This window comes from Corylus avellana, chromosome 2 (genome assembly GCF_965113065.1).
Source record: "Corylus avellana chromosome 2, dhCorAvel1.hap1.2, whole genome shotgun sequence".
NCBI classification, from domain to species: Eukaryota; Viridiplantae; Streptophyta; class Magnoliopsida; order Fagales; family Betulaceae; genus Corylus; species Corylus avellana.
In genome coordinates this window covers 2,397,760-2,469,848 of record NC_142491.1, presented here as the reverse complement: position 1 = coordinate 2,469,848, position 72,089 = coordinate 2,397,760, and the positions used below count along the sequence as shown (strand labels likewise).

At 35.3% G+C, this 72,089-nt stretch overlaps 5 protein-coding genes across 6 annotated transcripts; 4 read left to right on the top strand and 1 right to left on the bottom strand.

Annotated features, from left to right (window-relative positions):
* The first annotated feature begins 7,869 nt into the window (after positions 1–7,869).
* Positions 7,870–9,745, top strand: LOC132174047 (protein NUCLEAR FUSION DEFECTIVE 4-like). The gene is made up of 3 exons (XM_059585762.1): positions 7,870–8,371; positions 8,512–8,834; positions 8,924–9,745. The coding sequence occupies exons 1-3, from the start codon at positions 7,870–7,872 to the stop codon at positions 9,743–9,745; spliced, it is 1,647 nt and encodes a 548-aa protein (XP_059441745.1).
* A 7,497-nt stretch (positions 9,746–17,242) lies between these two features.
* On the top strand, positions 17,243–19,578 carry LOC132174058 (uncharacterized). Its single transcript, XM_059585772.2, has 3 exons — positions 17,243–17,762; positions 17,912–18,246; positions 18,742–19,578. Exons 1-3 carry the CDS (start codon positions 17,243–17,245, stop codon positions 19,576–19,578), a joined length of 1,692 nt encoding a protein of 563 aa, XP_059441755.1.
* A 4,655-nt stretch (positions 19,579–24,233) lies between these two features.
* AREB3 (ABA-responsive element binding protein 3) lies at positions 24,234–35,819 on the bottom strand. The gene is made up of 4 exons (XM_059602048.2): positions 35,600–35,819; positions 33,603–34,538; positions 33,416–33,487; positions 24,234–24,957 (listed from the first exon to the last, which is right to left on the bottom strand). The coding sequence occupies exons 2-4, from the start codon at positions 34,404–34,406 to the stop codon at positions 24,877–24,879; spliced, it is 957 nt and encodes a 318-aa protein (XP_059458031.1). The 5' UTR covers positions 34,407–34,538; positions 35,600–35,819; the 3' UTR covers positions 24,234–24,876.
* A 12,173-nt stretch (positions 35,820–47,992) lies between these two features.
* LOC132180923 (SUN domain-containing protein 1) lies at positions 47,993–54,423 on the top strand. The gene is made up of 2 exons (XM_059593924.2): positions 47,993–49,281; positions 53,863–54,423. Exons 1-2 carry the CDS (start codon positions 48,187–48,189, stop codon positions 54,166–54,168), a joined length of 1,401 nt encoding a protein of 466 aa, XP_059449907.2. The 5' UTR covers positions 47,993–48,186; the 3' UTR covers positions 54,169–54,423.
* A 4,243-nt stretch (positions 54,424–58,666) lies between these two features.
* Positions 58,667–63,483, top strand: LOC132180908 (DNAse I-like superfamily protein). Of its 2 annotated transcripts, XM_059593904.2 has the most exons (11): positions 58,667–58,738; positions 58,922–58,985; positions 59,093–59,168; positions 59,853–59,943; positions 60,070–60,171; positions 60,665–61,199; positions 61,290–61,483; positions 61,607–61,715; positions 62,323–62,468; positions 62,543–62,761; positions 63,017–63,483. In XM_059593904.2, exons 2-10 carry the CDS (start codon positions 58,962–58,964, stop codon positions 62,751–62,753), a joined length of 1,488 nt encoding a protein of 495 aa, XP_059449887.2. In that variant the 5' UTR covers positions 58,667–58,738; positions 58,922–58,961; the 3' UTR covers positions 62,754–62,761; positions 63,017–63,483. The 2 variants fall into 2 exon arrangements, with proteins under 2 accessions (XP_059449887.2, XP_059449895.2); XM_059593912.2 differs by lacking the exons at positions 58,667–58,738; positions 58,922–58,985; positions 59,093–59,168 and adding an exon at positions 59,537–59,766.
* Positions 63,484–72,089: the final 8,606 nt, after the last annotated feature.

The following is a 72,089-nucleotide window of genomic DNA, read 5'->3' as shown; positions in this document are numbered from 1 at the left end:
TGGTGTGGTAGAAAAGAATTTGGGTGGGATGGGACCCACCTGCAACATAACCATACACATCATTTCCTTCAAGATAATGCATAATTTGGGTACCTTAAACTAAGAATATATTTGAAATTGTGTTGGGAAATAACGATTTTAAAGTTAAAAAGAGTTATAAGTGCATTTTAGCCATTTTTAGAGTAGAAAAAAAAGTTAAATAAATACTTTAGGAGTTTCTTTACCAATCAAACCAACTTTTTGTTGGATACAACATTTTTAGGTACTAAAAGTATTTTTTAAACTGTCTAACGCAATCTCAAACGCCCATTATCACTATCACAAGCAAGCTTAACATGAATGGACTGATGAAGTGATGGCAAGGGAGTCGATGAAAACAGAAATTTGGGAAATGGAAGAAGAAGAAGAAGATGCAGATGGTTTGGTAGCTGTCATACATACCATAGAAACGTCTGTTTACTGTTCTATTTATAGAAAAAAAATATATTACAAACAACATTATCGAAGTACATGGCATGTTACAACCAACTATTTGGAATATGTAAATTTAATCTGTTATGATGTTATGCATCATTTGACTATTCAAATATATCTGTTACATATTTAAGTTTGACTTTGTCGATGAGGATTAGAAACATCCTTATCTCCAATACGTACGGAGCATAAGCATTTATATATATATGTAGACAAGAATTTATAGAGATCGGAAAAACAAATTAATGGGTGGGATAATAATGGGAGGGCAATGTCTCCCATTTGTGGCGCATGTGATAAGAGGAAAATGGTTTGCATTTTATGCAGCAATTAATGATGGTGATGGCCGGGAGTGGAACATCCTACATCTATAATCTCTACAACCAGCAGATTGAAGATAATCTTGGATATGACGAAGCTGGAATGAGTAAAATAGCTTATTATAGAGTTGTTGGAACATGGCTGGCGGTTTTCAATGGTCTCATCATTGAGCTCATACCAGCCTAGTTTGGGCTCTTCCCTCAGTGCAACCATGAACTTTGGCGGCTATTTTATGACATGGCTTGCCGTCACCGGACAGATTCCCTGCCCAAAAGTTTGGTAAATGTGCCTTTATTTGGCAGTGTCAACCAACTTTGCAAACTTTTCAGGCACAATAGCCATTGTCAATTCTATCCATAACTTTCCAATGAATTGAGGTGTTATTGTGGGTCTACTCAAGGGTCTGGTGGGGCTTAGCGGGGCTATCATAACTCAACTTTACCATGGTATTGTTAAAACGCCACTTATCCTAAAATTTTAAGCGAATATGAACAAAATGAATTTATTTATTTAATTTATATTGATACTGAAGAAATTCATAATCAAATGAAAAAATAAAATAATACCGGAATTTAAATAAAAGAGACACAAAGATTTTACGTGGTTCAGTCAACGACCTACATCCACAGATAAAGCCCATAGGGCTACATTAAGCTCTTATTGAATGATTTGTTTACAATACAGAATGCTCTATTTATAGAGCTTATATATAAATGTAATCTTAATCAAATCCCATAATTTAGGGTGATCAAATCATAATCAAATCCCCTAAATTAGGCTAATCTAATTTTCATCAAATCCCTAACTTTAGGGTCATTCAAATATACTCTAACAGATACCCCTCACGCGGGAGTTTGGAATATTTTAATTGATTACTCTAATATCAAGATAAATCTTTACTTATCTTAAAAACTTAAGTTGATAAGAAGGAATGGATTCAATCATTTAAGTTATATTCTAAAACATGTATATATGGAAATGATGTCAAGGGTCTTATTCTTCTCTGTGCGTTGCTCCCAGCCTCAGTATCAATCCTATTTATGTTTGCAATTAGGAATATTGTGAAGATTGGAAGGCAACCCCATGAGCTCAAGGTGTTCCTCAATTTCTTTTATTTAACCATTTTCCTTGCCCTATTTCTCATGATTTTGCTTGAGAAATACATGATTGATCTGACACAAGCAGCAACCAATATAAAGAGTGCCATTGCCATGACTGTCACTGCCTTGCTCTTCCTCCCGCTCATTTTTGTCATTAAACACGAAGTTGCCATGTGGAAACGGGTAATATTAATACATTTTGAGCTCATAAGAAATGATAGATAATCATTTAATTTATATTTTAATATTCACCTTCATGAGTTGGTTGAAAATCTCCCTTAATAGGTAAGGCCCAACATATGAAATATTTAATTGAAATTGAAAGTGAATAACAAAGAGATGGTTGGAACTGAAAACCTTTACTTTTGTACCATGTTAAATCACCACTTATCCAAAAAGAAAGTTTAAGCTAATATGAATAGAGTGATTTAATCATTTAATTTATATTCTAACAAGTAACCATTGAGAAACTACCACAAGTATTAACATTGCCTGCAGATTCTTCTATTATTCAGCCGAAAGAAAATTGTTTTGCAAATATCTTCATAAACAAACCAAAAAGAGGAGAAGACCACACCATTTTGCAAGCAATTCTAAGCACAGACATGTTCTACATCTCACTAGTTATGCTATGTGGATATGGGTCAGCCTTAACATTCATTGAACAGTTACGGCCCATTGGGGTGGCGCTTGAATATCACGAACGACTCATACAATCCATCATAACCTTGACAACTATATGGAATTATTATGGGATGGTTTACTCTAGGTTCGTCTCTGAACTCTTGCTCACGAAATGGAAACTTTCCCGATCGATTATGGTGTCAGTTATTCTTCTTCTGCAATGCAGTGGCTTGCTCCTAGTTGCCTTCCCAAAAATCCCCGGCACATACTACGTGGCATCAGTGATCATTGGATTTACATTTGGAGCACAAGTATCAGTAAACTTGTCAATGACTTTTGAGTTATTTGGCCTCAAACACTACGCTACATTTCTCAACTTTATACAAGCCTCAACTCCAATGTGGATATATCTAATGAATACATAGCTTACCAAATTCCTTTACGTAAGAGAGGCATCCAAGGATATACCTCCGGGAATAGATCCATCAACTTTGAAGGATCTCACTTGCATGGGACACCACTGTTTCAGGGTATCCTTTCCATTTTGGCAGCCATTGCTTTCATTGGAGCGTTTGTCTCTCTTCAATTTACAAGAAAAACACGAGAATTTTACCAAGGTGACATATATAAACGGTTTAGATTTGCAACATAACATATAGAAGGGGTGATTTGTATTAATTAAGAGGTTTAATGATGAAACATATGTGAAGTTTTGAGATTAGAGCATAAAGGCGACATAGATAGAGATGGTTCAATCATCCTCTATTAATGGATGATAGTGAGGTTCCAGGGAGGGAGTACTAGACAAAGATGGGATGAATAGAAAAAGAAGAAACACATGCTCAAAGAAGGGGATTGAGATTGTTACTATATTACTGTACTCTATTCCCATATTTGTGACAAAATATTTTTATAATATTCTTAATCTATTATGGAAATATTCTCCACATATTATGGTAATATTCGCTACCATATTAGTTATTGTAAGTTTGCTATGAATATTTTGTGATTATGTAATTTTTGTATCTCCTTTGTGATAAAACACTAGGATGGTGTTCTACCCCCAACCACCAACTAAAAAGAAAGATAATATAAACACAAAATAATCATGCGCAACGGAAATTTAAAACATCACAATCACAAAACCAAAACTTGTTGACGAAGTGGAAAACCCTTTGAGCCAATCAAAAGGAAAAATCATTTCAGAAAATCACAATATGAAGATTCAGATTATAGACAAAAGAAAGTGCTCACAAATCCTTGTGAATCTCTAGACTCTTTAAGAACAACATTGTTACATGCTTGTTTTCTAACCGACCATATTCATGGAGCGCATTTTCATATCGACCATTCGGTAGACTTCTTCACAGTTGTAGAACAAGCACAATTGTAGATTGTAGAAAGACGATCAACACATCAAGAGGATGGACAACCCGAAGGTTTCACCATGTGCTCTTTCAGAAACCAACTCACGAGAACTAACTCCTCGGAGGAAAACCCTCGAGACTATTGAGAAAAATGCCCAAAATTTTTACAGTGAACAATAACAGGAAAAAAAACTTTATAGGGGAGAATTTTTACTCATCACGTCTTAACGGGGCTCATTTCGCTTTAAGACGTGATGAATAAAATATACAGATCTAAGATCTGGAAATGTTCAAGTCTTAATGGAAAAGGAGTCTCGTCATGACGTGAAGTGTAAAATCATTTCAGCCTCGTCACGAGTCCCTCTTGATGAGCCATCTGGCAAGGGAACAAGGAGCTCAGTCACGTCATGTGTGTCGTCCTAACAATCCATCTGACAAGACACCGGGTAGCTCTATGACGCTCTATGGAAATCAATTAACTGGTAATTGACTATATGGTTCGCTTTCCAACCTTATTCATATCGGAACAAGACTCAGGGATTATAACTTCTCCGAAGAGAGACTACAGCGAAAGATTTTTAACTACAGAACAAAGATAATAATAACTAAAAGTATAATCACAATAACCAGAGTAAATATAAAGCATCATAACATATTTTGTGATTATGTAATTTTTGTAATTCCTTTGTGATAAAACACGAGGATGTTGTTCTACCCCCAACCACCAACTAAAACTAAAGATAATGTAAACGTAAAATAATCATGGAGAATGGAAATTTAAAACATTACAATCACAACACCAAAACTTGTTGACGAAGTAGAAAACCCTTTAAGCCAATCAAAGGGAAAAGCCATTCCGGGAAATCACAATATGAAGATTCAGATTACAGACATAAGAAAATGCTCACATATCCTTGTTCAACAACCGTAAAGAAGTTTGCCGAAGGGTCGATATGAAAATGAGTTCCATGAATATGGTCGGCTAGGAAACAAACATGTGACCTTGTTGTTCTTAGAGAGACGGGTGGTCCACTGGGTGTACGTCCTCACTTAAGACAGGTGCGTACGTACGGGTGGTACGTACGCCCATAAATGCTTGGAACTTGGGTTTGCCTCAAAACACTCAAGGAGTGGGGTTACTCATAAGTGTCTAGGTATTTTGTTATAAAACCATGTTGTATGAAATCATTAATCGTAATGAGTCATTAATCCTTAATAAAAACGGTTGTTTTTATTGGGGTATTACATTAGTTCCATAGTTTGTTTATTTGGTAATTAGAGGAAGAACACGATCCTCGTTGTTCTTTCAATTACTTAAACTTTTCTTAGAGATCTTACTTGAGCATCGGACGGAGATCACGCTCAACACATGACGTTTTCTCTTCGTGTTTACTTTCTTTGTTTCAAGATTCGATCTCGGAGCCCGCGTTCACATCGCACCAGAAACTGTTCCAACACAAATAATTAATTAAATAACAAGAATTATATTATCTAAAATAAATATCATTCTTCAATAAGTATTTTCGTACTTACCTCCTTGTAGGTTGCAGGTATGAACACGTCAATGAATGGTAAATACTGCAATTTAATATAGTAGTTTCATTAGTCAATGGTCACTATTTTAAACCCATTCTTAACCACTTACTTATTTTATTAACCATTTAGGCCATAACCAAATTTTATTACACTTGATCATTATTTACTCATTAATCTGTGACGATCACTTATAATAGTCTTGGAAATAAAAGCTTATGATTAAACGCCGAAGTAAGCCATAACCATGTGACCATAACGTTTAAGCATGGACTTTTAGTGATTAAGATATATTATAAGAAATAACCATTTAGGCCATAACCAAATTTTATTACACTTGATCATTATTTACTCATTAATCTGTGACGCTCACTTATAATAGTCTTGGAAATAAAAGCTTATGATTAAACGCCGAAGTCAGCCATAACCATGTGACCATAACGTTTAAGCATGGACTTTTAGTGATTAAGATATATTATAAGAAATATATATATATATATATATATATATATATATATATATATATATATATATATATATATATATATATGACTAAATGTAAAGACTGTAAAGTAAATAAATGATTAAATTTACCCTTCCAATCAGCTTATCTACTTAGAATGAGTTGTGATTTAACATTGTATAAGAGTAGAAGACCTGAGTTTGAATCTTGTCTCCGACATTTACCTCTCATTTCAATTAAATATTCCGTGCTGATTTAACAAAGGATCTTGAGTTTGAACCATGTGTCTTTTTTGAATCCTCTCTCATTTCAACTAAATATTCTATATGTTCGGCCTCACCTATTAAGGAGGAGCTTGAGTCTGCACGTGAGAAAAAATACTAAAATATTGATTAAGCTTTTGAGATAAGCGGCGATTTGATGTTACCTCTCTCAGCCATGTGAAAGATCTCCTTGTTGAATAAAGACACCGGGGGAATTTACCACACTCGTTTCCCTTTTGCCTTTTTGTATTGAAATATGTCGGTTCCAACTCCTCGTAGTCGTTACCCGGCACTCCATATGCTTGTACTACGGTACCACTAAAGGATCCATGTCGGAAGAAACACTCTCATACACTTTGGAAACATGTAAATTGTCGAATGAAATCCTTGGAACATAAGACTTGAGAGTTGTATTAGCCGTCCATGCGAAATGTTTATTAGAAATTATGCAGCTTGGAGAGGGTTATATATATATATATATATATATATATATATATATATATATATATATATATATATATATTGGTTGAGACTGTTACATCAGCAGCATTGTGAAATAAAAATGCAATATATAACATTATTCAATCTAAAAATGGAATAGCTATTATGTTATTTGGTTGCGCAATCATTCTCGGGAATACCTATATGATTTCTTATTTTGCATTTGGAAATGTGTGACTGAGAGTTTGTGTAGTATTTCTCATCTCTAAAAGTAATATAGCAAAAATCCTTCTTTTTTTTTTTTCCCCAAAGGAAGAAAAAAAAAAAAAAGAAAAAAAAAAAGCCTAAAGATTCCTCAATTAAAAGGCTGAAAGAACACTTTGGGTACATACAACTCATTTCCTTCAAGATAATGAACAATTTGGGTACATCAAACTAAGAATATATTTGAAATTGTGTTGGGAAGTAAATATTTTAAAGCTAAAAAGAGTTGGTCTAGAAAAAGCTTTATTTTTAAGCTTTTTTCATAAGTGCATTTTGACCATTTTTAGAGTAAAAAAAAAAAGCCAAATAAATACTTTTGGAGTTTTTTTCCAATCAAACCAGCATTTTGTTGGATACAACCTTTTTGAGATACTAAAAGTATTTTTTTAAACTGTCTAAAAAAATCTCAAACACCTATTATCACGAGCAAGCTTTACATGAAGGGAATGATGAAGTGATGGTAAGGATGAGATGTGTGTGGTATGGCTGTCATACACGAGTAATGTTATAAGTCTCTCTTGAATCCTTCAAAGAATGATGTGGTTATTAAAATCACCAATGGGCTTATGATTGATCATTATTGGATTTTGATCAAATGGTAATTTTAATAGTCACATCATTTTTAGGGGACTCAAGAGGGATACAAAAAGGACTTCTAGAATTACTCGTCAAACATACTATATAATGAAAATTTGTTTGAAATTAAAACGTGTGTTTACTATTCTATTTATAGAAAAAAAATATATATATATTACAAACAAACATTATCGAAATACATGGAAATTTACAACTAACTATCTGGAATATGTAAATTTAATCTGTTATGATGTTATTTGACTATTCAAATATAGACAAGAATTTAAATATGTTACATGATGTTATCCGTCATGTGACATATTTAAGTTTGACTTTGTGTATGAGGATGAGAAGCATCCTTATCTCCAATAAAGAGCATAAGCATATATATATATACAAGAATTTATAGAGATCGGAAAAACTAATTAATGGGTGGGATAATAATGGGAGGGCAATGTTTCCCATTTGTGGCACATGTGATAAGAGGAAAATGGTTTGCGTTTTATGCAGCAATGATGGTGATGATCGGGTCGGGAACATCCTACGTCTTTAATCTCTACAACCAAACGATTCAAGATAATCTTGGATATGACGAAGTTGGAATGAGTACAATAGATTATTACAAAGTTGTTGGAACATGGCTGGCGGTTTTCAATGGCCTCATAGTTGAGCTCATACCAGCATGGTTTGGGCTCTTCCTCGGCGCAACCATGAACTTCGGCGGCTATTTTATGGCATGGCTTGCTGTCACGAGATGGATTTCTCGCCCAAAAGTTTGGCAAATGTGCCTTTATTTGGCGGTGGCAACCAACTCTCCAAACTTTTCAGGCACAATAGCCATGGTCAATTCTATCAACAACTTCCCGATGAATCGAGGTGTTATTATTGGTCTACTCAAGAGTCTGGTGGGGCTTAGCGGAGCTACCATGAGCCAACTTTACCATGGTATTGTTAAAACACTATTTATTCTGAAAGTTTAATTAGCTAATACGAACAAAATTAATTAAATTATTTAATTTATATTGATTCCCCTCATGCGGGAGTTTGAAATATTTTAATTGATTACTTAATTTATATTCTAACAGGTATATATGGAAATGATGCCAAGGATCTTATTCTTCTCTGTGCATGGCTCCCAGCCTCAGTATCAATCATATTTATGTTCACAATTAGGAATATTGCGAAGATTGGAAGGCAACCCCACGAGCTCAAGGCGTTCCTTAATATCTTTTATTTAACCATTTTACTTGCCCTTTTTCTCATGGTCGTGATTTTGCTTGAGAAATACATGATTGATATGACACAAGCAGCAACCCATACAAAATGTGCCATTACCATGACTGTCACTACCTTGCTCCTCCTCCCGCTCATTTTTGTCGTTAAAGAAGAAGCTGCCATCTGGAAACGGGTAAATATTAAATCTTTATTTATTCTAAAAGTTTAAGCTCGTAATTAAGAAATTATGGACTTAAATGATTTTAATTTATATTGTAGCAGGTAACGGTTGAGAAACTGCCACAAGTATCAATATTGCCTGCAGATTCTTCTTCTATTCAGCCGAAAGAAAATTCTTTTGCAAATATCTTGATAAACAAACCAGAAAGAGGAGAAGACCACACCATTTTGCAAGCAATTCTAAGCGTAGACATGTTGTACATCTTACTAGTTACGCTATGTGGATACGGGCCAGCATTAACATTCATAGAACAGTTACGGCCCATTGGGGTGGCGCTTGAATATCACGAACGACTAATACAATCCATCATAACGCTAACAACTATATGGAATTATTATGGGAGGGTCTACTCTGGGTTTGTCTCTGAACTCTTGCTCACGAAATGGAAACTTTCCCGATCGATTATGATGTCAGTTATTCTTCTTCTGGAATGCAGTGGGTTAATCCTAGTGGCCTTCCCAAAAATCCCCGGCACATACTACGTGGCATCAGTGATCATTGGGTTTTCATTTGGTTCACAAGTATCAATAAACTTGTCAATGACTTCTGAGTTATTTGGCCTCAAACACTATGCTACGTTTCTCAACTTTATACAAACCTTAGTTCCATTGAGCTTATATCTAATGAATACAAAGCTTACCAAAGTCCTTTATGCAAGAGAGGCAACCAAGTATATACCTCCGGGAATAGATCCATCAACTTTGAAGGATCTCACTTGCACGGGACAACACTGTTTCATGGTACCCTTCTCCATTTTGGCTGCCATTGCTTTCATTGGAGCTCTTGTCTCTCTCCGATTTGCAAGGAAAACACGAGAATTTTACCAAGGTGACATATATAAACGGTTTAGATTTGCAACATAACAAATACGAGCTAGGGGTGATATGTATTAATTAAGAGGTTTTGAGATTAGAGCATAAAGGCAACAGAGACAGATCGATGGTTCAATCATCCTCTATTAATGGATGATAATGAGGTTCCAGGGAGGGAGGAATAGAAAAAGAAGAAACACATGCTCAAAGAAGGGGATTGAAGATTTTTACTATATTAATGTACATTTTGATAAGCTATTGTATATTAATACCATATTGGTGACAAAATATTTCAATAATATTCCATATTAGTTATTTTAAGGAAAAATTACAGTTTACCCCCCCAAAGTTGACAGCGTTTTTCAATTCGGACATCAAAGTTTTAATTTTTGCAATCCACCCCCACAAAGTTTCAATTTTTTTCAATTCGACCAATATCATCCCAAAATTCCCATATTGCCCCTGATTTGTTTTTAATTTTTTTATTTTTTATAAAAACGAAAACAAATTTAGGGGTGCAAAAATAACCAGATGACCAAAGGGGTGGCTACGGCCACCACGAATTTTTTTAAATTTTTTTTATAAAAAATAAAAAAATAAAAATTAGGGGCAATATGGGAAGTTTTGGATAAAATTGGTCAAATTGCAAAAATTTGGAACTTTGGGAGGGTGGATTGCAAAAATTGAAACTTTGGTGTTCAAATTGAAAAACTCTGTCAACTTTATGGGGGTAAACTGTAATTTTTCCTTATTTTAAATATACTAGGAATATTTTGTAATTATGTAATTTTTGTATTTCCTTTGTCTTCTTGATCTTATTCAACTATAAAAAGAAGTTTTCACATATCAGAAATACAAGCTTTCTCAAGTTCTATTTTATCTGTCTGATCTTTTTCTTCAAAGACTATTCACAAATTGGGTTACAAGCATCATGTGATTAGCCAATTTGAAATTATTTTGAAGGGCTTTATTTTTTGAAGTGTTGTTCATTTGGATTTGATTAGATGTTTACTTTAGGAGAAACTTGACTTAATCTCCAAAAACTCTAAATTTAATGTATCGAACTTTACAAAATTTGCAATAGCACCCCTCTGTTAGGATTTTCTGTTAATCCTAATGGATGGATGAAAATTTTTCAAAATTCCCCTTTATTTTTTCCAGTTTTTTTTTTTTTTTTTTTTTTTTTTTTTTTTCTCTTTGTTTCACCTTTTCAAAATAATAATAATAATAATAACTATAATTTATGGGTAATTTTGTAATTTCATAAAGTTTACAGAGTTATAATGGTCAATTTACCCTTTGACTATTTAATTTAAACCCAAACGAGAGGGGTGAGATTGCCAATTTTGTTGAAGTTTGATATTCTAAATTGAGAGTTTTAAAACTTTTAAGAGAGAAAGATTGCAAAAGCGATGAAATTTCAGGGGGCTTAGCCATGATTTGCAAACTAATATTTACTAAGCCTTTTGTAGGTCACCCATGTATAGAGTGAGAAAGTTCGCTAGGATGAAGACACCAAGTGAATGTCTCACATTTTTAGGAGAGGTTGGTCATTTAGATTATTGTTGGAGGCTATGGTTTTGTAATTAGTGATATTTATGATTATAGTAATCTTAGATCATGTATTTTCGCTTCCTACTTATTTTACTCTATTTTGTCCGATGGGTGATACCATCAGCCAGTTACTAGTTAATTGATTTGGATGTATTGTCAATAACCCCTCCAAGATGGATCATGTTAGGTTTTTGAATTTGCTAATTCAGTTACAAAATAATTATGGATGCAAGTTATTTTGGTAACAATTTGATCAAGGAATAGTTGTAAAGGAATTCCCGAAAAGCTTGTTTGATGTACATACATACGAGACATCCAAAGAAGACCTAGAGGATGTGGTTAAACCTAACAAATCATAATAGAGAACCTATATGATGTTAAATTTAATCAAATGCCTGAAATGTGACTGGACTAAAGAAGGAACTCCTTGGTTCCTTGTTAGATGGATCGTTAGGACGGGACACGTGATGCAACTGAAGAAGAAGCTCCTTAGTCTCCTATTAGATGCCTCATCAGGACGGACTTGTAATGAGGATGAGTTACTTTTGTTCTTCACGTCATGACAAGACTCCTTTCTTGTTAAGACTTGGACATTTCTAGATCTCGGATTTGTGTATTTTGTTCATCACCTCTTAACATGAAATGAGTCTCGTTAAGATGCGATGAGTAAAATATTTTTCCTATAAAGGTTTCAAGTTAGACTTGGTGGGAAATTTTCTCTAATTAGTCTCAAAGGTTTCCTCCGAGCTGTGTGTCTCGTGACTTGGCTCTCAAGAGAGGACGTCGTAAAAGCTTCGGGCTATCCTTTTCTATTGGTGGTTTGATCGTCATTCCACAATACACAACTGTTCGCATTCTACGTCGTGAAAGAGTCTACTAAAAGGTTGGTGAGGAAATACACTCCATGAAAATGGTCGGCTAGGAAACAAGCAAGGAGCTTGCTCTTACAGAGTCTAGAGATTCTGAAGGATTGTGAGTATTTTCTACTATCTGTAATATAAATCTTCGTATAGTGATTTTCCATGTTTGGCTGCTCTGGAGTGGTTTTTCCCTTTAATTGGTTCAAATGATTTTCCACTTCGTCTATAAGTTTTGGTGTGGTGGTTGTGATATTTTAATTTCTACTGTGCATCATTAATTCTATGTTTGCATTATCAGTCTTGTTAATTTGGTGATTGGGGGCGAGACACAATCCTCATACTCCTTCAAACACTCTAAGAGAAATTTAATGCTCATGCTCTAAATCTTTAAAAACTTTCTCTTAGCACAATATAGTTTTTGCCCCCTTTGTTGCTTGGAAAAATCTTGCTTAGAAGAGCCATATATATAGGTAGCTAAGAATTATGTTTCCTTGCTAAAAAAAGGAACCCTAATATGGAAAAACCGAGGCGGCGTTCGGACACCTAAAGACTCTATTTGAACGCATCTAGGGTTATGTAGAAATTCAAGCTGGAGTTGGGAACCCTAAAACAGCAACTGACAGCTTGCGTCCAGACGGACTAAATCCCCGTTCGGACGCAGCTAGGTTAAACAACTAATTTAACACATCTCGTTCGAATCCTCATCGAACAACCTTGCGAATGAAGCTCTCTGCTTTTAGAACTAGATGCTGCATGTTTGAACGGACTTGCGAAGAGAGCTCTCGACTTTTAGTACTTTTAGCTACACATTCGAATGGACTATGAACGGTCTTGCAAACTGAGCTCTCTGTTTCTAGTACTAACTGCTGCACATTCAAACAAGTTACAAACGATCTTGCGAACATGTAGCACTTGAAGTGGTACAAAGCCAAAATGTAAGAAGATAAAGTCTTGGAAGGTTTTGATCACCAAATTTAGCCAACAAAAATATCTAACACTTATTGTGCCTGTGACGTAAGTGAATACATAGCAAGGTTATTGAGAATATCTAATTCAAAGTTAATACTTCCGAGAAGGATCAAATACTAGTGCAAAATTTCTTGGGCTTTTGTTGGTGATTTGAACGAGATGATGTAACCAATCACCCTATGACCTCTAGTCTAAAAAGGCTACTGCAACTGTGCATGTGCAATGATTTGCCTAGCTACGTGGGGTGCTTTTGAAGTGGATGCTAGGACCTAAATGTCAAAGGGTTAAATACCTAATAGGTTTTCTTTTTTTTATTATTTTTTATTTTTCTTAGGGTTTGATTTATGTCTTTATAATTTTGATAATAGACTAAATTAATTCTTTTGTTAGGTAATCGTTAATTGACCTAATAGAAATTTATGTGAACCAATTAAAAGTTGACACTTGACACTTGACATAAGTGGCCATGTCATCACTAATGACATAGCACCTAATTAAAATTTTTTATTTTTTTAAAAAATTAAAAATTAAAAATTAAATTTTTTTTTTTTTTTTTCAAAAAAAAAAAAAATCGGGCACTCCCTTTGGCCACCAGATGGGGGTGGCCCAATTACCCACTGAGGGTGGCTCAACCACCCCCAGTGGGTACTAGGGGTGGTTTCGGCCACCCTCAAATTTTTTTTAAAAAATATATAGATATATTTTTTAAATTTTTTTTTCAAAATAAAAAATTTAATTAGGTGCCATGTCATCACTGATAACGTGACCACTTATGTCAAGTGTCAACTTTTAATTGGTCCACATGGACTTCCGTTAAGTCACTAACGTTCAACTGACAGAATAACTAATTTGGTCTATTATTAAAATCACAGGAACCTCCTGTAATAAAAATCAAACCCTAAGAAAAAAAAAAAAAAAAAAAAAAAAAAAAAAAAAACCCAGTGGTATGAGATATTCAACCCTATTATAAAACTAAGGACACATTTGATACCAACGAATAAACCCAAAAGAATACCGATAGAAACTGCATTCCATTTCACCTTCTTGTATTCTGGTAATATTCACTCCTATTTCTGAATAAGTAATCATCATTCCAGTTTACCAAAATTTCTCTAAGTATTGATTATAAAGACAAAATTAAACATATGTTTAAGGACATTGACCAAAGCAATAATAAATCCTATGATTCAATTTGTAATGTTTGGATTAATAAAATTTCCTCACTTCCAAAGGGTTGAGGAAAAGAACAACAGTGCCAGTCTACCAAGGACATCGTCACATCAATGATATTTAAGTACTATTTGACACAATGATGGACCAATTAATCAGAGAGTCATGATTCAGAGCACGCCTGGCGTGCTTCACTGTCAAATGATGGACCAATTAATCAGAGAGTCATGATTCAGAGCACGCCTGGCGTGCTTCAACAGTGAAGCACGCCAGGCTAAATTTTTTTTTTTTTCAAAAAAATTAAAATAATAAAATAATAATAAAATAAAAAATCACGGCCGGGCGTGCTCTATATCTTTACCCATTAATCAGGTATGTGGTTTTCTTTTTTTTATAAATGTGTTGAAGCTACCCTTGATGCAAAAATTTTTATGGGCTTTACTTTCTAGGACAATAAATTGCTCTGAAGGCTAAGGCTTCGTTAGCTTTCACATAACATCTTTTCTAACAAAATTTCTTTCATATTTTCCAGTGTTTAGTACAACCAGAAATTGAGATTAAACTTTCTAGGGGCTTTGGGAACACGTTCATCGCAGTTACGAAATTCATTGTCAAATCTGGGAACAATACTTATTTTAAAATATAAAATAGAAAATCTTAAGATTGGTTAAGATTGTCATGTCAAGATAGTTGTAGGATAAAACGTGATATGTAATGATAGAAAACATATTGTGAAAATATTAGAATTAAAAAATAGACACAAAAATTTTACATTGTTCGGACACGTGATTTAACATATCACATTATTCAATCCAAAAATGGAATAGTTATTAGTTTATTTGGTTAATTGCACTATCATTTTTGGGAATACCAATATGATCTCTTACTGGGTATTTGGGAATATGAGTGTGAGAGTATGTGCTGTATTTCTCATATCTAACACATATAGCAAAAAGTCATTTTTTTTCTACAGGCACCCATAAAAAAACAAAAAAACATTCGTATTCATCTTCTGTGAGAGAGGAAATAATAGCACTATGGATGAGCTTGTCCTAATGATACCATAATTGAAAGGCTGGAAGGAGAATACTCAGTACAGGTGTGGTAGAAATGAATTTCGGTGGCCATGGGACCCTATTGAAAGACTAAGAACTAATTTGGGATTGCGATAGGAAATAAAGATTTTAAATTTCAAAAGAGTTTTATAAATAAATTCATTTTTAAGCCTTTCTTATAAATTTGTTTTAACTATTTTTAGAGTAAAAAAAACATCAAATAAACACGTGCTTAACATGAAGAGAATTATGAAGTGATGGTAAGGGACCGATGAAGATGGAAATGTTGGAAATCCGAGGAAAAGAATTGGAACTTGGGTTTACTGTTCTATTTATAGAAAAAATAGATATATAAATATTACAAACAACTTTACCAAGATATACGGGTTGTTAGAACAGAATATTTTGAATAGGATAAAAATTTCTTTCAAACTAGTTTGGAAGAAATATCCTCCAAATACATGAAATTTGTTATGATGTCATATATCAGATGAATCTTCAGATATATCTATGACATATTTTAAGTTTGACTTTGTCGATGAATCGAAACTGTCAGGTCAACAACATTGAGAAAAATCTAAAAATATAATAGTTATTCTGTTATTCGGTTGCGCAATCATTTTTGGGAATACCTATATATATATATATATATATATATATATATATATATGATTTCTTATTGTGTATTTGGAAATGTGGGACTAAGAGTTTGTGTAGTATTTCTCATCTCTAAAAGTAATATAACAAAAAACCATATATTTTTTTTTTTTAAAAAAAAAGCCTAAAGTCAAAGGTACCACAATTGAAAGGCTGAAAGGAGAACGTACGCTTAACCATACAAATCATTTCCTTCAAGATAATGAACAATTTGGGTACATCAAACTAAGAATATATTTGAAATTGCGTTTGAAAATAAAGATTTTAAAGCTAAAAATAGTTGATTTAGAAAAAATTTATTTTTTAAGCTTTTCATAAGTGCATTTTGACCATTTTTAAGGGTTGTTTTAGAGTGCATTTGAGGGACCCAAAAGTGCGTTTAACACTCAAAAATTTTGTTTGAAGAAAAAGTGTAGTCATTTGGTAAAAAAACTTAAAAGCCCTTTAAAAGTTCAAAAAGCCTAAAAATAGAAAAAACATACTTTTGACAAAAACTTCATTTTTAAGCTTTTGCCAAAAAGCGTTTTTTAACTTAAAAACTCAATTTCTCAAACACAATCTCAAACAGGCTTTAGAATAGAAAAGAAATCAAATAAATACTTTTGGAGTTTTTTACCAATCAAACCAACTTTTTTGTTTGATACAACGTTGTTGAAGTACTAAAAATATTTTTTATTATAAGGCAATCTCAAACGCCTATTATCATGAGCAAGCTTAAACTTGAAGACAGAAATTTGGATGAGACGTGTGTCAGTGTGTGGTTTGGTTGTCATGAGTAATACTACAAGTCTCTCTTGTATCTCACTTGAGTCATCCAAGAATGATGTGGCTATTAAAATCATTAAGTGATTGATCATTATTGAATTTTGATCAAATCATGATTTTAATAGGCACATTATTCTTAGAGGTACTCAAAAGGGACACAAGAAGGATTTGTAGAATTATTTTGAGTGTTATACATACCATATAATCAATATTTGTTTGAAATTGAAACGTGTGTTTATTGTTCTATTTATAGAAAAAACAAAAAAGAACAAACAAAAATTACAAACAACATTATCGAAATACATGGAAATTTACAACTAACTATTTGGAATATTAAATTTAATCTATTATGATGTTATGCATCATTTGACTATTCAAATATATCTGTGACATATTTTAAGTTTGACTTTGTGGATGAGGATGAGAATTAAGCATCCTTATCTCCAATACTGAGCATACGAGTATATATATATACATATAAGCATTTATAAATTAAGATTGATCAGAAAAACTAAGTAATGGGTGGGATATTAATGGGACTCATAGAATGTTTCCCATTCTTGGCCCATGTGGCAAGAGGAAAATGGATGGCTTTTTATGCAGCAATGATGGTGATGGTCGGGGCTGGAACAATCTACGTCTATCCTTCGTACAGCCAACAGATTAAACATACTCTTAGATATGATGAAGCCGGAATGAGTAAAATTAGTTATTCTAGATTGCTTGGACAATGCCTGGGGGTTTTCAATGGCATTATTGTTGAGCTCATACCAGCATGGTTGGGGCTCTTCCTCGGCGCAGTCATGAACTTGGGCGGTTATTTCCCGACATGGCTTGCGGTCACCGGACAGATTCCTCGCCCAAAAGTTTGGCAAATGTGCTTTTATATTGCGGTGGCAACCAATTCTGTAAACTTTACACAAACAATAGCCATTGTCAGTTCTGTCAACAACTTTCCGATGAATCGAGGTGTTGTTGTGGGTCTACTCAAGGGTGCCTTGGGGCTTAGCGGAGCTATCATAACCCAATTTTGCTATGGTTCGTACCTTATTCTTAAACCCACCACTTACCCAATTTTGAATTTAATTAATATTTAATTTATAATATTGTTTTCCATTCTAATATCAGATATTAAATCACCACTTATCCCAAAAATTTAATTATTTATTTCGTATATATTCAAACAGGTATATATGGACATGATGCCAAGGGCGGCCTTCTACTTATCTGTGCATTGCTCCCAGCCTCAGTATCACTCCTATTCATGTTCACAGTCAGGAATATTGTGAAGAATATTGGAAGGCAACCCAACGAGCTCAGGGTGTTCCTCAGTTTCTTTTATTTCACTATCTTGCTTGCCCTTTTTCTCATGGTAACGATGTTGCTTGAGGAATTCAAGATTGATCATCAGACACAAGCAGCAGCAGCCCATACAAAAACTGCTATTGTCATGGTGGTCATTACCCTGCTCTTCCTCCCGTTCATTCTTGTCATTAAAGAAGAGGCCACCATCTGGAAACAGGTAATATATATATGGAAAAATTCACTTTTAACCCCTTGAACTTTTACGCGATTTGACAAAATCCCTAAACTTTCAAATCTATCAATTTAGATCCTTGAACTTTCAATTGCTCTCAATGTGGATCCCTCCGTCAATTTTAGCTATTAAAAATACCAAAAAAAACTAAAATATCCCTTTTTTTTTTAAAAAAAAAAAAAAAAAAAAAAAAAAAAGTTTTGGAATCAAGGGTAAAGTTGAAATTTTATACAAAACTTAGGGGTATAAACGTTATATAACATTTAAAATCTAACGGAAGAGTCTACATTGATAGCAATTGAAAGTTCAAGGGTCCAAAGTGAGAGATTTAAAAGTTTGGAAGTTTATCAAATCGTGTAAAAATTCAGGAGGCTAAACTGAAGTTTTCCCATATATATATATATATATATAATCATCTCTTGTTTTTATTAAACTCATTGATCTGGATTATTTAATCATTTAGTTTATATTATATAATAGGTAATTGTTGAGAAACTACCACAAGCATTATTAAAAATGCCTGTCGTGGATTCTTCCTCTACTACTCAGCATAACAACAGATCTATATCGTCATGTTTTGCAAATATCTTCAAAAACAAACCAGAAAGAGGAGAAGACCACACCATTCTGCAAGCAATTCTCAGCGCCGACATGTTTTACATCATCATGCTGTCGCTATGTGGATACGGGTCAGCCATAACATTCAATGAACAATTACGACCCATCGGGTTGGCGCTTCAATATCACAAACGACTCATAGAATCCGTCATACCTCTCATGAGTATATGGAATTATTATGGGAGGGTCTACTCTGGGTTCGTCTCTGAACTCTTGCTCACGAAATGGAAACTTTCCCGCTCGATTATGATGTCGGCTCTTCTTCTCATGCAATGCTTTGGGTTACTCCTCATTGCCTTCCCAATAAGCCCCAACACATATTACGTCGCATCGGTCATCCTTGGATTTACCTACGGTGGACAAATAACGTTAATCTTGTGTATGACTTTAGAGTTATTTGGGACCAAACACACCGCTACACTTTTCAACATTTCAAAACTCGTACATCCACTCTGGAAATATCTATTCAATACAAAGCTTACCCAATTCCTTTACGCAAGAGAGGCAGCCAAGAACGTACCTCACGGCCGAATGGATGCATCAACTCTAAAGGATCTCACTTGCACGGGAACCCACTGTTTTAGGGGATCATTCTCCATTTTGGCTGCCATTGCATTCATTGGAGCTCTTGTCTCTCTTCGATTCGCAAGGAGAACACGAGAATTTTACCAAGGTGACATATATAAGCGATTTAGATAGAGTTGCATGGAGCATAACTACTTTGTAATGTCTCCTTAAAGTTCAAAACCTCTCAATTTAGTGTATCTAACTTTTGATTTTTTCAATGTCCATCCTCCATTAATTAGGATTTTACGTTAAATCCCAACAAAATTCTCAAAATACCACCTTTTTGTTTATAAAAAATATCTTTTTTTTTTTTTTTTTTTTTTTCAAATATTGAGCATGTGTATTTTTGCAAATAACGTTTAAATTCAGACAAGTGCCTCAATCTTTGTAATTTTGGGAAAAGTTAACGAACGGGTAAGATTGCAAACAATTGAAAGATTGATACACTAAATTGAGATAAATTGAATTTGAGGGGGAACATTGCAAAAGTGATGACAATTCAGGGGTAAAGTAAAGTTTCCCCATTCACAAAATACCCATTATTATAAATAAAGAAAAAAAAAAAACAATTGCAAAGAATTAGGCATAGGTATTTTTGCAAATTCAGTTAAATTTTGACAGCATGAATCTTTGCAATTTTTTTATTTTATTTTGAGAATTTTAATAAGATTTAACAGAAAATCCTAACGAATGGAGGACATTGGAAAAAATTGAAAGTTCAATACTTCAAATTGAAAAATTTTTATCTTTGGGGAGGATAATTTTAAAATGCATACAAATTTAGAGGAGTTAAGTGAAGTTTCTGTATTAATTAAGAGGTTTGACGGTGAAACATATGTAAAGTTTGGAGATCAGGGTGTAAAGGCACAGATATATAAATGGTTCAAACATCCTTTATTAGTTAGACAATAGTGAGGCTCTAGAGAAAGGAGTACTATACAGAGATAAGACAAATAGAAAAAGAAAAAAATACATGCACAAACAAGGTGAATTGAAGATGGTTAGAATATTATTGTATATTCTCATACTCTACCGCATTGCCATATTTGTGACGAAATATTTGCATAATATTCTCAATCGGACACAAATTTCCTCTAAACTATTCTCGTGCCGTTTAATATTTTTGGTTTCTAACAAATTAATGTTTAAGTTCCTATATTAATGGAATGACAATAAATGACTGTTAACATATTAAATAAAACTTGTGAGAAATGACATTTGGCACTTATTAGACTAAGTTGAAGAAAATTTTCTCCAAACTGATTCAGAGGAAATTTGTGCCCTACTCAATATATTATGAAAATATTTTTCACATGTTATGGTTATATTTGCTACCATATTAGCTATTATAAATATGCTATGAATATTTTGTGGTTAAGTAATTATTGTATTTCCTATGTTTTCTTGGCTATAAAATGATCATTCAATTGTATAGTTTACACATATCAAAAAGACAAGCTTATTTATGTCAAGTTCTATTTTATTTTGCTTGTCTTTTTCTTTAAAGATGATGCACAAGTTGGGTTTACAGGCATCATGTGATTAGCAAATTTGAAATGATTTTGAAGGGCTTTATTATTTGAAGTGTTGTTTATTTGGCTTTCATTGGATGTTTAATTTCCTTGTCTTTTCTTCTTTATTTGTTGGGACAAAATGATGTACACCACCAGTTAGGAAATTCATATATTTTCATCTTCTTCTGGTATTCTAGTAATATTTATTCCTATTCCTAACTAATCATCATTTCAGTTTACAGAAATTTCTCTAAGTATTGATTTTAAAGACAAAATTAAGCATATGTTTAAACATAGTGACCAAAGCAATACTAAATCCTATGATTCAATATATAATGATTCGGTTAATAAATGAGAAATGCTATGGGACCAAATTTTTTACTAAGAGATGGGAACCGAAATGATGTGAAGCTTATTCATTGGTACCCGTAGCATTTATTTTGATTAATTGTTTTGATCATTTTCAAGGAATAAGATTCACATTATTTTGGTATTCATATCTTGTTAAAAGATTTGGTACCTTAGCACTTTTCTAATAAAATTTCCTCCCTACCATAGGGTTGAGGAAAAGAACTCCGGTGACAATCTACCGAGGAAACTAATATACGCCACTATTCAAATTAACAAGGACGTCAATCATATTTCAGTACCATTTGACACCATGATGGACAAATTAATCATCTATGCATTTTTTTTTTTTTTTAATAAATGTGCTGAAGCTATTTGACGTCAATTTTTTTTTTCTGAAAAATGTTTTTCCTATTTTCTGGTATTTGGTACGACGAAAAATTGAGGTCAAATCAAAAATATTTTATGTTCAATAGGAAAATCTTCTTTAATATCAATAAAATGGTTTTTTTTTTTTTTTTTTTTTTTTTTTTTTTTTTTACTATAAACCATTTTTCAAATTTCAGCTTCTTCTTCTCAAATCGCCAGAGTTCATAGTTTCGGAACTAGTGTTCAAAACACCAGTTGGTTGGATGATGTTTTGATTATATTTGAATAAATATTATTTATTCTCTGATTTTATTATTGAATAGTGAGTATATACATTTATATTCTTTACATGGTATATACGTGTGAGTGTATCTGACTATACATTTATAATCTTAAAAGTGCCCAAGATACATTGTATTTGACTATGGTGGGAGTAAGGGAATTATCACACAGAAGATCATGGTTAAAAGTCCTTGCAACTTATAAAATTATTTTTTGTAGTCATAAATGGAACTGAGAACTCCATCTAGACTATAACATGTAAATATCAACAATCTATCTTGATTAGGAGAAGCAGGTGAGCTTCGGGTTGATATGCTGGTATAGGAGCAAGGTAGTAGCATGCACCGAACAGACCACGTGAGTCATCATTCTTTTATAACACTATCAAAAAAAAAATGATTTACATGCACATCGACTTATAACAATTACTCTAAATCCAGAAAAGTTCGTGAACTTAGATGTGAGTGTAGGTTGCTTTGATATATCAATGAGTGAGATCTTTCTGCCATCAACAATCTCGATGTGTTAGGTAATCTCATGTAACATTGTGCAATCACAATACTTATTAAAGTGCAGTCACAATTTTTTAGTGGAATTAATTGTAACTGGGACGATTCGCTTTGTTCAAGATAAGTTTTCAACAAAAAAAAAAAAAAAAAAAAAATAGTCATATGTTTCATCAAGCGGGTCATCACATTAGGCGTCTTTGATACAATTTGTAACAACTCAGAGAAAAGCTCTAGCCACACCTGCGGTATCACCCCCAAAAGGACTAGCCAATTTGCAACTTCTATAATTCCTTATAAATCTCAGTTTCACATAATCACTAAGCAATGTGAGATTTAACACTCATGACTATCTTTATAAACCATCCACTCTATATGAGCTACTCATCATCTTCCCAATATGAAATCGGGATGTTACAGTTATATACTTTGCACCTCAAAGCTGATAGATGGATAAAACACTAGCAACCTGGCAGTTAAATATGAGTATTCTCATAGCAAACTCTAGTGGTTAAATAAGAGTATACATTTAGCTTCTGTAATACGTGATTATGTGAAAATATGACAAATGAACATGTTAGTGTATGTATTTATATGATATAATATGTACCGGTTTACGTTTAAAATGATATTTTGCATTATCTTGTTATAAACTGTTTAACGGATCCATATTATGGGTGGTGGGGTGATTTACGTAGTATAGGAAACGTGAAAGAACAATAAGTGATTTTATTATTTTGTATATATAAACCTCTAAGATTTGTTTGCAAATAGCTATGATTTTAGAAACCAACACTTTTGTGAAAATCCTGCTTTGCAATAGCTGCTTAGTAAACTCCAGTTATAGAAGTTTTCAAAGGAAAAAATTGATCTCACATCACACATGTATGGTCAAAATGTTTAATACTTGTTGAGCAGTAAACTCATACATCCACATGTGAAATAGGAGAAATTTTACAAATGTTGTCGTGGAGGCTGTTAAGATAAGAGTTTTGTTCATGAGGTTAGCAGGAGGCCTACCAAATGGGGCCTACCAAATGAGCTCTTCAATTGAAAAAGCAAATGTGCCCGATGGCTAGTTGGCATATTTGGATTGGTCGCCAATCCACCACCAACAAATGAAAATAGAATGCTACGCTTGGCATCCATTTATCACATCCTTTGACAAGTGTTTGACAATACAAACCACGTCATGTCACCCAATGCGACATAAATATGATTAAAAATAAAATAAAATTGATTTGGCACCAGATATCCGGAGATTCGCTCCGACTAATCTTAAGGGTGCACAGGCCCTCAGCAAAGAGTTTTCCACAAGTGCACCTCGGTTATTCAAAGGGCAAACCCCCACGCCGATGGCCCCAAGAAGAAGTTTGAACTCCATGGGTTTCGAACCTAAGACCGGCTGTAAAACCACTAGGCCAACCCCTTGGGGTTACATAAAGTTGATAAATAAAGTTGATAAATGGGTAATGAAGAGTAGTATTATTCATTCACAATCAACAAAACAAGAAAGCAGGAAGCATACATGAAATGCTTGAAAACAGAAGCTATTAATCCTCCCCTGTGACGTATCATAATCTCCGCATCACTAAGTAAGTTGGCAACCTTGTCCCCTAAAGCTCAGAATCCACATTATCAAAAAGACATCAACAGAGGGCATGGTAACCAACTGATCAAAAAGTTAGTATGAAAAAAATCTAGGTAAGAGAAAATCTTAGCCAATAGATCAAAGAGTAAGTATAAAATCTCATAATCACAGCACAACTTAGTAAATGGGTAACCTCGTCCCTTGATTAGAATTTAGGATCAAAATTACAACACCTTCAGCACAACCCATTACATATTACAACTACATTATTTAAAAAAACAACATTTCATAGGGTCAAAATAATTATCCCCAAAAGCCCCCACAGATCTCTCAGACCAAGTTCATTGATGCAAATTCGAGAAGAGAGAGAGAGAGAGAGGTTAGTGCAGCAAGTAGCTTTTCATATACTTACAGGGTATCCCAGAAAAATGCAGAAGAAGAAACTTCAATTACCTCACTTAGCGAATTATCCACGACTGAGCATAAACTGAACTTAGATGATTAGATGGTGGCTGGGAGAAAGAGGCTATATACCAAACATCTATAGAAACTCATTAGTGCAAAAGTACAACGGTGTGCTGAAAATTATATCGAACATGATCTCACAGAGAAATAGACACAAGAAACATCTCATAATAGGGAGAGGCAAACCATCCACAGGAATGCGAATGCAAAACGACGGCTTATTCAGAGAGGGATCAAAAGACACTCATTCAGAGAACGATTGGGAGAGTGCCTACATGCATCCACCTTAAAGTAAACCAAACGGAGCACCGCAACTGCTTCATGTCTACAGAGCTTCCACATATAAATACAGATGTCAGAATGGGGCCGAGGTTGTTCTGCGAAGCTGATACTTTGGCTCGGGAGGAGGTGCAGATGGCAACATATTCTCCAGCTCCTGTAAGATAAGGACCAATGTTAAATATCACACATAAGTAATGAATTGGTTGAAGTAAAAAGGAGCATATAATGGGTTCCTATTTGGGTCAATTCAAACCAGCATATAATTTTCAATCATATTCTTAAGAAATTTTCACAAGGAAACATCAAATCTAAACACCCACCCTCCCCTGGGTTATTAAAAAGTATTCCTAGATTCACTCTATTCTTTGTGTGCATTGTAGTGCGAGTATATATATATATATATATATATATATATCTGCTGTTGCGTAATTTAAAGAAATGTCCATTTAAGATGAATAAATATAATTAAATATGCCACAAGAGCCATATGCATATATAACCAATCACACCACGAACTTACCAAAAGAAAAAAACTAATCACACCAAACAACCATAGAATATTTAAGAACTTAGAACAATATTGACATGCATGTGCGAACATGTAAAGACAATACTATTTACTACCATATCCTTGCCGATTCGTATCCTACTTCTTCAAAAATTATTGTCTCAGTTTATTCTTATAAAAGGCATGTTGCATAACTGTATCGATGCTTCACAGGAGACCACAGACAAGAATGCACAACATGGTCACACTAAACCCACATATTGATTCTTTCCATACTATTTTCAATTTGGTTGGAGTAGTCCTTTAAGCCAAATCGATATTTTCTTTCTCTAATCCTGCAACTATTTTTTTTGTTGGTAAACACAACTCATGCACCCATATGATATTGGATGGCTTCACCCTCTGTCCCTTTTCTTTGTTTTTTTCCCCCAAAAGGAAATATGTCATTTTTATCTGAACCATTGGCACATCTAAATGCTTATGCCAGACTGGCAAGATTCCTTGAAATGTCAAATAAATATTATTGCTGTAGGCAAAGGGTTAAAATATAAACTAAGGGAGTAAGTTATATTCAATTGCACAATGATATGGTATTCAAGTTATGGTATAATCGCAGAACAGCAATCCCCACGAGAGTAAAAATAACAAAAAGATCATGAAGCTCAGAACATATTGCTATGAAAGAACCCCTGAAATTACAAATTTACAAATAAAGGGTCCAAAATAATATTCAAAATTGTACAAGGCAGGCTGCCTTTAACAGACATCCACTGAAACAACAAAACCATTTGTTTAACTTCCCAAAACATGAATAAAAAACATCAAATGCAAACTAGTTATGAGCTTAATAAACAATCAAACAGCCAGCAGAAGAAATTGAGAACATCTGACATTCGAAATTGGAGCAAAAGCGGGAGGTATAAAAATAGTTGAGAGCAATAGTTTCTGAAGGACAAGCTTTAATGCCCTGGTTTGACAATTATATCGATAATATTTGGTCTTCGGTATTCTCAGCAAGGAATGTTCATAACAAAGTGACTGAAAATTAACAGATACCCCTACGAGATGGCTTCTTTAGCGTTTACAAATTGTTATGGAGCATTATTACAGAGTCGATATATATATATATAAAGAGAGGGAGAGGGAGGGGAAGAACTATGGATTCTCCATGACGGCATTGCTACATCAGGCTTTCGCCCATTGAAGAAAGTTCCTCCTGTAGGAATCTGGGCCGTGTCTCAGTCCGTGCAGTAGACTCACTTAATCCATATATATATTCACCTCGCCATAAAAGAACACACCTCACCTTCCTCTAGCATAAAGAGTTGTCTCCACCCCCCCCCCCCCCCCCCCCCCTTCTCTCAATCTGGAGCATATATATTATATAAGCCTAATTTGGAACAAATGAACTCTTAACTTGTTAAGATACAGACTTTGTAAACACGTCAACAAGTTGATTGCCCGACTTCATGAATGACATAGATATATCTCCACTCAATATTTTTTCTTGAATGAAATAACAATCAACCTCAATATGCTTAGCCCTTTCATGAAACACAGGATTAGAGGCAATATGATTATCACAAAACAATAGAATAGGAGTTGGAGTTGGAAGACCAATTTTATAAAGAAAATGTTGTAACCATGTTACTTCACGTGCAGTATTAGCCATTGCTATATACCCACTTATGCACTTGATCATACCATCACAGTTAATTTCTTACTTTTCCTTCTAACTAGATTGCCCCCTAAAGAACGTACAGTACCCTGCGGTAGATTTTCTATCTGATGGAGAACCTACCCAATCAGCATCAACGAAACCTTCTACCTTGACATGTCCATTTCGCTTACACAATATACCGAGACCAGGAGCTCTCTTAACATAACGTACAATACAAGTAACCATGTCCCAATGTTGGACTCTAGGAGTCTCCAAGAATAGACTTACTATACTTATTGCATAAGAAATATCTGGTCTAGTAATTGTCAAATAATTTAGTTTTCCAATTAGTCGACAATATCTACCAGGATCTTCAAATAACTCCCTGTTGTCTTTTAAAAGTTTCTGATTTATTGGATCCATAGGAACATCGACAGGCCGTATGCCTAACATGCTAGTTTCATCTAACAAATCAGGTCTTCCTAAGTCTTTGATATGAAATCAAAGTGCATAAACTATTTCAATCTAGCAAAACCACCTAAGTCATTCCACGTATTTCAATTAGTATGCAAATGGAATAAATTATTTGTTTGGTATTTGTGAACATCAAACTCCAATTCAGTATTGTGAGATTAACCAAAATGACTAATGGGGTGATTGGTGACACAAGAACTTGTACGTTTTCAGAGAGCAACAGGCAACGATTCTGGCTCAAATGGTGAAACCGAATCTGAAGACGACGAGAAAATTGATGTAGGCACAAGAGCAGATGGCCTTGGGCGACGAGAGTAAACTTATGAGTGAGCAGGAGATAGTGCAGGCAATAACTCTGAATGAAAAGTGGCTAAGGTACACAGGATAACAAATGGAATAGGGGGTGACACAAAAACAAAGTCATCAGGAGAACTAACAATGAAGTAATATGATGTAGATTCAAAAAAGATAAATCAGCACTAGTCAAATGTCCTCTCAGAACTGGACTATAACACCGATAACCATTCTGGGTGCAAGAATAGCCAAGAAATACATATTTAGTAGCACGAGTATCAAGTTTATTAAAGCCAGAACCAAGATTGTGAACATAGTAGGTACACCCAAAAAATTTTGGAGGAAAAGAAAACAAAGGAGATGAAGGAAGCAATATGCAATGAGGGGATGCACTATCTAGAATAGAGGAAGGCATCCAATTGATAAGATAATATGCACTAAGAACTGCATCACTCCAAAATCGTTTCAGGGTATTCATGTGAAACAGGAGAGATTGGTAACTTCCAATAAATAATGGTTCTTACATTATGCCGCACCATTGAGATGTGGAGTGTGAACACAAGATATTTGATGGATAACGCCTTTGCTAACCAAATAGGTAGAAAAAGTAGACTCATACTTTTTGGCATTATGAGAAAGCAAAATGTGAATTTTCTATCCAAATTGAGTTTGAATTTCACTATGGAAAAGTTGAAATGTAGAGAATAACCCAGAATGATTTTGCATCAAACATAGCCAGCGAGAATGATCATCCACAAAGGTTACAAAATAGTAAAATTTTAGAAGCAACATCTAGTGGTCCTCATACATCAAAATGTACCAACTCAAAAGGACTAATTCCAACTAGGATTCCCAGTAGGTAAAGACATACGATGATGTTTGTCAACTTCACAAGACTCGCAATGAAAAGAAGACTACGCTATCAACCTAAAAGGTAGCTCTGATACAATTTGTAGCGACTCAGAGAAAGCACTATCCACATCTACGCTATCACCCTAAAAAGACTAGTCAATTTGAAGCTTCACTAGAATCAATTATAAAACTCAATTTCACCTAATAAGTAAGCAAGCAATGTGAGACTTAGCACCCATAAGTGTTTTATAAGCCACCCACTCAATATGAGCTACTCATCTTCCTAATATGGGAACGAGATGTTATAGCTCAAGATAGTAATCAAATCATAATTGGATGTCTAACCAGTGGTAGGAGGTCTAGATGATGATAGAGAGAGGTTCTCCTAAGATGACACCTGATTGACTGTTCCAAACTGTTTACCATGGAGAGCCCAATAATAATCCACAATATGATTGTGACGACCACAATGAGCGTATTTGTGAGATTCTCAACCACTGGATCGACCACCTCCCCTCAAATTCCGACCACCTAGGGAGCCATGGCTTCTTCTAGCACTACATCCCTTGCTAGAACCACCTTGAGTTGCAACAAAAGTGGATTGGTATCTACTTGTCCAGGGACTAGTAGAATTAACACTCTTGAGCATAGCACGCTGAAGTTGAGAAAAGACTTTTTGTGAAAAAGTGAAGGCTAGTACTCACAAGCAGGCTCATATTTTAGCTCCAAGCCATGAAAAAAATCAATATCCTCACGTTTTTCCATGCATGCAAAATCAGATGCGAGTGATTGTGACATATTTCTTCTTCAACCAATCTCATGACACGAGAATAATATTCCTCCAAACTCTGATTTCTTTACTTGCTCCCTAAAGGATTTTGTGTAATGCTGCTTACCTCAACCAGCATGGCAGTGTTTGTGTTATAGTAATCAATGAGTTACATATAACATCTAACTTAAACTCTTCACTATCAATACAAGTTAAACACTACTATCACAAGTGTTCTTCTATTGACACTTGATGTTTATCTTCCTCTTCTTCATCTTGTACGATATCTCTAGGCGGTTGAGTTTGAGTAGGTCTAATACACCCCCGCAATTTCGATGGTGGAAATCTAACGTTGAGATTGGACTTGAGTAGTGTGAACTTTTTGGAGACTAGCGGCTTTGTGAGAAAGTCAGCCACTTGATCCTTGCCGGAGATGAACCAAACATCAAGACTTTTGGATGCCACCTTGTCTCGTACAAAGTGATAGTCAATGGCGATGTGCTTTGTCCGAGTATGAAACATAGGATTGGAAGTAAGATACATTACTCCAATATTATCACAATGTAGAATCGGAACACTAGGTAGAGAGATTCCAAGTTCACCCAAGAGAGATTGAATCCAAGTTAATGCAGCAGAGGTATTAGCTAGAGCCTTGTACTCTGATTCAGTCCCAAAGTATTACGTATGCACCTCACACATCGAGGTAACATTCTCAATTGCAAAGGATATGCGCTTAAGGTGCTCCCAAATAGCCTTCGCAAAACGAAGATGCAATAGAGTAGAACCAATACTTGGTTCAATAATCGTAAGCATGAGGGACATGATTTGATTGTCTTTCTAGTCCCAAAGGCAAAAGGAAAAAACATTATGATGTAACATAAAAGTGAAAACAGTTTTTGTGTTTTGAAGAGTGTCTTGTGCTTTGAGTTGTTTGTTAATGTTTTGACTTGAACTTCAAATGCAAGATTGAAAACAAGTTGTTAACAAACATAGCCAATGTTTTCGACTTATCTGAAAGAAGATGATCAAACAAGCCTTTAACACGTAAAAAGGCTTCAACAGATCATGCCCAATAGATATAAATCTAAGAAATCATTGGAGAATTGTTTTTTTTTTTTATAAGTAATGATGCATTAAGAGAGCGCAGAGGGGCGCAATCCAAATACACAGGAAATATACAAGAGAGCAACTAAGAAGGGGAGAAAGAAGAAGAAAACATAAAAAGAAAATCAGGAAAATTGATCACTAAGGGTGCAAGCCAGCCTGCAGTCCAAGTATAGAAATCATTGGAGAATTAAACACTGATGTGGTCGGAATGAGGTCAGGCTTGATAACCATTTCATGAATTAGCTGGAAATTGGTTGGAAAACAACAAATCGGCTGGAAAATAGGCTGTACGGGCCAAAAAATAGAGTGACCAAGCAAAATAAGCTGAAACCAGTCAAAATAGGTAGAAACCAAGACAAAATAGGCCGAAACAGAGCCAAAATGAAAACCACCAAAATCGGCCGACAAGTTGATAGAAACCACCAAAACCTTGCTGGAAACCACCTAATTGTTGGGAACATTGCTAAAAACCATTGAAACCAGCAGAGGTGAGCCAGAAAACACCGATATCAGCCAAAATGTGTCGTAGAATACCAATTCCGTCCGGGTCAACTCATATTCAGGTCAATCCTATTTGAATATGTGTCGGGGCTAACAAGGCAGGTTTGGGCCCAAGCTAAAAAGTGGCTCTTTTTCTTTTTTGTTTCTAGATATGGGCTTGGGCTGACCTTAGTTGGTTGAGCTCGACCCAAGTGATTGGGCTTGGCCCAAGTTGATTGGGCTTGAACTGATCTGGTTGGACTTTCTCATGATTTAGGTTGGTGTTTGGGTATGTGTGGGTTGGGCTTCAAGTTGGCCAAAGAGTGAAAGTGGAATAAGGCTAATCCGGGATAAGAAATTAAACTTAAACGAGTTTCTCGGATAGGAATAGGATACACTTGCAACCAATCACCGGTGTTCTTCAAAACTTGTCAGAGGCCAGTGAACAACCAGATGTCGCCAACAAAACCTACGACAACAACTACAAAGGTGACCAAAGACTAGAACAGCAACAACCACAAGCCACCACACTTCATCGGAGAACCACTACAACACCAAATTATGCAGTGATTCCACCACTAACTAGAAGGCACAGACATCTCCGACCACCACAATGAATACCTAATCACAACTTTCGATCGCATCTTCATCCAAAGATCCTGGTAACAAAGGCGCCATCGGCTCCACATGAGAGTCAAAACTTTGATCTTGCTACAGACAGCCGAACTAAGAAAAATAAAAAGAAAAATGGGGATTTACAAGTTGATACAAATTAAAAATGGAACAAAAAAACTATGATTAAGAGAAAGATTATACAGGCTCCATACCATGTAACAGAAAGTAAATGGAATGGGGAATTATAAAAGAGTCACAATTTTCGCTAGACCTCATAATTGATAGAGATATATAGAAACAAATACAATATTCTGGAAAATGGACACCTCACCATGGGAAAACTCATAGGGACACCTCATATGAACACCTTAGCATAGGACAACTCACTCATAGGGACACCTCACCAGCTATGTTTTCCTCTCTTTTTTTCTAGTTAATAAACATAATTGACACAACCATACAGGATCGATCCCATGACCATACCCCACCCCTTGTTTTAGGGGGCAGGAGAACCTGTTATATTGTTAAATTGATCCTCCAATGCTCATATAAAAATTTCCCATATCCACCAAGCTATTTGTGTTAAAAAATTATCCACAAAGTTTCAAAATGTAGTAAAATAAGCATCCAGCTACACTGCAATTCCAAAAATTGTGCCTGTGTGAGTGTCTGACAACAGGCATGTAGATGAAACCATATAATCTGCTAAGGGAAAATATGTCAGTGTCTGGTTAACGACAAGCCTTGTGTTAAAAAAAAGGCATACAGTTTCTAATATTCAAGACACCGAATTAGCATAGAAACTGCTAGTAAGACGGTCTACGACGATGCAGCACATATACGGATATGACACTTCCCAGTATGTACCCAGTACTACAACAATGCATGCAAAGTTTGAAAATAAGAATTTTCAACTTTTGTAACATATCTGATACTTCTTTTTGGGTGCTCTTGAATGAGTACCAGATACACCTGAAGGATATGACCTTTTTTAAGCATATAAATGGACATAATTGTAACAGGAACACATGAAAGGTTTATAACATTTTTTTTTCTTATTATTAATGTAGCTTGCATGATTCAATAATAACTATAGCATATTTAAAAGTGTAACAGAAAATTTACTATATACAAAAGTATCATATTTTTACAAGGGAAGTACATTAATCCCCTCTAACTACAAAGCAATTTGCAATGTCCCCCAAAACTTTCAATTTATGCTCCCCACCAAAAAAAAAAAAAAATCCCATTGGAGTTGCAATGTAACATATTTGCGTTAAAATGACAAAATTACCCTTGATAAAAAAAAAATTTTAAAAAAAATTACAAAAAGACAAAAAACAGAAAAACAAAAATAAAATAAAATAAAATAATTCAGAAAAATAAAAAAGACAAAAACTTAGGAAAAATTGTACGTTTTTTTTAATAAAAAAAAATTACCAAGTGTATTTTTGCCATCTTTTGTACAAAAGGATGAAATTGCAACACCAGTGCTACTTTGAGAGGGGGGAGGGAGACATTGCACAAATTGAAAGTTCAAGGGGACATCGCAAATTGCTTAGTAGTTAGAGCGGGTAAATGCATTTTTCCATATTTTAATTTATTAGCATGTCTCCTCCCTAATGTATATTACTTTTTCAAAATTTTCATGCTAACACATCTGCATCGAAACATACCCATAACCCACATCCATGCTGCTTCCTAAGACTTATAATTTTCTTTGCATCAGCAGTTGAAAAGATAGCAGACTACCATTATGCTTTTGAGACAGAAAAAAAGCTATTTAAAAAATAAATAAATAAAAGTAAGATAAACCCAAAGAATATGTCAATGTCTTAAACGAAGAACCTAACCTTCCGTTTCCGGAGCCTTTCATTTTCTTCTTCCAGACGTGAAACTTTGTTCTCCAGTTCATTAGTGTAAGCCTATTAAAGTGATCTTTCAGGTCATTCAAAAATTCAGAAAACAAAAACTGAAAAGGAAAAAGGTAAAGAAAACACAGCAACGCATTTGAAACAACCAACACTTTTGAAAGCTAACCTGCTTCCTTGCTCGTGAACGGGCAGCAGATTCACGGTTCTTGATCATCCTCTTCTGCCTTCTCTCAACGGTCTTCTCAACTGCGTCCTCTGGGATGCCTCTCTTTCTCCCATGCGATTGTGTGTCTGATAATGTTCCCATCAAAGGAGAAGTTAAGGCTAACTGGTTTTCTGGATATGGAACATCCATCACAGCACCAGCAGACATCTGCAGTGGTATAGGCTGGCCAGGCATATAAATCCCCATCATACTCTGCTGTGGCTGCTGATATTGTTGTTGTGGATACTGCATCCATTGACCTTGCTGTTGAAACTGCGGCACTACATTCTGATCAACCCCAACAGGACCAGCACTTTTTTTGTCCGAAGATGTTTCAGCCACAACTCCTGCTTTCACCAAGAAATCCTCCAATGTCATCTCTCCCAAAGTTGGCTGCCGGTCCCGAGATTTCTTTTCCTCACTATTCTTGCTTTGCTGAATATCTCTCCAAACCTCATCAACCGTCTTCTTGCTAAGTGCACTAGTTAATGAAAGGCTAGCCTGACGCTGCAGGGCAGTTTGATTGGCCTGTGCTGTGCTCTCAATGTCCATACCTGTGGACTGGTTGGCCTCAGCAGTCCACACATTTTTGAGAAGCTCATCAAGGTTCATGCTGCTAAGTGGTTTCCCCAAGTCACCTAACTGATTTTGAACCTCATCAAGCGTAAGACTGTACATTGAGTTTTGTCGCGCCAATGGCGCGAATTGCGACTGTTTGCCATTACTATCACCACCACCTTGAGACCCCATTATCTCAATCCCCATTCACCAACCCTCAATTCATTTAATCATTCAATCTCAAACTCAAATGTATATAGTAACAACCAAAAGAACTCAAAAATTTAGCCCTAAGATCTGCTGAACCCAACCTTCAACACTGTCCCGTCAATCAGAAACCTGAAAATCCCAAATCAAAAATTCAGACTCCCAGCAATTCGTCAAAATTCATGGGAGCTCAGATGATCTAAAATTACCTTCAAATAACTAGATCACATGCAAAATACACACTGCATATATATTTGGAAAACGAAAAGAAAAAACCTATGAGGGTTAGAAATCTTTAATCAATTTCTTCTTTCTGGAGATGGGTAGAAATCTTTAATATATTTCACACAAAGCACATGCATAGAACAGAACTATAACCTCCATTTTACCAGATAATTTTTGTAACCCTGAAGCTATTTGAAAAAAACAAAAACAAAAACAAAGAAAGAAAGAAAAAACTAGTTAATCCCCATTAAATTTACAACTTAAAATCCCTTGAAGGGTAAAGAGTCAAGAGGATCCTCTTTAAAAGTTATCTTAAAGCTTACCTCAGAAACAATGAGCCTTTGAAATATTAAACCCCAAAAAATACATCCAGACGAGCCATAGACAATGAATCCCCCACCTATATTCACATTGGTGGAAAACAGGAATACTCTTTTTCAGAACAGAATGCGGTAAATCTCTTGCATGCACCAAGAAAAGGCATAACTTCGACCATCCCATGACCAATTCCTTCGAAACCCTAAACCCACTAGTCAAACCCAAACAAACAAACCCACAGAACGCCCCCAATGAAATTCCCATCTCAAAGCTAACAAGCCAATTCACTGGAATATTATAAAATCATAAAATGGAAAATGGAAAACGAAAAATGCAAATTTTTTTATTACAATTGGATCAAAAAAAACAGATTACACAAAACAAGATCATAGCTTTACATCACCCAGAACCCCAGATTGTAATAAAAATGCGAAAAAACAAAAAAGGGAAGAAAATGGTATGCATGCAAGTCAATCAGTGTTCTTATTAGAAAATGCATCAACCCAAAAAAAAAAAAACAAAAATTAGAAAGAACAGAGCAAAGATCAGAAACTCCCTTTGTGGACCCAAATGTAAAAACAAGACAGAAAACCAAGAAAGAAATGAGTGAGGGGGTCAAGAAACCGAAAGAAAATCAGGGTGTAACTTACTTGATCTGAATCTGTACTATTTCGGAAGGATTGAGAATAAGGAAAGGGACTTTTAGGCCTGTTGAGACTTGGGTTTTACTTTTCAGTGGAAATCATCAGCAGCAGCATGTACATAAACATAAGTACATGTTTGTAAACATGTCCTTGCTTGCAGAGGGACAATCCCAGGTGGGTGCCTGAGAGCGAGAGACTCGGGAAAAACCAAAACGCCTAAATTTTATTTATACTCCCACACACAAACAAACTTAATTGGCTCATTTTACTTTTGTTTATAGTTTCCAATGTGAATATAATAAGAAATTATACCATGTGGGCGCCCTCATGTCATAATCATGAGCTCTCCCACTTGCACAAATGACGATAAATGTGTCTTGCTTTCGCTCCTGCAGGCCCCAAACACAACACAATTCCTCACCTACAAATTTTTTGATCCATTATAACATCATCTTATATATATATATATATATATATATATATATGTGTGTGTGTGTGTTAGATTTTGATGTAAAATGGTTAATTAAATTTTTAAAAAAAATTTAATGTATTTTACATTTTTATCTGCATTGCCTACCTAAATGTAGGGAAGAAAATGCATAATTTTTCTTTTTTTTTTGTTTTTATGATTTTCTCTCCTTTCTCTTTCTCTTTCTACTTTTCCTTAAAAAAAATAAGGAGAAACTTCACTTTGACCTCCTGAACTTCAAGCCGATTTTACAAATTCTTCTGAACTTTTAAATCTCTCACTTTGAACCCCTAAACTTTCAAGTTCTATCACTTTGGACTCCTCTGTTAGTTTTCATCGTTCAACTTAAACAGTTTGACTTTTTATGCCTATTATACCCTCACGTTAAAACTACACCGTTTTGAGCCTCAAAACTACAACATTCACCCAACCCAAAACGACGTCGTTTTAAACATTAATTTTTTTTTTTAAAAAAAAAAGCAAAATATTAAAATTAAAAAATAAATAAAAAAGAAAGAAAATCGGGGTGGCTCCAGCCACCCCATTTTTGGCCAAGAGGGTGGCTCATGGCCGGTCTGGGGGTGGTCAAACCACCCCCATGGCCAAGGGGGTAGTCCGGCTACCCTCAAAAGCCCACAAAAAAACCCATTCACGGTTTTGGGCTTTTGGGGGTGGCCAAACCACCCCCCAAGGGCCTGGGGGTGGTTTCGTCCACCCCCTACGGCTGGTATGGGGGTGGTCGAAACCACCCTCAAGCCAACCACCCCCAAAAGCCCAAAACTATGAATGGGTTTTTTTTTTTCCCCTTTTTTTGGGCTTTTGGGCGGCCGGGAGTGGTCCGGCCACCCCCAAAACCCTTTTTTTTTAGTTTTTTTTTTTTTTATTCTTTTGTTTCTTTGGACTTTTGGGGGTGGCTCTTGGCCAAAAATGGGGTGATTCTGCCACCCCATTTTGCTGATTTTTCTTAGTTTTCTTCTTCTTCTTTTTTTCCTTTTTTTTTTTTTATATATTTTGCCCTTTTTTTTTAAGAAAAAAAAAATTTAATGTGCAAAACGACACTGTTTTTGGCTGGGGTGTTTTTGTTTTTAATTTTTTAATATTTTTAATATTTTGCATTTTCTTTTTCTTTTTTTTTAAAAGAAAAAATATATAATTTTAATGCCCAAAACGGTGTCATTTTGGGCTGGGGGTGGGTGCTGTAGTTTCGGGCATTTTCGGAGTTTCAAGTGGACTAGGTGGGGGTATAATGGGCATAAAAAGTCAAACCGTTTGAGTTTAATGTTGAAAACTAACATAAGAATCCAAAGTGAGAGATTTGAAAGTTGAGAGGGCTTTGTCAAATTGGCTGGAAGTTCAGAGGGTCAAACTGAACTTTCCCCACAAAATAATAATTTAAAATAATAATATTTAAATGATATAAAAAAAAAATAAAAAGAGAGAGAGATAATTGGATGTAGACTGTATTTAAAAAGTCATTAGTTAAAATTATAAATAAATAGCTTTTGATTAGCTATTTTAAAAAAGAAAAATGGGTTGTTAATGTGTTTTTTTGGTGTTTTTTGTCGTGAAAAATAATTCTTATATTTTTAGGAATATTTTTAATATTTTCGATTATTTGTTAATATTTTTAACTTGGAAATTAACAAAGAAAAAAAAAACAAAAAGACTTTCATTTAAGATCACTGTTTTATTTTTTTTTCAAGTTTCAATTTTTTAAATGCATATACATATAAATTTGTGGAAATTTTTTTTTTTTTTTGTCGGAACAAAGATAATTACGGCATATGATAGAATGATTGATTTTTCTCATTATTTATTAGTATAATGAAGAGATAGATGGAATGAATATATGGAGCATATTATATTTCAGCTTTAGATTATATGCTTTTGTATCGATAATTTTATATATTTTATGAAGGTTATATATTAAAATATTCATTAAATGATTAAATAAATCTATTCTAAGTAATTTAAATTTTTAGAATAAATGATCAAATTCTATGGGCATTTTCTATAATATTTTTGAAAAATGTTTTCTTTTTTATTATTTTGATTTGAAAATGTGTTTTATTGCGATATGAAAGTGAGAAGTTTTTTTTTTTTTTTTCTTTGTGGGTTAGGCATTTTAAAACTATTTTATGTTTTGAATTTAGTAAATTATACTACTTTTTGCTACGTACTAGTATTTTAAGAAAAGTATTACACATTTATCTTTTTTACAAATTCTTCATTCAATTTATAGGACTTACATGTAAGCTCAACATATTCAATGATAAATTTGTCTATCTCTTATACAAAAATAGACAAAAAAAAAAATATATATATATATATATATATATAAACAAAACATTTCACGAAAATTGGGGGCACGACAAAATTATTAAAAATTCAATTTCAAAACATATACCAAACTATGCCTTTTATCTTTTAAGTAAAACAATAAAAAATAATTAAAAAAAAAATGGTGGATTTTTTCAATAGAGAGAGGGTGATTGCATTGTATCCTTGCTCAAGGCATGGAAGCGTTTGCATGTAAGAAAACCAAACTGGCGATATTTTTCTCCACAAGTGGAAGTATGTAATCGGATATGCTATCAATGGGGATTCATTACTCTGGAGCAGCACCTAAGCCGGATGCTAAAATAATATCTATAAATACTAATTTTGAAAATATTTAAATATATATAACCTCTATTGAAGGATTGAGATTCTCTAAAATTCTCCTTAAATTTGAGATTTTCAAATTCAAAGATCTTAGTCGTCTATTTCATATAAGTTTCTAAAATAAGTCATGTTTCAGAATTTAATGAGAAAGCTACCTTATTAAATTTCGGTCACTTAGTAGCTTCCTCATTAAGTTCTAAAACATGGTTTATTTTAGACGATTTCCTCATTAAATTCTGAAACATGGCTTATTTTAGACGCTTAGATGAGATGGACAACTAAGATCTTTGAATTTAAGAATCTCAAATTTAAGAAAAATTCTAGGGGATCTCAATCCTTCAATAGGGGTTATATATGTTGAAATATTTTCAAAATTACTATTTATAGATATTATTTTATGTCTTGGAAATGTTTTAAAATGGAAGGTTTTAAAGAGCATTGAATGAAGAGAGTCCAACATTGAAAAGAGAAAAAGTGAAGTTGACATTTATAAAACCCAATAAACTTTAAGCTATTAAAATTGTTTGGGTGCATACACACCAGTGTACACTCTTTCACACCGGACGCCCACGCCACACTCGCAATGTGGGCTATAGGCCACTAGTGGCGCCTTGATGGCGCACTTAGCTCAAAGCGATCTGATCATGACCATTTATTTTTGAATAGTCAAGATCGTTCGATATAGTGATTCGATCTAAACCGTAGGCTTCTTAGGTAGATTCAGTGGTTCAATTTAATAGATTGTAATTAAAGTTAATTGTAAAATCAAATTAACTTTGATCCAACGGTTGAGATTAAATAATTAAGATCTAATGGTAATTATTAGATAATTATTTAATTTAACGGTTAGAATTAAGCGTCTATTGGATTAGCAGTTTATGACTATTAAATTAGCAGTTTAATTTCGAAATTATCTCATGCAATTGAGTGGATAATTATATCTGATTATCTAATTCTTTTTAGAACTCTTCTCTGTACTTAGAATATTATTAGAGTCTTTATCTCTTGATAGAATATAAAATATGATGGTATTTTTTGTTTAATTTCATTTTGTACAGAATGCAATTAAACTACAAAAGTTTTTTGGGCTCTATTCTATAGTATAATAAATCCCAAAAAGTGTCTCGTTATGCCCTAAACTCATTTGAACACATATGATCAACCATTTATAATTCTCTAGAGTTCAAAAACTCATAATAATGTTTGACCTATCCATAATTACTAAGATGTATTCACAATTTGCCATTACTTGTCAAAAGTGAATACACTTGTGGATGTGTTATCAAATAGTCTTCCATTCTCCCTCATGTCACTTAAATTTGGTTCAATCACTTTTCAAGTTATGCCCCTTTAGACTACACCAATCATAGTCATAGACAACACACTAGAATAGCACACATCGAAACCGTTGTCCTATGACATAGTCAAAGATTAATAAAGGCATAAAATGGAGTAAAAAATGGAGTCATAAAATGAGTCATGAAACTTGCACAATGAAGAAGCAAGGATTTATTTACTTACATCAATAGTTAGTTAGAGTTCTCTTTCCAAAAACCTAAAAGAGTGTATGTTTAAATTAAAAATTACTGTACAAATCTTATTCTAGACATTACTCAAGCGTCTAACCCGACTCCTCCATTTGCTCACCACCTTAAGCACCAAATTAAGGTCTTGCATCTGGCTAATTACATGATGCATGGATCATGGCTATCTATGCACAATTTAAACAAAACCATAAACCTCGTCTTAGGTCCAACTAAGATGACATATATTTGTGTCAACCAATCTTATTTGCTAACCAAGTATCAAGGGACAAAATGTCTCAACTCTACTCATTATCTAAGCGTTAGAGGTGATTGCTCGTGTGAGGAGTCTATCTAAGCTTGTTGACAAACCTTTTGTACCACAAATTCAATCACATGGTAAGTATGTGTGCTAACAAACATGCCATATGATAAAACCCAAAAGAAAAAAAAAAAAACTAAAAAAATTGAATAACATCATGTGCATTAATAATTAAATATCCCAGGCGTAAAATAATAGTCAACTGAATTACAAATAATTACACTCTACGCAATCCTAAACTCCTAACATGAGCTTGAAAAGCATCTCTAGTTATAGTCTTTGTCAAGGGATCTACTATCATGTAACTCGTAGAAATGTGTTTCAGGATCACGTCATTTGGTGAAACCATGTTTTTGATGTAGTAATATTGTACCTCAATGTATTTAACTAATGATATTTGAGGTCCTTAGTATAGCCAAAAGTTATTGCACTACACAATGAATCATCTTAAGATCTAAAGCATATGCGACAATATAAAGATGTTGAAAAAACTTCCTTAACCAAATAACTTCATGACTGCAGCTGAACAAGCTACATACCCCACCTTCATGGTCTATAAAAGTTTACATAGTTGTTTCTTGATACATGGACACCTCGAAATAAAAAATTGTTTTATTTAAGTATACTCTAAATTAACCTAGTACCTTTGGAGTCGGGTTAAGTTCGAGATTTTGGACTTTTAAGGAAATTTGTGAAGGATTAAACGATCGATCAAGGATAGTCTTTTGAACTTAGATTCGCATTAGAGTTAGTAGATTTTGATATCTAGGTTGATTTTTATTAGGTTATTAGTAAGTTGATGATTAGATAATTCTAAAATATTTTACTACAGGTTAATTGGGGTTCTCGGGTATGTTATAATCTCTTTTTAGAGGAATGAAGGTAAATTCATATGTTTGGGTTGGGATTTATAGTTGCTCAACGTTGGATTGGTCTTCGTTTGGTTTCGCAAGTATGGTTGATTCTAGATATTGTGTTTGGGATTAGGACAATGCTAAAATGCATGTTAGGACCTTAGATTGTGTTTGGAATGGAGTTAAAATGATTTGGTTTTAGATGGCAATTTATGGCTAAGAATCGAACGTTTGGTGGTCTAGTCAAATGATCAGCAACAATCGATCGGCCTCATAAACGAAGGATCGATTGCCTGGCAAAATGACTATTCTGACCTCAAATTAAGATTTAGGATGGATTAGCTTAGATTAACTTCCAATTAGTGATTCTTTCTCAAATTTCAAGGGTGGTGGAACTCTGGAAGGATTTTTGGAGGAGCCTTGCAACCTTGATGTGTAAACTTAAATAGATGCACATTATTTCAAATTACTCCATATAATGCATATTATATATAATAAAAGTTCATATTTGCAACTCACATGCAATTTCTTTTAGACTTGTGTGAACTCTAATTCTTTTTATGAAAACACGAGTTAGAATGATATGATGTAAATTGAGATTTATAAATACATGCATATAAAAGACATTGTAAATTGCATCGAGCATGAAATCACTACACAATATTAATTTATCAGAGTTGGAAAGTGAAATGAAATTATTTGAGATAACTAAATAACTTTAAACATTATCATTCATTATCAATACAGACTCAGAGCTTCTAAACAAAGATTACTACAACATAACAACTGTCATCTATCTATTCAAACTTGACAATTCAAGTCATTCGCTAAGCATCTTCATCCCAGTGAAATGCTCACACTATGGCCCAGCAACTTGCTAATTTGCAAAACACCAAAATGTTCCACAGATGAAAAAGTAATTACGTAAGCCCACGACTTAGTAAGTAAATTGTTATGGAAGTGATTTATACAATGAGCATTTAATCATTTGTTGCATATGTCAACTTTAGTAATCCAACAATGTCATGGGATTTTACAAAACAACTTGTATTGCCTCCATTATTATGCCACTGCGAATTATTTCAAAGCAGGGTAAGAACATATCGCATAGTGCAAGGACCAGTTTCTTAAGCATTTACTTGCTTAAAGCAATTCTCTTCGCTCTCGAATATCTTAACCTTCATGTCACTGCAATTATACTCTAGTATTAAACACAACCCATACTAGAACCTTAATACAACACTTTAAACCTTAATCACGTAATCAAAATCATAATAATGCAAATTATTGCCTTCATCGAACATTCGATGTCGAGCTCGATCATTCGACCAACAAGTGGGCAAAGAGGCCTTAGTGAGATTGCAGCCTTCTCTAGCTAACCTAGTCATTTTATCTTAAGCAATATGGCTAAGGCTAGCATGCCATTTAAATGAATCTACATTATCATATGAATTCAATAAAGCAAATGAATTATTAAATTTAGAATAATCCAAATCCAAAACCATAAAACCGTTTGAAATAAAACCACATCCATAATAAATTGTTTCAAAATAAATGAAAAAAAAAAAAAAAAACACACACACACACACACACCATTATTCTCAAATACAAATCGAAAATCAAGTTTAAGTAACGTAACTACAAAAGGCAAATTCCACCGAATTTTGGGAGCATATAAGACATCGTGCAGTAATAGAGTGCGTCCACCTTGCAAGTTCAGCTTCTAGGTACTGATACCGAGTACCTTCACGCTAGCTCACTCTATTCCCCACTTTGATATCTCAACTCCTTACAGAATCCAACGGTACTCCACGAATTCGCCTCGATCTTGTGCTACATGTTCAATTGCTGTTGATTCTACAGGCCACAAAGGGGAGGAGTGTGCAGCCATGGCTAGTTATAAAACCTAGTAAGAAAAATCAGAGAGTAACTTTTTTAGCTTAATGAACTCAAAAGGGAAATGACTTTCCTTTCTGCATTTAAAGTAACCCACCTTTGATTTATCATTTTTACCAGCATGTTTTCTTCTCTTGCGTTTAATAGTCCTCGCCTTCTTGGGTGTTAGTTTAGTTGCTCCTTGTTTATCATTGTTCTTGCACTTGGGCAAACTTGATTTAGCCGGGTATGTGGAACTTTTGGGCTCAACAGACTCTAGGCTCTCAACTTCTATTTCCAAATGACACATCACATCATCAAAAGTCTTTAATTTTCTCATTGGGAGTCAAATTCTTGCTCATAGTCTCCCAAGAGCTAGGCAATGCATGAAATGAGAATAAAAGGACTAGCCGCCCGGCGGCTAAGTGGGGCGATACACTTAACATCATGATTCTAGAAAGGGAGAGAAAAGACCGGCAACCCTGCGATGAGATATGCTTAACAAAACCTGATGGTTAAGTAACGTTATACACTTAGCACCCCGGGAGAGAAAAGACTAGCAAACCCGATGATTAGAGGCTAGTATGCTTAACAAAATATAGAAACAAATTAGTAAATGTTATGTTCTATATGCACGCCTTTGAAAGATTACTGTGTGTAGCATGTTTTAATTGTTGTTTTATATTAACACATTTTATTACAAGTGTAAGATTATATGTGACACCCTTCCAACTCCTCCCCAAGGAATTAGAAGTGTGACACCACTAACAAATCATATTTTAATGTCCTTAAGATATTCATCAGAGTTTTTCACTAATACAACTGGTCAATAATTTATTTTTGTCACATACATATCATGGACATGCTTGAAACTGAAAAATACTTCATAATCACATAGTACTTAAAAGTTGTACAAAATAAATAGGAACATGCCCCTCTCAAGAGTTATAAACACAATAACTAAAACATTTCCCAAGCCTTTATCGTGTAAAATGATCAAAATGCCCTTACATGCAATATAACTCTATTTTGCTACTTTTCTAATCTTATCAATATTAAGCAAGCCTAAAAAATTCACATATTCGGCCAAGCTCATTATAAACTCATTCTTGATAATTTTCTTAATTAATTATTTTAATATCTTGCAAACATCATATCTTTTAACAAAATATACATATTTAGCCACATAAAAAATAAAATAAAAAATGTTTCATTTATTCTTCAAAATTTATTTTACCATTATCATAAGCTTATTATAACAACATTATAAAAACATAAGATATTTCCTCCTTTTTTTTTTTTCCTTCTCTCCCCACACTTTCAGTTTCTCCCCACAGCTAAGGAACACGATCCTCTCCAATTCATTTATATCCAGTTAGTTATAGTGGAATGTTATTTGTGTCTTTTCACTTTTTGAGTGGACAAAAATACTCATTTTCTATAACTAATTAAATATTTTCCAGTTCAAATGAAATGGGGAGAATCCTAATTTACAGGACAAAGACCTTTCTTGGTCTTGCTCCACTTGATGAGGGGTATTTATTGGTCTTTGGAGACCATGGTTTCCCAAAATCCCATGGGCTAAATCCATGGTTTTAAGTCCTATTTGGCCAGATCTGATTGGAGCCTGGAGGGGCTTGTGGTCCAATAAGGTGAAGACAACACACCTTTTAGAATGCTTTCAAATACCAAAAGTGGGCTCGTTATGGGTCTCATTAACTGGGCCATAAGGGTCCATGTCTAATGGGTTTATATACCTTTTAAAGCCCAAAATGCAATTTTATGAACCAAACTACCCTCATAATGTTTTCTCAACCTAAAACAAGTTCTTGGGTCTATTTTGAACCAAAATTTCACTCCAAAGTTTTATGGGTGGTGAAAACATCAATTGGGCCCAACATTAACTTCCTAGGTCCCATTAACAAAGAAAATTGATTTCAAATTTGTATCTTTGTTTCCAAATGCCCAAAATTTTTCTATCCTTTTGTTAAGTGCCAACTACCGAAGATTGAGTGAATGTACAAAATGTGTGCCAAGCTTTGGAAGTTTTCAATGAGGTGACCAATATTGTATCTGGAAATGATAATTTTATGGGTTAAGTATTTTTTCAGTATCTCAATTTGTATTTTCTTATTTTTTTTACCCTAAGTTTTCAAAATAGTCAAAAATAGTACTTAACCTACTGGAAAAGACAAAATCGATACATCGTTAAGTTTCCATTAGAGAAAATTAACGATTTGCCACATGTCACTCCCAAAATATGCCATGTGTCCTATTTTTTTTTTTTTTAAGAAAAAAAAAAACTAAACCTCAAAATTGAAAATTCTATCCACCCCATTTTGGCCACTGGGGATGGTTGAGCCATCCCCAAGGCCGGTCTTGGGGTGGCCAAACCACCCCCAAGGCCGGCCACCCCATAGAATTTTTAATTTTTATTTATTTATTAGGTTTAGTTTTTTTTTTTATTATTATTATTTTTTATCTTTAAGACATGTGACATATTTTGGGAGTGACACGTTGCAGATTGTTAATTTTATCTAACGAAAACTTAACAAGGTATTGATTTTGTCTTTTTCGATAGGTCATGTACCTTTTTTTATTGTTTTAGAAATCTATGGAAAAAAAAAATAAAAAAGTGCAAATTAAAGTACTAAAAAAGTACTTAACCCTAATTTTATTTCTAATTTATTTCTTTCGGAGGTATGGAGACCGAAAGAAGTATTAGCTAAGTATAGGGATGGGGGTGAATGTAATTTGTTGATCATGGCCGTAGCTGCGGTGTTGAATCCTCGATACAAAATGGTGTTGGTATAGTTTTGTTTTCCTATAATTTACCAGAGCTCAAAGCCTCTAGAAATATTGATTTGCCTCTAGAATTATTGATTTCGTTATTAAGGTTCTGCACTGGTTGTATGATGAGTATGCGACGGCTCATAATACAACAGTTATGGAGCAAAGTATACAAGAAAGTGTTCATGAAGGTTCTTCTACTAGTGCTATTGTACGGACCGTGAAAAGTTGTTGGTCAATGTTTCATTCTTTCATTAGAAGTGTTGATATTGTTGAGGCCTTTAAAACTGATTTGGATGGATATTTGGAAGATGGTGTTTACGGTACGTATATGGAGTTTGAGGATTTAGAATGGTGGAAGGTTAATAATCTCAAGTATCGTACATTGTTTAAGATGGCACAAAACATTCAATAGTTCCTATCATCACAATTGTTTTAGAGTCTGACATTTATTATCAGTGGTAGGGCTATCAATGGAATAGGATCTTCTCTAGTCCAAAATGGACAGAAGAATAATCCAGTTTATGACTAAGATTTTTTTCTACTAACAAAAAATAATAATAAAATATTATTTAATATTAAAAAATAATAATAAAAAAATAAGGGTGGCTGGCCACCCCATATTGGCCATAGGGGGTGGCCGGACCACCCCATTTTAGCTAGGGATGACTTGAGAGTCACCCCCAATGGCCGGCCACCCCCTATGGCCGGCCACCCCCAAGAGCCAAACAATTTTTTTTTTTTCTTCGTTTGGGCCATGGCTTCGGCCACTATTAATTAATATTTTATTATTATTTTTATTGAGAGGACATGTGGCACATTTGTGGCTTAAAATTTTTTTAAAGAAATCTCAGCCATAAACTATATGCCCTCCAATTTATTATGAACTAGAGAATATCTCGATCTAGTCATCAATCCATATCGGGCATCCTTATCAACATAAAGTCCAAATGTTGTTATGCGTGGAGGGTTGGGTGAAAGCACTTTATGTACTTAAGAAGACATTAGCTATAAGTGTTACTTTTATGAATGTACTTTTGTAGAAGGGCTCAACATTGGTGAAATTTATGTTAATGTGATCTAAGAGATTGTAAGAATAAGTTGCGTAATAATATTGTATTTTGGACCGTTGCCCCAATATACTTTTGGGGGTTTTTGTTGGAAAATCTATCTCCAACTACTTATTTGCCGATGTTTGTTATTCTGTACTTCAAAATCTTTTAATTTGGACCCTTAAACTTTCAATTGTAGTAAATTTGAATGCTTTCATCAATTTTTGCCGTTAAAACCCTTAAAAATACAAAATTACCCTTCAATTTTCGTTTTATTAAATAAAAAAATTGAAAAAATTGAAGAAAAAAAAAATGGTCACAAGGTGGCCCCAACTATGGGTCACCTTGTGATTTTTTTTTTTTTTTTTTTTTTTTTTATTTTTAATTTGAAATTAATAGTAAATTTAGAATTTTATAAAAAAGTAAGGAGTATAAATGTCATTGTCTAATTTTTAATATTTAAAATCTAACGGAAGGGTTCAGAATGATAGAAATTAAAAGTTTATGGGTCCAAAGTGAGATGTTTTGTAGTTTGGAGAGCATGTCAAAAGAAATGGTAATTCAGAGATTTAAAGGGAAATTTTTCATAAATTTTTTTTTAAGTCTATGTGGGGTGCTGTTGTCTTTGAAGTCCACATTGTTTTCATTTGTATTTTGTTCATTTATGTTAAATTATTTATTTTTATTTTATTTATAATTAGTCATGTAAGTTATTTTCCTGATTACTTTGTTAATAATTTGAGGGAAAATATATATTTTTCATGTTTTATCGCCAAACCAATGGTAACTGTACAACCGACCCGTTTGACATTGGGTGGGTCGAAAATGGACAAATGGATCTCTCTTTTTCCTTGCTTCTGCACAGGGCCAGTCTGCCACCCCCACTTTCTTTCAAGATTTGAACTCACCGAAGCGCTCCAAAGGTTGCGACGGTTATATATATATATATATATAGACATCATCTCTCTTTTATCTGAGTAAAAATTTGAAAATTTTGACAAAAACTGCGACAAATTTGGGTGAGAGAGTGAGAGAGAGACCCAGATGTCGGCTTCGACCGTATCTATAACGGCGAACCCGGCGGTTCGGCGGCGCCCAGTGGTGGTGACCGAGAAGAGGGCCACCAGCGTCGAATTGCTCGGCGTCAACGAAGCCTCGCAGCCCCAACCCAGCCCCACCGGCGGCGACGATACAGGCGGCAACGTCAACGGCAAGGATCTGAGCCACCACTCGATTCGCGGCGAGAGATCGTCGAAGGAGTTGGCGGCCCAGCAAGCGAAGAAATCCGTGGCCAACACCACCAGCAACGCGCCGCTTCGCCGCGCTCGCAAGCCCCTCCCGCACAAGCCCGAGCATCCCCGGTGGGTTACCGTGTTCAGAGTCTTCGCCAAGAACTTCGTACTTCTCGTGATCCTCGCCGGCCTGGTCCAGTTGATCCGTAGACTCGCCGTGAAACCCAGCGACGCCGTTTCAGAGATAGGATTGTCCGAGTTCGAGGGAAGGATTGCGGAACTGGAGACCTTCGTGAAGACCACCGCGAAGATGACCCAGGTTCAGGTCGAGCTCGTGGACCGCAAGATTGGGAACGAAATCGGAGGTATAAGGAAGGAAATGAGCGAAAAGATCGAGAACCAAGGCCTAATTTTGGGTACCCAGTTGAAGGATTTGGAAACCAGGAGCGAAGAATTGGAGAGGTCTATAGGGGAGTTGAAAGCTGTGGAGTGGTTGTCCAAAGAGGAATTTGATAAGATATTGGAGGATTTAAAGAGGGCGAGGAGTGTGGAATATGGAGATGGGGAGGTGGGTTTGGACGAGATAAGAGTGTTTGCGAGGGAGATGATTGAGAGGGAGATCGAGAAGCACGCGGCGGACGGGCTCGGCCGCGTCGATTACGCGCTGGCGGCGGGCGGGGCGGTGGTGGCGAAGCACTCGGAGCCGTATTTGCCTGGTGGAAAGGCGAGCAATTGGTTCTTGACGGGTGGCAGGAATGCTGTTCATAGCAATGCTGAGAAGATGTTGCGGCCGAGTTTCGGTGAGCCCGGGCAGTGCTTTGCGCTGAGAGGGAGCAGCGGGTTTGTGCAGATTAGGCTGCGCACGGCCATTGTTCCTGAGGCTGTTACGTTGGAGCATGTTGCTAAGGTGATGTTTTCTTTTCCCTATCCACATTTGCAAAGCTTTTGATGTTGATCCTTGAATTTGCTTGCCTTCTGGTTTTATTGGACACTTTAAGTAGTTTGAATGTCTGAGATGTTGTATTTGAGGTTTCACAATCTGTACAACTGAACATATTCACTAACTTCAATGGTTTTATCTATGTAGCATATGGGTTTAGCAGTTTACATTTGTTGTTATCTATGGGAAGCTGGGGATTTATTCTTTTATGTATAGATTTTATTTGTGATGATATGAAGATCATGAGATCGTGAATGCTGGAATAAGAATATAGGATTGAAATGCTTGATGAGGAACTGTAAGTTAAGCTTTGATAATACCCAAGAGATGTTAACACCGATTGGTTTGAGGAATTTGGAGGGGAAGGATAAATTGCATCTCTTGATTTGATGCTTTTTTATGGGGCGAAAGCTGGATTCCCTTACCTCCCCCCCCCCCCCCCAAACAAATTTTTCAATAGAAGGAAAACCCACACCCACCAAAAACCTATCTGGATGCAAGCAACAGGAAAAATAGAGGTTTGTGGATAGGTCTGCCCCTGGTGTTGGCAATACCCAGCCAAGTTTTGATCAAGTGGTCTATTGAGTGACATTGTATTATTTTGTTACATTATCTTTATCTATTTTCTGATTTAAGGTACTGCATTGTTATTTGAGGTACTAACACCAGAATTAGGAATTTTATTTTATTATTTGTACCAGAAGTGAATGTGCTATATGGCAGTTGAGCATTTTTATCATCTCCTTGTCTTGATAATATGAATTCCTTTTTGGGAGATTATAATTGCTTGAGAAAATTTAATGTTTCTATTTGGTTATTTTATTTTATTTTTAAAAAGGGCCTTGTAGACCAATTTAATTAACGCTATGTAGGAGGATGTGAATTTGACTCCTTTAGAATGTAGGTTAAAAATTACAAGCTGGAAGCAGCTTTGGGCTGGGCATGCAGCATTAGTATTACATTTGATTTCCCCGACTAGAGGGATTTTGTTTTGGTTGAAGTCTTCCATTTTTTCATTTATGGGTTTTATTGGTTTCCTGTTGAGGCGGATATATTGTTAGACCTTTGGGTCTTGGTTGAGTATGCTTTCTGGTGCACCTTAACCAGCCATGCAGCCGTGCCTTATACACACACACACACACATTCATATGTATGTATGTAAGCATGTGTGTATACGTATGGTTTAAAGGTTCACTTATCAAAAAAAAAAGTATGGTTTAAAGGTTCAAAAATTTGAGCATCTTTCTTCTCTATAAATGGTTCCATTTAATCAAATACCTTTCCTTCTTTACAATCTTGTGGTACACCCTAATTGCAAACGTAATGACCCAGGAAAGAGCGCTATCACATTTGTTCTATCATCCTAAAATGACTAATCAATTTAGAGCTTCTCTAAAATTCTTTATAAAGATTAATTTTATCTAATAACTAGGCAATGTGGGGCTGACTCATGATTATCTTTATAAACCACCAACTTTACGTGGGCTACTTTTTATCTTCCCAATATGATACCGTGGTGTTACAGCAAATGACTTCCCAAACTTATATAACAATAAAACTTCCTGTGCTATGGATTGACTTGAAATGGTCAATGTTTTTTCTCAAAAAAGTAACAGAAAAAGTGCATATAAGAAGCACTTGTGCGTCATCTGTTCACAATTTCATGACTGTCAATCTTGAAACAGTAGAGAGGTGGCACAGCCACTGTTGCCACCACTCACGATGGTGAAGCTAGAATGGGATCCCAGCCTGCAAAGAATCATCCTCTATGGTGTAGATTTGTCCTCCTTCTGAAGTCTAGTTCACACTCTTCCCTCTTGTTGCTGGGTGCATTTGTATTTTATACAATACTCACCAAACCAACCAAGCCTCACATTTAAAATCAAAATAGTGATCCATATTGTCCTACACTCACTCAAAGCAGGTTGTATGATGAGATAATGTCAGACCCATGTCTAGTTATTACTCTAAATACTGAGCAAGAGAAATAGCCTCTTGTCCAATTCTTCAGAACAACCAAAATTCATTCAGAACCACAATTGGTGATCTAAGTTCACATAAATTCACTCAGACCTGGTCATTATTTTGCTTAAATTTGTACTCGTGTTTTGGATTCTACAGAACTCGCTTTTTTTTCTCTAATGCTATCTTAGTTGTATTTAAATTCACCATATGACGCTTTGCTAGTTATTGCTGCAGGTTTTTTATTTTATTTTATTTTTTATTTTTTGGATGTAAAAATGTTTTGGTGAATCTGGTTAGTGGGTGTTGAGCAGTCCCTTTTTTTTTTTGAGTTCCAATTGTGCATCTCTCTCTCTTTTCCTGGTTCCTGGTGATATCTCTGTTGTTTCCAGACCTTTGATCTTTGTCTGTGTTTTTTTTTTTTCTTTTTTTTTTCTTTTGTGTTCTGAATTATATAGTTTTGGTCCGTGTATCTTTAAATAATTAAAAGAAGGGGAAAATATGGTGATGAGGTGTCGTCGTGTTATTGGTTCAGTAAGTCATGTGCTTATCATGTATATTTTTGTCACTTTTCAAAAAGTGAGGGAGGTAGATTGTAATTAGGGTGATATCACAGGCTGATAAGTTTTAACTTTCTTCTTTTTTCCAATCTATTTATTTCCTTTTATTGTCTTTTTTCTCTTGGCACTTTTTCTTTTGCTTTGTTTTCTGTTTTTTTCCTGCTTTACTTTGTTTCCCCTCCAAAACACAGTGTTTACTTTGACTGTGATGAACATTCCCATCAATCAGAAGCTTGAGGGAGCTTAAAGTAAAGTAGGATTTGAGTTTAAATGTCAAGGAGCAGTTTGATGGGAAGTTATCAATAAACACATTTATTCAACTCAAATTTATTGCAGAATTTCTTCTAATTATCATGGTTTGAAGAAATAGTTTGCGCCATCTAACATATCAGAATGTAGCATACTGAGATGATTTGATACGATAATGCATTATGACTATGGTTAAATGAGGTAAATTAAACTGAATTAGTAAAATATTCAATTTTCTTTTGTATGCTTGACTACCAGGGTGTGAACACCATTACCAGCATGCAGTGTTGGTTTTGCACCCCTATTCTTGTTCTACATTTCTATCTATTCACTGTGAACTCAGCCTTTTGTTTATTAACTAAATGATATTTGACTAATTTACTTTCGATTTGTCAATGACTTCTTGGACAAATGGCACCTTCTACCAATAGAAAAACATTAAAGGTTTTTTATCTTTTTTTTTCTCTTGGTCTGACTGCAAGAAAAATTATTTTAGATTTAGCAGAATTCTACATTACATTCAGTATCTATGCATTTGATGGTACTATTTTAGCCTCAACTAGTTGAATGAACTTGTATATAATGTATTATTCTATTATGCTTGTTGGTTGTATAGATGCTTGACTTTGTATTTCGTTTTGGACTGGCAAATGAGTTAATGACAGCTCTGAGGTTTTCATTGTCTGATGTTAGTGTTCCTCTGACTTTGGTGTAATTGGTGTTTGTCTGATCATATTATATGAAAACATGCGAACACACAAGACGCACAGAGCACTTAGGGCAATTTTCCATGTTTTGTTCCTTTTATGGTTTGTTTGCATTGGTGAAACAGCCTTGGTGCTTAAACTATCAAATCAGACTGAATTGAATTCAGTTGAGGTATATATTTAGTGAGGTTATTTATATTGTCTATTCTTTTCAATGCGTTGCACAATTAGTTCCCAAATGGTGGTGCTAGAGGCAGACTTGTAGAGGTGAATTGGGGTCAAGAATAGCAACTCAACTGGTGGTGTTGAGTTGGTATATACTTCTGGTGGTGCTGAATATGTATACTTCTCGTGTCAAGAATAGCGGTGGTTGGACATCTGTGGGTGATGCACAGTTAGTGATGAAGATGTGGAGGTAGATACTCAAAATAGGAATTATTCACGCTAATGATGGTCGTTGCAACAACAACGTTGAATTTGTGGAGTGGTAGATAGCCAAAGTAGAAATTGCTTGTTAATTTGACCTTCTGTTTTGTTCAAGGATTAAAACAAAAAAAAAAGAAAAAAAAAAAGCAGATTATGATATGAAGCAGAAATTGAGACTTTGCCTCAATCACATCACACCATCTTTTGCTCTTTTTTCTTTTTCTTTTTCTGTTTTTGTGGAGGGTCCCCCCAGAGAGAGAGAGAGAGACCTGGGGGGGGGGGGGGGGGGGGGGGTTGAAGCGGGGAGAGAGAGCAACAAGAAGAGGCAGTGAGCTGTTCACTAGAAGTAGGTTCTATTTCTTCAAGGAGATTTTCATCTGATCCTTTGTCTTCTGTTACTAACTTGCACGGTTTTCCCATTGCACTTTACATTTTAGATCAACACGCCTGAGAAAATAAGTTATACAGGAAGTTCTGATTGCATCTGCTATTACAAATAATAATAAAATGCATCTGCTGTTTTGTCTGTTTTGAATGAAACTTGCTGTTGTTTGTGCTCATTCATGTTTATCTACCTCTGCCTTTCCATAACACAGATAATTCATGCTAATAAATTGTTTTACCTGAAAATTCTTCTGGTACAGAGTGTTGCATATGACAGATCCAGTGCTCCCAAGGATTGCAGGGTCTCTGGTTGGCTGCAAGGGAATAACATAGACGTGGCAGTTGATACAGAGAAGATGTTTCTTTTATCCGAGTTCACTTATGACCTTGAGAAGAGCAATGCTCAAACCTTCAATGTGTTGGACTCAACAGGCTCTGGCATTGTTGACACTGTCAGGCTGGACTTCACATCCAACCATGGAAGCCCTTCCCATACTTGCATTTATCGCATCAGGGTGCACGGTCGGGAGCCCGAGTCAGTTTCAATGATGACGATGCAGTCTTGATCCAGCAGCACTGGCTTCATCCGCCCCGCTTCTTGTAATTGTTGTTTCTACTTCCCATATTCTTTACTTAGAGCTAGTGTTGAAACTTCTAACTTTCTAGTTCTAGATATAGACATCTAATCATCTGTGTTCAAAGGTTCTATATTTCCGCATGTTGGTGTTCATCAAATAGGCGTGTATTTTGTTGTATGATTGCTGACTAGTTATGGAAGGAGCTTAATTGAGTTGTTATGGTGAACCCCAAATCCCTTTTAATCTGATTGTAGAAAAATTTGAGAGGTAGACTTTGATCCAAACGAAAGAAGCAAAAACTGTTCTTTCACGAGTAGAATAACAATTAATAATGTCATAATAATCATCATCAAACTATATTAGCATGCCAAAATCAGTCCATGTAATTTACCTTATTTACAATCAAACTCATCTATGTGGTATCAAAATGAACACATAGGTCATTGAGGTATGTCAAAAAAACAATTTACTCTTTACGGTCAAATTTTGTTCACTGATTTAACATATTCTGTCCGTGTGACATTAACTTGAATATGACATGTGTCATAATTTTATTGGTTCTGACATGTTACATTATCTAAATTTGTTAAGTTAGTGGATGAAATTTGGTTGTAAGAGTAAATTATTATTTTTTTTTGGCATACCTCAAAGATTTTTGTGTTCATTTTGATATTACATAGAGCAATTGTAAATCAGGTAAACCACATTGACCGATTTTGCGTTTTGTCCAAACATTAATACGAGACGAAGTTATTATTATTATTTTTTAAAAGGTTAAACTTAATTTTTAGGCCAAAAAATATATGTATTTTAAGCTTTTAGCCATAATAAACATTTTAATTATATATAAATTTGTAATTAGAAGCGGGAGGGGGGCATAGCCCTTATTAGCCCCCTTTTATTTCTTCCTTGCAAAGGAATTATTCGCTAGCATTTAATTGTTTATGTGTTTTGAGCCGTGTTTTTATTTTGGATTTGAAAAGGGATTTTGATGCAATATAAATGTGAAAACCATGTTAATGTGAGCTATTTTTATTTTTTGTTTGAAAAAATGTTCTGATGTAACGTAAATGTGAAAATAATTTTATGCTTGAAGAAATATTTATTTTTCAAATTGTTTATTAATATATTTATCTTGATAATATGCTGCTTCAAGCCTTATATATTAATTCTTTTTTCGCGGGTCAACGCTGAAGGTTCACGGCTTGGTCAACTCCTTTTCTGGCACGCACGCCTCAAAGTTTCACACCCTTTTCTTGTAAAACGCAATCTTCATTTTCTCATATATATATATATGAGAAAGCAGCACGGACATGCATGGCATGCGAAGAATGTTCACAAAGAAGGGAGAGCTTGTAGCGAGTACAAGGAGACCACCATCTTGATTGACTCAAAACCTTTAAAGAGAGATTAAACATGGTTCAAAATGCTTTGGCCAATGCATCCCGGTTTGCTCAAATATGTTTCTTAAGTTTATAGGCTAATGCATGCTAATCGGGATCCCCTAGAATTAGACTGTTCGGATTTTACAAGAAGTTGAATAGTTTAAAAGAAGGTAGTTGTCGAACCCAACACCTTAAGCTATTCTGGATAGGTGAGCCCTACAACCTGCTTTTTTAAATTGCCTTAATTTATATGAAATTTGGATAGCCTAATTCCAAAAAAATTTCATCCCATGCATGATGGGATGCTCAAATATCTACAAGAGATGTGTTACAGGCTAATGTATGCGGATTATGATCCCCTAGAATTAGGCTGTCTGAATTTCTATACAATTTTTAGGTTGTCCGAATTTCACATGAGAGTCTAATTCTAGGAAATTTTCATCCAATGCATGCATGCCGATCAGGGTTTTTTAGAATTAAGTTATCCGAATTTCTATTAAAGAGATGGTACAAGTGAGCTTCGAAACATGCTCTTTTAAGTTGCCCGAATTTCACACGAAAGCTTAATTCCATGGAATTTTCATCCAATGCATGACGTGATGCTCGAATATCTTTCTTAAGCTTGTTGGCCAAAGAGAGATGTTAGAGGCTAATGCATGCATATCAGGATTCTCTATAATTAGGCTCTAGTGAGCTTCAAAGCCCGCTCTTTTAAGTTGTCCAGATTTCACACGAGAGCCTAATTCGAGGCAATTTTCATCCAATGCATGACGGGATGGTCAAATATCTTTTCTAAAGCCTTTGAGTCAAAGAGAGAGGAGTGTCTTTATTAATTAGCGTGATGAGATTAATTAAACACAGGCTCATTGGGAGAGCCTAATTGAGAAGTGGGGACTGCTCCAAGTTTGAAGCACAAAAAATGGGATATCAAGAACATGCTGTCTTGAAAGACCCACCATTTGCCATTTGGAAAAGGAACCACTCTTCGCCGATTCTGGGAACTGTGCACTTTTCCAACAGCCAAAGGCCGACATTTGGTGTATCCTTGGCTTCTCTTCTCTTGAATACTATATATATATATATATATTTCTTCTGTCTTAAAAAACCCTAAACTACTATCTTATAATTCTTGGGACCAAGGCACTTCCTGGGACCCTTTCAATTGTTTCTTCTCCTTTCTGCTGGGAATGGAAAATCTATGAATTTGGGTCTAAAAAGGCTTTGAATTTGACTAATTATGGAGTTGGGGCCTCTTCATCAGTTAGAATTTTGTTTTTAAATGGCTAATTGGCATTTTCATATTAGAGCCTTTTTTGTATCTTTCCAAATGTGATGATTATTCAATATCTATTAGTGATTTTAAAAGTTGCATTACATTTATGAGGATATATGGAAGACTCGAGTCCTCCTTTTAGCATTACTCAAATGAGATAGCCATGTCCTCAAGAGGTAGCTCAATCGGCTGGGACCACGCCTAATGAAGCGAAGGTCACTAGTTTGAATCCCCCTCCCCCTTCTTGTGCGGACATGTCCAAAAAAAAAAAAAAAAAAAAAAAAGAGATAGTCATAAAATAAAAGTATTGTTTTTATTTGGGGAATTTTACTTTAAACCCCTGAACTACCATGCGTTTTGAAAAGACCTCCATAAATTTCAAAAACTCAATTTAATCTCTCATATGTTTGGGATTTAACCGCTAAATTCTAGCGGCAATGCCTAAAAAAACCAAAATACCCCTCAATTTTATTTTATTATTATTTTTTTTATAACTATAATTTTTTTTTAAAAAAAAAAAATTAATTTAAAATTAAGAGTAAATTTGGAATTTTATAAAAAAGGCTAGGGTATAAATGTCATTGTATCACTTTTAACGTTTAAAATCTGACAGAGGTGATCAATTAATTGAAATTAGAAGTTCAGGAGTGTAAATTGAGAGCTTTTAAATTTTGAGGGGTCTTCTTAAAATGCGCTGTAGTTTAGGGTGTCTAAAGTGGAGTTTCACCTTTTTATTTTCTAACATTACTCCGAAAAAAAAAGTTCGAACGCTTTGGTGCTCTCTCGTCTCTTAGCATTTGCATGATGATTGTTTTCCTCCCTCAAGCAATACATGAGTTGTATGGAAGATAACACCAATATAGTTTTTGTGTGACAAGAGGCATAAATGGATCCTAACACAAACTTCTTGAACCAATAACCTTAAAATGCGACAACAATTAGGTTAAAGATGATCGATCCAATGTTCAAATGAGTGATTCGGCCACTTCCAAGACTAAGTTGGGGGTGGAGAACCAGTTCTACCGGTAACAAGAGTGGTTCGGGCTAGTCCAATTGCCATCCACTTCTTTTCTCAACCATTTATTTATAAAATAAATAATCTAAATTAAAATTTGTTGCAGCCCTACAGTACCCTGAAATCCTAAAACAAACATCATGTGACAGAGACTCATGGTTCCAGGAGAACCAAAAAGGCCAAACTAATTTGACAAGGACTTGGGGGGAATATGATTTGTTATGTGCATAGACACACACGTGGGGTTACTTTCCCTATACTCATCATTCTCTCCCTCTCTGACACATAAAAAAAACTTCCCTCTAGTCTTCTCTCTTCAATGCAAAGAACCCAAAAGTGTTAGGAAAAGAGGCCTTTTTTTCCGCGGTAGAAAACAAAGTACAATTTGACCATTCACAGGGGGTTTCCCTACTGAAATAGTTGGAACTTTGAAGGGACATGTGAGATTCTATATCCCAACTTTTGACTGTTTCTTTTCTTTCTTCTCCATTTTCTTCATTTTTTTTTTCTTTTTGCTCAAGAAAATCATCTTTGCACGTAAATTTTGCAGCCCTTTGGAAACTACAAACATTTCGTTTCCTGCACTTGTTGGAAGAAGAAGAAGAAGACAGGATACCCAGGGTTCTGGAATATCGAATATTCAGGTTCTTTTTCTTATCTTGTCTCCCTACAATATCTATAACTCTATTTTCTATGTGTGCTTCCAGGAAACTTAAAACATATTATATTAATGCAAATGAATTTGCTTGCTTGTGCAGTTGACTTTCTTGGGAAAGAAACCCATTTGGGCTGTCAACCTCTTTCGTGGGTTGCCACCTTCTTCTTCTTTTATGCTTCAGATTCTCTTCTTCATGAATCCAATAATGTGCTTGTTCTTCTTTTCTGGTAATATCTGATTGTTTCTGAACATATTGGTTCATCTGCATTCTTTAAATCTTTTTTGTCTATTTTTTATTTTCTTCTGGGTGTTATCTGATTTTTGCTATAATTTATTCCATTTAGATTTTAGAATATTAATTTCTAGTCAAAACAATTGAATGGGTCTGGTGTATATATTTGTTTCTGAAGTTTTATGATTTGGGGTCTGCCACATTGATGCGATTCAGACATGACATTAAGGAACAAGAAGCAGGTTTTTGTTCTTGTTTTAATCTCCTCCTCTGCCTTATCTTTTGACATCTTTTTTTTGTTTGTTTTATTCTTTCTTATTCACTGTTCCTGTCCCCCCTGTGATTCCAGTCCTTCATTCGGAATATTTTTGCCAGAAGGGAGAGAAACGGAAGGAATACGAATAAAGGCTCATTAGATTTCCCTGGTGAGTGCTGTGACATCCCTCCATCAATGGAACATACCCATCCTTGTTTTTTATATATATATATATATATATATATATATATATATATATATATATATATATCTGTTCAAGAAAAGAAGCAGTCAACTTTTCTGTGTGTTTCTTAGTAGATGTGATATAAGAAATCAATACAAATATGATCCCTTTTGTTAGACAGATATTATATGCCAGTCGCATTATCTAGAAAGTGGGTGTATTATTGCTTTACCTTCTAGTGACACATTATTTTCATCTTTTTTTTTTTTTTTTGAAAAGATATTTTTGAAATACTGATCTAAAACTCTAATAAGAGATTTTAGAAAATAGAAACTGAGACAGGAGGGAGAGCATCAAGCCAATTTGCTCTAAAAATAGAGGAATATATTCCTGTTCAACTTTAAGCTAGTGTACCAGAAGAAGCAAGAATGGCACATTTTCTCTCTCTCCCTCTCTCTCTCTCTCTCTCTCTCTCTCTATTTGTCTCTCTTTCTATAAAGAGTCTCTATTACCAGTCAAAATTAAATGGAGTTTGAGAAGATCTCTAAGCTAGAGTGTCTTTCTCTGGCTTAAATTGCTTCAAGTATCCTAAGTACTATCTTTTTTTGTTTTTAATCTTAATTATCTATCTTCATAATTTAATTTTCTTCTGCTTGTTTCTACTTCCAGAAGCACAATCTGGTCCAACATTTAAGAGTCTATTTTTCCCTGGCCTAGGACGTCCAATGCCTCCTCCTGGTCAAGATCTTAAGACATTCAGGTACTCAAAATATTCCTTTAATTTTTTAATTTTTTTATTTTTCACACAATATAAATTTATATATATGTTTAGATTTCTAAACTAGACTTTTAATCTTCAAATGCCTTTTCTTGTTTGTGTATTTAGAGTCTTTGTAGCAACATGGAATGTAGGAGGGAAATCTCCACATAATGCCCTTAACCTGGACGATATTCTTCATGCAGACCAATCGGATATATATGTCTTGGGGTATTGTCTCTCTCTCTCTTCCCCCTTGTTTTTTGCCTACTTTATTTTTGGGGGTTTTCTAGCAAAATATTAGATTAATATATTGTTAAATTTTTCTTTGAAATCTGAAACTTTTTTCCTGTGTACAAATTCCATCAGAAAAAAGGAAGAAAAGAAAACCTGACTCCCTTTGATAATTGGAATCCTTTAAGGTGTCTTAGGTGGTGATTTTGAAAATCCTTTTACTGTAATATGGTTCCAATGCCCAATATGGTTGTATGCACTCAGTTTGGTGTCACTGACACAAAAGAAGGAAGGAAAAGATAAAAGAAGAAAGAAAAAAAGAAAAAAAGAAAAAGAGAAAAAGAGAACTGGAGAATTTTCTTGGTAGTCATTAGTATTTATCCAATATGAGCTCGTAAGTGGAGATTTTTCTTATGTATTATAATCTAATCAAGTAGTTGCATGGTACATACTGCTCTGTTCTGTTTTATGACCTTTCTTTAAATATCAGTTTTCAGGAAATTGTGCCTTTAAATGCTGGAAATGTGCTAGTGATAGAAGATAATGAGCCTGCAGCAAAATGGTTAGCTTTGATCAATCAGTCACTAAACAAATCATGTGACTTGGCTTCAAGAGGATTAAGACCAAGTGCCTCCCTTGCTGGTTCCTTGTTCTTCTCAAAGCATTCCCTTAAAAAGGTCAGTAAGACTTTTAGGGCGGAGAGCGGAAGGAGGCTTAAGACTTGCAACTGCACTCCTGAATTAGAAAGGAAGCAGAATAAGGATCTCTGTTTCCGATACCAACATTCACATATAAGTGAAGACAACTTTCCTTTAGAAGAAGATGATGATGTATCTAATGGATTCGACATCGGGGAGATGGCCATTTCGTCAAGTACTGACCAGATGAACTACAGCCTTATAGCCAGTAAGCAAATGGTGGGTATTTTTGTCACTGTATGGGTGAGGAAGGAGCTTGTGCAGCATGTAGGCCACTTAAGGATCTCCTGCATAAGTCGTGGGATAATGGGCTGCCTCAGAAACAAGGTTTTGTTTAATGATTTGTGTAGATGCATAGATATACTTATGTCAGATATATTTGTATGTTTCATCTTATTGCTGATTCTATGGTGGCAGGGGTGTATTTCTGTGAGCATGTCACTCTATCAGACAAGCTTTTGCTTTGTCTGCAGTCACTTGGCATCTGGAGAGAAGGAGGGGGATGAGCTTAGAAGAAACACGGATGTCATAGAAATACTTAAAAACACTCAGTTTCCAAAGAGATGCAGATCACATCACAGTAGGGCGCCGGACAAAATTCTTGAACATGAGTGAGCGTTTTTCAAATTATTGATTTTAAGTGTCTTTACCAATTCTTCTATTGCAGTATGTTATTCGTTTTTCGTATTTATGGTCACTAAATGTTTTATTTAACACTTGAAAAATGGCTGCAGCCGGGTTATATGGTTAGGGGACTTGAATTACCGAATAGCTTTGAGCTATGCCGAGACAAGAAAGCACCTGCAGGAGAATGCTTGGGATGCACTTCTGGACAAAGATCAGGTAGTTGACTTGCCATGAATTCAGTTTGAAGTTTGGATAAAAAACAGAAAGATAAATTTTCTTTGAGCTCATGTAACCATTGGCTATAATCGATTACCATAAATAGGGCCACTGTAGGATATGGCAGCAGGCAATACTTCTTGCAAAAATCCGAGGTCATAGCATTTCATCAAACGGGAGACTGAATTCCATCACTTCTTGATGATTATCCAATTTTTCTGTCATCGATCACTATAGCGATGAATTTGTGCCTTCAAATGCTATGTTGAATGCAATTTTAAGAGAAAATGACTTTATTTTGTGTAACATTTGATGACACAGCTTATGTTTCAGTATCACTCCAAAGCTAAAAGAAACACAAGTCACTTCTTGGAATGTAGGAGATGATCCTATTTACAAAATGAGAACAACATTACTTTAAGTGCTATGATAATCAAAATCATTTTATTTCGATGGAAAAAACATAAGAAAAAGGCTTAAGTTGTTTAGCTCAAACACTGTAATCAAACTTGGCATTTTCTGTACTTTGACTTTTAAACATTGCCTTAGCTTTTGGCTGCCTCTGCTGCTTTATGGTGTAATCATTTAGGCTTATTTGCTTTTATAGCTCAAAATTGAAAGAGAAGCAGGGCGAGTATTCAAGGGATGGAGAGAGGGAAAGATCTACTTTGCACCCACGTACAAGTACTTCTACAACTCAGACACCTATGCTGGAGAGACAAATTCAAAAAAGAAAAGGAGAACTCCAGCTTGGTATATATAGATAGTATATTTATAGGACATATTTAAGCATTTTAGATCAAATTCTGAGCAGTTAGGAATTGCAGGTGTGATAGAATACTGTGGCATGGAGCCGGGATACGTCAACTTTCTTACGTACGTCGGGAGTCTCAGTTTTCCGACCACCGGCCTGTTTGTGCAACATTTTTGGTCGATGTTGATGCTGTAACGGGTGGTGTAAAGAAGGGATTATCTGATTCTAACATGAAAGTTGGGATTGAAGAGCTCTTACCTCCAACTAGTAAATATTTTCGATGAAATAATATGTAAGTTCATGCACAAAATTCTGATTTTGATTTTAGTTTTTTGAAGTGGTGACTTTGTGGGCTAGGTACCACAACACACAACAAAATCCTGAAGAGGCCCCTAGGCAGAAAAAGGCAGGGATGAAGTTACAGGCTCTCTAAAAAAAATTCCTAGCTTCGTTCTTGCAAAAGGGTGTCATTGGTCTCTTACATGGATTCTAAGTTTGTGAAGTTTTAGTGTAAAGAATATTGCTTGATTGTTGCTTATATCATCAGGTACTAATGCCCTTCTCACAGTCATGACAAAGACTGAAGAAATATTCAAATTTTGATCATATGAGATTAAGTTGGGCAATCATTGTAAGTTGGGCAACTTCTACAGAGCATTTTGCAGCCTGGCAAGTTGTAAATTGCTCTCAAATGCTCAATGTACCTGGATATTAATGATTGGTGATGCTTATGCTTCAGAGAAATTATCCTGTGTGTATGCCTGTGTCATCATATTTGTCATGTAAATCAAGTTTACTCTCAATGCCATTCCTGGGAGAAAAGATTAAAGGAGGCACTTCTGCAAATCCTTGCCCAAATGGGTTCAAACAAAACGGTGGACACATTCTGGTTGTGAGGCTCAAATGCTTGCCCTCACTAGGTTTGATTTTAGGTTCAGAAATACAATATTGACTCAATCTGATGATCTGTATTGAAACATTTTTCAATGTAATTACAACATTTTTTTGGACTCAGTGATAGCTATCTGTTAGTTTGAATGTCAAAGATTTACAGCAACAACACTTTAAGAACATGTTTTTGCACAGAAGCTTGGTAAAAAGGTAATCATGTATATGATTATTTTATAAATGAGAGCTCTTTGTTTCAGACTTGCTCTGTGTTATCTACAAGTTGCATCAGATTATAAATTAATTAGCAAGCAGAATCCAAAGTTGCCAACCAATCATTTGCAATTGAATCACGTGCATTATCACATGATTGGTCTTAATAGTCAAAGATTTAGCTTTGGAATTTGGAAGCTGAAATAGTCAAAGATTCATCACATGACACACCTGCATCCAGTCTTCATTTTTTTTGTGATTACCAATTAAGAAATAATCTATGGAACCTCTTTTTCCCTCTATTTCTATCTTTCATACACACACACAGAGATAACACAAGCGCTCACTCACACATCATTAGGCAAGAAGACATCCTCCTAGTCAGAAACAAAAAAAACCATGGTATTCTGCAGCAAATCATTGATTGCAGCAATCTTTGCTATTACATTGATGCTTTCACTTGTGGTTGATGCGGCCAAAGCCAGGGTTCATCGATCTTCGATGTCGTCTTCGTCCTCTCGAGAGCTCGGACACTTGCACTCCGACAGGAAAGAACCGAGTACAACCCGGGTGGTGGTGGTCGCAAGCCTTCGAACAATACCTCCCAGCATTCCCAATCCCACTCAGAACAAGTAATCTCAAATACCTTCACTAGTGTACTCTCATGGCTTCCACAATATCTGAAAATTTACACCATGTACTCATGTTTCTGTGTTAGGTGGCCCAGGACAAAGCCTCGGATAAGAGGCTGAAAGTATTGGCCTGCAAGATGCACTTGTCATTGCTATATGTAATTTTGTTATTTGTTTTGTTTTGTTTTATAAAACAGTGTAGAAGTTAGCTCTAATATACATCAGTTTATGTTATGTATTTGATTCTTAATTATTGGTTTAGCGCAGAAATCACAGTTTATGTACATTTGGAGTTGTCAAAAAAGAAAAGAAAAATGATTTGGATCTGGAGGAATAGTTCTAATTTGGATCCTTCATTTCAAATGAACAACTTAGGTTGCTCCAGCATAGGATAGATAAAAAATAAAAAATAAAAAGGTGGCTTGCAAGCTACGGGAATGGCGTGCAAGCCACTAGGGTGGTCAAACCATCCCCAAACAATCAGCCATTAAGGGATCGTATCGCTCCTTCGGCCTCGAAGAGTAATTCAGCTACATTCTAAAACTAGCCACCGGAAAGAGAGTTAGTTACCCCAAACTGGTCATTAAGTGTGGCCGAATCACTCCCTTTTGGCCCAAAAGGATGGTTCGGCCACTCCTATTAACCATCTTGGTGGCTTACGTGTCACATTTTTTTCTCCACTCTTGTATGTTGTCATGATATACGCCGATCCAAATGGGAACTATTACACCCTCCAACATGCACGGTTGTGGGCATTGACCCAATTATACCCGGTCATGAGTAGTTGGGTCATGCCCAACTATGAGTCTATGATGGTTGGGTCACTCGGTGATGACTAGGTATTATCTAATTAACCATGGTCCATGATCCAACATAATGGTTGGATAATCCAACCATTACAATATTGGAGTGAAAGCCCAACCATGCATTACTGCGTATGGTGGCGCATGACCCAACCTTGCTTTTCATTTTTTTTTTTTAAAGAGTGGCATAATTTTATTTTCCTATCATGCTTATATTTTATTTAACGAAAAAATGTCTCAAATTTAAAATGGTGATAAACTTGAGTTTTAAATTTAGAAAATTAAAAATTAGGGTAGAAAAGTCTAGATCAAGGGTAACATAAGTAGGGGTGTACATGCAGATGCGGTTATTTGTAATATCCGTAACTGCAAAATGCAGATATTACTTTAGATATCCACAATAAGTTTTTACTAACCGCATCCATTCGGTTATTGCGGTTATTATTCACTATCCGCATTTTAGGTAATGTGCCTATTTTAGTCTGTTGGACATTCTTTGAGTTTCTATTATGACCTACTTTAAATGATTTTGAAAATAATTTGGGCCGATATTTAGTGCTTTGCACTTGTTTTAATTTTTTTAAGCTCTAATATTTTGAAAATATATTGATTTCATATTACTTTTGCTTTTTTACCCAAGTAAATGAGTAAGCTGTGAAGAAAAAAAGCCTAAATGTAGACATAATATATACCTAATCCAAAATGACAATGTTTTGGTGAATTTATTAAATATAATAAATATATATTATATATATATATATAAAGGGTATGCCGGGTAGTAATTTTTGCTAACCAAATATGCATCTTCATGTGCGAATAGTGTATAGTAGATAGTTGCGGATAACCGATGAAGATAATTAATATCCGTATGCATATACACTCCTAAACATAAGGGCTCTGTGATTTTTTTTATTTATTTTTTTATGTAGAAAAAGCACACCAGGCAAAGATAGTAGCATATGCATAGAATAACGACACATTTCAACCAATATCTTACTTTTATCCTATTATATTAATGTAATAGAGTGTAGTAACCCTTAGGTCAACATTTGTTAAGAAAACAAAAACTAAATGACTGCTAGACGCTGCCACATAGTAAGATATAAGTGGAATAAATGTGTGGCGTATAACATGACTCATATGCTATATTCTACAAATATTAGAATTACGAGATAATTCATAAATTGCAATGCTTTAAATAGGATTGGGACCTCAAATTGTGCAGCACATTATGAAAGAGCCCTTATTAGACCATGAGCGGAACTGCATCCCTGAACTGTTCTTCATTTTTTTTTTTTTTTTAATATCCTTATAATTATTTTAAAATAAACTTTTTACCTCCTTATTTTATTTTATTTTTTTAATTTCATCACCCTACATTTAAAAATCTTAGTTTCGCCCTTGTGTGAGATTCACTTGCCTAATCTTAAAGATGAAGTTTTATAATGCCAAATAGGGGTGGGCATCTTAACTGTTTACCGACTATCCATCGCCTATTAACTGCGACTGAACCGACATTAACCGCCCACTGCCAGAAGTCGGTCGTTAATCGATTAAGGATTTTTATACCGACATCGGTTTGGTTTGGTTAATCGGTATAAATATTTTTTTTGTTGGTTAACCGAATTAACCGATAATAAATATTCTAAGACCAATTTATTAGTAGAAGTGTAGAATATATATATATATGGTGAACTCTTCGATACATCTAAGTAATAAACATTTCACATCTAAATTCACAAACTTCTCAGGATTTAGAGTAAATGTTAAGACATCGTACAAGTACATCAATTGTTATAACAATATATACAATTTATGACTCATGTGGTCATGTTCGATGCGTGACATAACCTTGCCAATACCCCAACATATTAACCTGAAGCCTCCTTGCTTTTTATGACCAAGATAAGTTACTTGAGGTTTAACATGTAATAGTCTAGATGAATTTTCCAGTTTCATTTATGACTGCGAAGTACGAACAACAAGTTTTATAAGTTACAAGGACCTTTGAGTATGACTTTCTGTGATACCCACACCATTACTCAAATACAATGCATCTTAAGGGTCTCACAACTCTCACATGCATATAATGGGACAATACACAATCACACATGTATGCCATGCAAGAATAAGTGTATATGTCTTTTATTCTATTCAAAAACTCTATCCAATCAATTGGAGTTTTGGACACAATTCCCAACAGTTATCACTAGTTTTTCTAAAATCGTTTGTGTTATTTTATTATTTCTACATATAATTTCCATATCTTTATGAGTTTCTTCACGGTATCAGATCCTTTTGGTTAACACCAGTGTTCATGATCCAATGGCCCTGTGAATTTTTATTTTCTTCTGTTTTTGTTGTCTTGTTCTTGATAGTCAATATGGCTCTGCAGATCTTCTCACCATAGATCTTGCACGCTTGTATTGACGATCAAAAAAAAAAAAAAAGGGTGAAGAAAAAAAAAAAGATGAGAAAATGTGAAACCAAGAAACAAAAAAAGGTCCAAAGATGCATATGTTTGGCCCATATGGCCAATTTCAAGCCCATAGTTGGCTCATTCCGACCATAGAAGCCGATGTCCAAAATTTTGGCCAAAAAGTGGCAGATGTTTAAGTCACAGCCACAATAGCTGATGCCAGTCATAGTTACTAAAGTTCAAGTTCAAGAGCCGATATTTCAAATCAGGCGCCTTCCACTCCAGGCACTCGATGTTCAAGATCTACGATCGCTAACAGATTGTTCATCTTGTAGGGGCATGTTAAGGATATAAATCATTTTGATTAATGAGGATTTTTTTTTTTTTTTGAAAGAAATACATTCCAATTTCATTGATAATAATCACGAGCATAAAGCTCTAACATCGCAGGAGCACAAAGCCCTAAAAATACAAATTATAGCCGAAGCTATAAGGATACAACATCACCTAAAACCTCCGCTAACCTATGACTAGTTTTCAGTTGAAATAACAGATCTGTATAAGACAGACGCAATCCAATGCATAGGTAGCGCAAATTCCTCCTCGACCCAAAAGCCAGGATGAAGTTCACGTCCACAACTCGAAGGTTTGGACTAAAATTCACATCCACGACCAAAAAGATCTGGACCAAAGTTCAGTTCACATCCAAGCAGGCAAATTGAGTAGCCAAGCCTTATTACAAAACAGAAGCAAGAAAACTGAAATAAAATGTGGGCGAACCAAAGAGGCAGGGCCTTATTACAAGCAAATAACAGGAATGAAATCCGTACAGGGAAAAAATATGAACAAAGACAATACAAAGAAAATAAAACAAACGGGAACAGGCACACGCAGCGTGGATGCCGATTGTGCACTCGCCGGAAATCGACATCGGAAGGGAACGATGGAAGCTCGACGCGGTGGGGACGCGGAAAAAGCCCAAAACAGTGGACGGAAGGTGGCGAAACCGATCACTAGCTGGCCGAAAAACCATCGCAGCAGGGGACGTTGAAGCTCATCGCTAGAGGGACACGAGAAAAGACCCAGCGGCGGACAGTGGGCGGCAAAGCGGGCAGAGGAGATCGGTGGTGAACACAAAACAAAATAGAGAGCCCCGCCATGGACAAAAGCGGAACAAAGAGGAAGGGGCGGCAAAGAAAGGGTAGGGAGGAGGCAACCCGGACCAGGGACATCAAGTAAACTACTGGCACCCGGTGCAAGGGTAGGCGAGGGGGAGGAGGGAGGCAGCAAACGGTCATCCCTCCTCCCCTCACCATGGGGGAGGGGGCTTACCTGAGGCTGCAGCTCTAAAGAGAAAGTGAGAAAACCCTAAGGCTTCACCCAAACATCATGATTAATGAGGATTTGATTTGTGATTAATGTGAGTTTGATTTGTAATTAATTACCCTTAATTTAAGAGATTTGTTTTGTATTTGAAATAATGCTAAATCTCTATAAATATAGCCATGTACTCAAATCATACAATTAAGGAATAGGAGTATAATGTATTCATTTAGGCTTTATCATTTTTTTTTTTTTTGAAGGGAAAATCATTACAGTCTCATTAATTGATAAATGATCACGAGCATAAAGCTCTTTCATCACAGAGCAAAAGCTCTAAAAAAATCATAGCCGAAGCTACAAGGTTATAAGTCATAGATACATACATAATAATCTGGCATTCAAGACCTATCTATGACATCAAAATCTGCTAACCCATGACTAATCTTCAATTGTAACAACATATCTGTTCCAAATAGACTCAACTCAATGTATAGGTAGCTCATATTCCTCGACCATGGAAGCAGAAAACCCCATGCCGAAACTCATCCTCTTTAACCTGAAAGTCAGAAAACTGTTCACATCCACAACACAAGGGTATGTAGAATCCTTATTCAAACAAGTTACAAAGAAGCTGGAAAAAACAAATTAAAATACAGAAAAAAAAAAAAAAACACAAACCCAGCATACAACAGCATCAGTGAAGCTCCCACGCCGGCACATGTAGGCCAAGCACTGGTGCATGGTGGCAGTGTTGCGACGAGGAGGGCGGCGACAATGGTGGAGAGGCTAGAGAAGGTGAGGGAGTGGCGCGTCGTTGGCCTGACAAGCCCGAAAGGAACAGATCTAGCTTAGATCAGACGGGATCTAAAACTCCCAAGGTGACCAGAACAAAGGAAAAGGTAACGATCGGATGGGGCGGCGAGTTGACAGGGTGGAGGGGGTGGTGTGGCTACTACTAAAACTGGTGATGGGGACAAAAAAAAAAAAAAAAAGGTGCATATGAGCAAAAGAAGGGGGTGGAGGGGAAGGAGGAGGGATGGAAACCCATCTTCCATCCTTCCTCCATAAAGGAACTTATCGGAGAGGAAAAACTAGAGAGAGGTCAGAGGTTCTTTCTCTAGGGCATTTGGACGTGGGTCATTAACCGAACCGTGTAAAATCTTTTGTATTATTTTATTATTTCCGTTTTATCTTTGTTAAATATATTGTTGAATATATTGGAGCGGAAGAATGAGAGAGATAAGAGAGAGAGCGGAAACATATAATAGACTACATTTCTTCCATATTATTTTGATATATAATGTTATAGAAGCCTCTATATATAAAGAGGTTATGAGTGATAAACAAGAAACCCTAGACTAAATAAGGTAAGGAATAAACCTTAATAGGAAAGACAATAAATCGTAGAGAATAATATATAAAATATTATAACATCCCCCTTCAAACTCAAGGTGGCTTGATTTTGGGAAAAAGAAAGGGAAATTATGATTTAATTCTTCCTTTTTTTTTTTTCACCGGAAAAGTCACTGGAGTAGTGGTTGGAGATGGCGACCAGAGGTGGAGGACGGCGGCTACTGGTGGCAGTGAATGATTTGGGCCATGGACTAGGCCTGAGACTTGAATTGGAGCCTTATAGGATAGGCTAAATTGGGCCGGTTTGATTGGGGCAAAATAGACCAAAACCCATGGACCATTGCATATGGTTTGACCCGAAAATGATATGACCCGAGTCTAACCCGATGAACTAGATTGACTATTTGGACTGAGTTGTAGGACTTGACCCTGTTGGCCTATTCGGTTGAAACGAGTAGGATCCGATTTGTTTCGGATTTGAGTGAACCGGGTCTAACCCGTGGGTCGGGTTGACTTACTGGACCGGTTTGAGAGTGGGCCGGCTTGGGCAGCTGGGCTGAAAGAAATTGGACCTATTAGAAACCGATTTTGGACCCGTTTTAAACCCAATAACCTGGTTAGAAACCGGCTTTGGACTGGATTGAAGATTAGGGATGACGTGGCAGCCTCTCTAGGTGACACGTGGCAGGCAAGAAGAGGGGAATCACCTAGCGCGTGTACTACATGCGCCTTCACTGGCGGCCATTCTTTGCGCATGAATCCCATGCGCCGGAGGTTAAACCGACGTGTGGAGGTGCGCGTCCGGTGTCTGATGGCTGCATGCTTGGCAAAAATTTGACTGTCGGGGCCAAATTTGTGGATCGGTGTGGATGCCGAGTTGATCCACCTGACATGGTGGCGCGTGGGATCACAACAATTTTTTGTGGGGGCACGTGCAATTCTAGAATGGACTAAAATTGCACATATCAACTGATCTAGGGTCAAGACACCACTTTTGGTTGTTATTTGGCCAAAAGGAGTGACGGTGGCGGCGCGTACAGGAATTGCCGGAGGCGCGTGGGAAGGCGGATGGCGTAAGATCTTTCACAGATTTGTAGATCAGTGCCTTGCAAGCATGAATCTGGGATAAATTTTCCAGATGAGGCTTCGTTGAAGGTGTGGAAGAGATTTTCAGCGGTGGAGCGTTTGGCGGTGCACAGACGACTGGAACAGTGACGTCGTCGGAGGGAGCGCAAGGAAACGTCGGTGAAAGCATATAATAGAGTACATTTCTTCTATATTATATTGATATATGATGCTATAGAGGCCTCTATATAATATTACTATATATAGAGAGGCGATGAGTAATAAACATAATAGGAAAGACAATAGACCCTAGAGAATAATATATAATATATTATAATAATCTTATTTTATATTTAAGGGTAAAGTCTACTTAACCACCTCAAACTATCACCTCAATGACAATCTACTTCTCAAACTATCAATTGCGACAATTTACCCCCAAAATTATCAAAACAATGACAATATACTCCCCAATGCTAGTAAAGTGATGAAATTACCCCTATAGAAATTTCAAAAAGACAAAAATATCCTTAAATTTTTGAAAAACAAATTAAATTTTTGTATTTATGTTTTTATTTTAGTTAGGGTAATTTCGTCATTTTGTTAAAATTGAGGGTACATTGTTATTGTTTTGGTAGTTTGGGGGGAGGAGAGGTAAATTGTCGCAATTGATAATTTGAGGAGTAGATTGTAATTAGGGTGGTAGTTTAAGTGAAGTTAAGTGGACTTTACCCTATATTTAATTATGATTTTCTTCACAACTAAGCAATTGGAGAGGATTTTCAATGATGGAAACAAGTCAATGTGAAACTCATCTTCATGACCAATATAATGAATTTTTAACAAAATCCAACCAAATGACCCCTCAATCTTTGAGAGAATGGCTGTATGAAAACAACCTTTCTTTTTTTCTTTTTTTTTTTT

What these genes read in the sequence shown, in the direction of transcription:
- LOC132174047 (XM_059585762.1), top strand. Translation starts at nt 7,870, where the DNA reads ATGGGAGGGCAATGTTTCCCATTTGTGGCACATGTGATAAGAGGAAAA. An exon ending in CATGAGCCAACTTTACCATG is followed by an intron (nt 8,372 to 8,511) that starts GTATTGTTAAAA and finishes ATATTCTAACAG; the next exon opens with GTATATATGGAAATGATGCC. An exon ending in AAGCTGCCATCTGGAAACGG is followed by an intron (nt 8,835 to 8,923) that starts GTAAATATTAAA and finishes ATATTGTAGCAG; the next exon opens with GTAACGGTTGAGAAACTGCC.
- LOC132174058 (XM_059585772.2), top strand. Translation starts at nt 17,243, where the DNA reads ATGGGTGGGATATTAATGGGACTCATAGAATGTTTCCCATTCTTGGCC. An exon ending in CATAACCCAATTTTGCTATG is followed by an intron (nt 17,763 to 17,911) that starts GTTCGTACCTTA and finishes ATATTCAAACAG; the next exon opens with GTATATATGGACATGATGCC. An exon ending in AGGCCACCATCTGGAAACAG is followed by an intron (nt 18,247 to 18,741) that starts GTAATATATATA and finishes ATTATATAATAG; the next exon opens with GTAATTGTTGAGAAACTACC.
- AREB3 (XM_059602048.2), bottom strand. Translation starts at nt 34,406, where the DNA reads ATGGGGATTGAGATAATGGGGTCTCAAGGTGGTGGTGATAGTAATGGC. An exon ending in GTTCACGAGCAAGGAAGCAG is followed by an intron (nt 33,488 to 33,602) that starts GTTAGCTTTCAA and finishes TCACTTTAATAG; the next exon opens with GCTTACACTAATGAACTGGA. An exon ending in AAAGGCTCCGGAAACGGAAG is followed by an intron (nt 24,958 to 33,415) that starts GTTAGGTTCTTC and finishes CTTATCTTACAG; the next exon opens with GAGCTGGAGAATATGTTGCC.
- LOC132180923 (XM_059593924.2), top strand. Translation starts at nt 48,187, where the DNA reads ATGTCGGCTTCGACCGTATCTATAACGGCGAACCCGGCGGTTCGGCGG. An exon ending in CGTTGGAGCATGTTGCTAAG is followed by an intron (nt 49,282 to 53,862) that starts GTGATGTTTTCT and finishes CTTCTGGTACAG; the next exon opens with AGTGTTGCATATGACAGATC.
- LOC132180908 (XM_059593904.2), top strand. Translation starts at nt 58,962, where the DNA reads ATGACATTAAGGAACAAGAAGCAG. An exon ending in AGGCTCATTAGATTTCCCTG is followed by an intron (nt 59,169 to 59,852) that starts GTGAGTGCTGTG and finishes TTCTACTTCCAG; the next exon opens with AAGCACAATCTGGTCCAACA. An exon ending in GACAAAATTCTTGAACATGA is followed by an intron (nt 61,484 to 61,606) that starts GTGAGCGTTTTT and finishes AAATGGCTGCAG; the next exon opens with CCGGGTTATATGGTTAGGGG.